Source organism: Girardinichthys multiradiatus, chromosome X, assembly GCF_021462225.1.
Source record: "Girardinichthys multiradiatus isolate DD_20200921_A chromosome X, DD_fGirMul_XY1, whole genome shotgun sequence".
NCBI classification, from domain to species: domain Eukaryota; kingdom Metazoa; phylum Chordata; class Actinopteri; order Cyprinodontiformes; family Goodeidae; genus Girardinichthys; species Girardinichthys multiradiatus.
Window position 1 is genome coordinate 25,875,632 of NC_061817.1, and position 72,089 is coordinate 25,947,720.

Here is a 72,089-nt window from a genome sequence, read left to right on the forward strand (position 1 = left end):
ATCAGTTGGATGCACAGGTTCTAGAACAGGGGTACAACCTTGTTTTTCCCCAAGGCCCCTTCGTTGTACCTAAAATTGCACCATCAGATTGACAAGCCCACGTTCAGGCACTAGCACAATGAAAGAACAACTGATTAACTAATTATTGTATTAGTCCCCTTGGTCTTGCATATTTTAGCCCATGGGTGAGATAACAGGACAATATGCAACAAAGGAACAATTAATTCATTTACTATTGTACAAAAGCTTTTATATTATGAGAATTCTGAGAAATATATTTGGTAATGTGCTTGAATTGGACATAGTTTAGTGTGACAGGCTTACCTACAGTCAAATAAATTCTCACACGACTAAAGACAACCAGCTACAAATATTAAGCATGGTCAACTATTTTCTGCAAAGGTTGTGACTGATGCTGCAACAGATTTATTAATATTGTGATTGTCCTCCTCTCCCTAATCACACCTAAATTATTTTCCTTTTTCTCCTTTGTATGATCTGATTGTTAGCACCTGTTGTTAATTTGTTGTTGGATGGATGTAGCACAGCGCCTGAATTGTTTGTCTCCACATCAGTTCACATTGGCGAACATGATGGCGAACAGAGGGTACAGCCATGTCGACCTCGTCAGCCGAGAAAACGATGTGGCTGGTACCCTAATGAGGCTTCAAAGGGGGAAACTCCAGTAGCAGACGAGACCTGTGAGTTCACAGCATACTCAACCCAAGGGAGAAACTCGGCCCAGTTTAACGGGGCAGAGGAGGTCACACACCTAAGTGTGGACTTGAGCTGCTGGTTGAGTCTCTCTACTTGTCCGTTAGATTGGGGATGGTGGCCTGAAGTTAGTGATACCTTGGTTCCTGTTGTAATTATGAATCTGAGAATATTATTTAATATTTAATATTAATATTTAAATATTTTATCAAATAATATTTAGGCCTGTTAAGGGTTGTCCTATGAATACCAGCCCAGTAAGGCGATGGTATTAGGACAAAATGGAAAGGTGTGAGACGAGCTCTGACATTATTGAACAGTATAAAACTCTGCACATATATGGAATGAATTCACACAATTTCTTAAAATACAAAAATTTATTAACAAAAATAAGTCAACTCAAAGTCAAACATATTTCAAACAACAAACTCTTTACTATGCTAAAACAATCCAACTAAACTACCAAGCAGAATTAAAGAATGGGGAAGATTAATGGGCTATGTACAATATAAACAAGTTGATTAAAAATGATTGGAAATCATGACCAAAAAGAGTGATGCAACATTACCATGCAATGTTTATGTTTGAGTACCAAGGATTATCTTGAAGAATCTGGAAATTAAGTTAAATTAGTCTTGGAACCAACTTAGGAAATAATCAGCAACATTTAGACAACCCTTCACAATGCAAGATCAGATAAAATATTATTTTAATGAAATAATATTTTAAAGAATTATCTGCTGAATAAAACCAACCTTCTGGATGACTAATTCTCAACGCTGTCTAATTATCTGCCTTCATTTATTCAAATAATATTTGAAGAAATATCATTAAGGGAATATTTTGGAAACGAGCCAAATCTTTCTGGAGAAATGGGGCTTAATGGTGTTTACTTAATTATCAAATCTAGTAAATGATGTTTAGGAACTATTATTCACTAGCTTGAAAACCAGCAACCTTTCTGTTAAATACTTCTTAGTAGCAAGCACGTGTTCTTACCGGTTAGCAGTTAAGCTAACAAAGAAGCGGATAGCTTAGCACCAGAATCAACACATACCTTTAAAATACCAGGGTTAATAAAAGGGTTAAAATGCATAAGCGCGGACAGCGCATTATGAGCAATGTTCTGTTTAAAATCACCCTTTAAATAAAGTTTATCTTAACCTTAAAACATACAAAGAACACAAACCGGCACGTGTGCTACATATAGCCTGCTAGCACTAAGGTAGCCGAGTTTCACAAAAACAAAACTAAACTTCATAAATTAAAATGTTCAGATTATTTCATCCTAACTGTTAATCTGCCCAAACCTAACCTCTGACCATGGTGAGGAAATGTTGTCCAAGGGGCGATGAAGTTTGAAGAAGGTGTCCACAGTGAACAAAGGGTTAGCTTCCCGCTAACCTCCTCAGCTTCTCATGATCAGAAGGTGCATTCGTTCTGTGAACAAAAGGGTTAGCTCCGGAGCTGTAGCTGGGCGGCTCGTCCTGTCCGCTGTGGTCTCTGCTGTCTTCCTTCCAGGCTGGGAGACCACGTCTTTGCAGGGGCTTCTCTCGAACACCGTTTGCGTCTGCGGGGGCTCGGAGAGACAGTCAAGCAATGCTTGTACCTTAATTACCCCCGTTCATGAATGAAAATACTGGATACACAGACAGTATTTCATCCGTACTTATCTTTGCATATGATCGATGATCGTATGGCTTCCTTGGATCCGATAAAGAGTTTATGTCTTTTTGCCAGCAAAAGACATCAGCGCACTTTGTTCCCCTCCTATCCCGATGGTCACCGGTGTGGAAGAGAAATACTTGTGGGAAGGTAGGGGTTTTATGCGGGCAGTTGCATCATGGGAAGTCCTCTGTTACCCCCCCTTCACCTTTCTGACATTGTGCTGAAAGTCGGTTAAATGCAATTTATTTTGAAAGTTCCAGAAAAGTATGTACCGGAGTTTAATGTTGAAATCCATGGCTGTGGGTCCCAACACTCCTAAAACTGAGCAAACCTGTCGCCAAACCTGGGAAATAAACTGGGGCCCTCGGTCAGACAGAATATCCTGTGATATACCGTGTAAGCGAAAAACGTGCTTGACCAAAAGTTTGGAAGTTTGGCAACGCCGAGGGAAGCTTTCTAAGTGGCACTAAGTGACAAGCCTTGGAGAAACGGTCAACAATAGACAAAATGACCATCATACCCTTGGAAGTTGGTAGCCCAGTTACAAAATCTAAAGCTAAATGTGACCAGGGATGCTTAGGGATGCTCAAGGGTTGTAGTAGACCAGCTGGGGGTTGGTTACTACTCTTGTTTCTTGAACAATCTGTACAAGCAAGCACCCATTCCCGGACGTCCTGGTGCAAAGAGGGCCACCAGTAACGTCTGTTAATCAGGGAAATGGTGTGGCTTACCCCTGGATGTGCAGAGAACCTATCCGTGTGGAACCACTGAATAACCCTAGACCTTACCGCAGCAGGGACATACGTATGGTTGGTAGGCCCGTTACCAGGGTCAGGCTCTGTCCTTAGAGCTTGGGAGACCAGTTCCTCAATCTCCCAAGACACAGATCCGATGGTCCAGGCAGGGGGCACAATAGGTTCAGGTAGCTTCTCAGTCATCTGGTGCGAACTGCCGGGAAAGAGCATCAGGCTTGGAGTCCTTACTCCCGGGTCTGAAAGAGATGGTTAGATTAAACCGAGAAAAATAAAGAGACCAACGGGCTTGTCTTGGGTTAAGTCTTTTAGCAGTCTGTAAATAAGCCAAGTTCTTGTGGTCGGTCCAAACTAAAATATGGTGAACGGCACCCTCTAACCAGTGTCTCCACTCCTCTAAGGCTAGCTTAATACCAAGGAGTTCACTGTCACCCACATCATAATTCCGCTCGGTTTGGCTCAGCCGATGCGAAAAATATCCACAAGGGTGCAGTTTGTCGTCTTCAGAGGAACGTTATGAGAGTACTGCTCCCACCCCAGTGTCGGAGGCGTCGACTTCCAACATGAACTGTCTGGAGGGATCTGGATGTTTTAAAATGGGTGCCTGGTCAAATTTCTCCTGAAGAACACAGAAGGCTTGATCCGCAGCGGAGTTCCAAACGAAGTGCACTTTAGTGGAAGTTAGTGTAGTTAAAGCTGCTGTTGTCTGGCTGTAGTTCCGGATGAAGCGGCAGTAGAAATTGGTGAAGCCGAGAAACCTCTGTAATTGTTTCTGAGAGTCAGGCGGATGTGCACTTGCAAAGTTCCCTGTACTATTTCAGTATCAAACTAATGAAACAAACAGTGACTTTGTTTGCCAAAGCTCCCTATAAAGCTTTGAAAATTAAATGGACCATGCAAATACATACATAGGTAATTACAGCTAGAATAATGTGATACATTTAATTAGCTATGTGTGGCTTACTGTGATTAATAACAGGTTAGATATTAAGATAAATGCCATGCACATCTCTTTGTATTATGTAATTGATTCCAAGCCTTTTGTTAAAGTATTAGCTTGTTTCTTGGACTGCGTAATGTATCATATTTTATACATGTTCAATGATAAAAATCTGACAGAAAGAATGAGAAAAGACATGAACAGAGATAAGATAGTTTTTATACTGTCTAACTCTTAAAGAGGAGTGATCATTTTCATGTTAATAATATCAGACAGTTTCTTGCTTTTCAGCCTTGAGATTTATTTAAACTGTAAAACTAAAGCTTGTTTTGAAAAGATTTTCTATTACTGTTCTGCATCTTGGATCATTTACTGTTGGGAGGCAAAATCAAACTAATGACACAATACCTTCTTCAGATATGAAACGTGATAGCTGTTTCCATGCTGAGCTGAACCAAAGCACATGCCGCACTTACACACCTGCATGTTATTTTAGTGACCTTTGTTCTGGTGAAATATGTAGATATTGAATACTTATTAACCGTGCTTCTGCAGCTGTGCCACGTTGAAGATGCTGGGAGGCGATGACAGCATGACAGCCACAATAGCCTGTCAGAGAGATTAAGGTGGAAAATAACTCACTGGCTTTATAGCTCAATCACACATAATCAGTTTGTTCACATCAGGAGACTGCAGACTCAGTTCCCAGGCCTCAGGGAGAAAACATTGACCTTTCCCCCTGGTGCATACATTTACATTTTGTACATGTTGTAATAAAGGAAAGAGGCTTTGTTCTATTTCTTGTTGTTAGTCCTTATGTTATTAAATGATAACAATTAGCTCTTAATGAAAAGCAAAGAAATATGTTGGGTTTAGTTTAAGTAGCGACATTGCAAGGGGTTTATTGCTGCATGATTGTTTTTGTCAGAAATGTGCCACATTGTCATAGGATGTGCTTCTGCTGTGCACTCTTCATATTCTGAACAACTGCGCAGACCAATGGTAAACCACATTTCATCAGAGTTTGAAATCTGCTTGTCTTACATTCATCACAAACTGAGAAATAACCAGCCAGGAAGCCCCCTCAGCACGAAGAACTGGGAGTGAAGTCAAAAAGAACACCACAATAGTTTGATTCAGATTTAGAAACTGACAGAGACAAATTAGATCCTAAAAACAAATCGTTATTAATCTTTTGTGCTGCTTACTTTATCTAGCAGTGAAATGTTTAAAGGACAAATATCCCATTGAAGGATTGAATATGTTTAACAAATGTGTCCCCAGGTAGGGGCAACATAGTGAAAGAATGGATTGAGCACTCTTACTTTTACCCAAAGATATGTGGTTTTGAGAGATAATTGTAGGGGTTTGGGGGGGGGGTGAATGTGAAGAGGACAGATTTCTCCTCAGCCACCACAAGCTCTCCATTTGAAACAGGGTTATGAAACCCCAAGGTTGGGAGATGTGGACACACCATACTTCATGCCACTACTATGACACATAGCTCTAGCAGGAGTGACCAGCCACAACACTGAGATGACTATGGATGTTGTTTGTTGGCAAAAAGATTATTAGGTTAGAAAACATATTTTTAAATGCATTTAATTTCCTATATGTCTGCTGATATCCATGGATTTCTTTATTAAATATATCCATCCCCTTCCAAATGTTCATCCTGCAAGGCTTTTATTAATGAAAATTAGCTGCAGTTATGAGTCTTTTTTTTTTTCAGTGTTTGAGCCAAATGATTACCAGATTCTTTATCAGAATTTTAAAGTCACTCTTCGTACTCGTACTTGTCTTCTTCTGCTTTATCCGGGACCGGGTCGCGGGGGCAGCAGACTCAGCAGAGACGCCCAGACGTCCCTCTCCCCAGACACCTCCTCCAGCTCCTCCGGGTGGAGCCCAAGGCGTTCCCAGGCCAGCCGAGAGACATAGTCCGTCCAGCGTGTCCTGGGCCGTCCCCTGGGCCTCCTCCCGGTGGGACGTGCCTGGAACACCTCCCGAGGAAGGCGTCCAGGAGGCATCCGGTATAGATGCCTAAGCCACCTCAACTGGCTCCTCTTGATGTGGACAAGCAGCGGCTCTACTCCGAGCCCCTCCCGGATGGCCGAGCTCCTCACCCTATCTCTAAGGGAGTGCCCGGCCACCCTACGGAGGAAGCTCATTTCAGCCGCTTGTATCCGGGATCTCGTTCTTTCAGTCATGACCCAAAGTTCATGGCCATAGGTGAGGGTAGGAACGTAGACCGACCGGTAAATTGAGAGCTTTGCTTTTCGGCTCAGCTCTCTCTTCACCACAACGGACTGGCACAGCGCCCCCATTACTGCGGCAGCCGCACCGATCCGTCTGTTGATCTCACGCTCCATTTTTCCCCCACTCGTGAACAAAACCCCAAGATACTTAAACTCCTCCACTTGAGGCAGGAACTCCCCTCCAACCTGAAGAGGACAGGCCACCCTTTTCCGGTTGAGTACCATGGCCTCGGACTTGGAGGAGCTGATCTTCATCCCAGCCGCTTCACACTCGGCTGCGAACCACCACAGTGCATGCTGTAGGTCTTGGCTAGAGGGGGCAGCAGGACCACATCATCTGCAAATAGAAGATACGAAATCCACTGGTCCCCAAACCAGACCCCCTCCGGCCCTTTGCTGCGTCTAGAAATCCTGTCCATAAAAGTTATGAACAGGATCGGTGACAAAGGGCAGCCCTGCCGGAGTCTAACATGCACCAGGAACAGGTCCGACTTAGTGCCGGCAATGCGGACAAAACTCCTGCTCCGCTCGTACAGGGACCGGATGGCCCCTAATAAAGGGCCCCGATTCCATACTCCTCAAGCACCCCCCTCAGGGCATCACGAGGGACACAGTTGAATGCTTTCTCCAGGTCCACAAAACACATGTGAACCGGTTGGGCAAACTCCCATGAACCCTTGAGCACCCTGTAGAGGGTATAGAGCCGGTCCAGTGTTCCACAGCCGGGCCAAAAACCACACTGCTCCTCCTGAAGCCGAGGTTCGACTATCGGCCTGACTCTCCTCTCCAATACCCTGGCGTAGGCCTTACCAGGGAGGTTGAGGAGTGTGATACCCCTGTAGTTGGAACTAGAGGCTGAAATTTTTTCGGGAGTCCCACGGGTCAAGGGATTCCCACGGGAATCCCGCGGGACGGGAGACAGCATCAGTAAAGATCACGTGATTGGGACGGTACAGGATAAAAAATGAACGGGAGCAGACGGGAGCGGGAGCTAACTAATAGGAGGGAAAATAAACTAGGATCAATTGTCTTTGGAAATGTAAAATAGAGACTTTGTTATAAACTTTAAGAAAAAAAAACTTGAATCGATGCCGCCATTGTGTAGTTTTTTTCCAAGAAGCCTATACTATAATGCGAGTCAAACAAACTACACGACCCACAAGCCAACAGTGCTTCTGATCGATGTTTTCCACCTCCGTTCAGGATGGAGGAAGCAAACGCAGGTGGAGAACTGGACGTGGTAAAATTGGATTTGTAACGTAAAGTCAGAAATAACGACTTATCTATTAAACTCATAGAGCTGACAGGAAAGTCGCAAATATTACCAAACTTCAGGAGAGTTGAATGTAGCGGTGTTATCACGCAGTCTGCTGCTTGTAAAACGTGTTTAGTCGTAATCAAGGACACCAGTGATTAAGGGACACTTGCAAGGCAGATTCTGGATTAAATCAACCCTGCATCTCTTCATTCATCAAACCAAAAGTACCAACATGTGTCAAGTCTCATCTGACCAACAAAACTGCTGCTGCATGTGCACTAAAGATTTAAGAGGTAAGGTACGGAAGCCCGTGAGGGGACATGGGGAAATTTATTACTTTTGCGTCCCCACGCAATACTTTTGCATTTGGCATTTTGGAACAGCAGCACAGATGACAAACTGCTCATAAAACAAACAGCACTGATATGTCATTGATATGGTTTATTTGTCATATGCAGGTTAACATGCAGTCAACAATGCGATGAAATGCTTAGGATAAGAAGAACCATTCAAATCACGATAAAAACAAAAACACTAATGGCGTACAAAAAAAAGTACACATCATGCAGCAGTAATAAGCAAACAAAGTGTCACAGATGTGGTTTCGTGCAGTATTATTGTTCAGTAGTTTGTTTGACAGCTTGTGGATAAAAACTGTCTTTTAGTCTGATTTGAAGATAATTTTATTTAAGGCTGATTTCAAAATAAAACTCAATAAATCTGTAGTGTGTAGTGTTTGTAGTGTAGTGTTTGTTTCAATTTTGCAGTTATGTGGTTTGGAAACTATCCCACAAAGTATTGCGAAATAACGCAAAGTCTATTGTGTGGGGACACAAAAAAGAAAAAAATCCCCCCTTGTCCCCTCGCCGGCTCCGTATAGAAAGGCTTCATCAAGGGAAGATATTAAATAAATATATTGTGAAATAGAAAAAAATTGAATGTACCATTAAATGTACAATTTATTTAATTCATCATTAAATATTATGTGTACCACTAGTTACGTCATGTAGTCTTTAAAATTATACTTAATTATTCAGTGGCACATTTAATTGCATAATAGTCCATTTCATGATATAATGGTACATTTATTGTTTCTAATGATGTAGTAAATAAATAAATGGTACCTTTAATTTAATGGCACATTTAATGTTACATTTCTTTCATGTTACATTTACTTCGCTTATGGGACATTCACAACATTTATTTATTTAATGATGATTTTATTGTATTAAATTTGTCCAGTTTGACCCTCCATTCTTGATGCCTGTATAGGAGGTCATGTCAGAATTTGAATCAGGTGTTCTGGAGCAGACACACATCTAAAGCTTGCAGGGAAGCTTTAGATGAACCATTGAGGTACAGTTTCTAAATTATGAAGGTAATGCCTTTTTGTCCTTTTGTTCACCAAGTACAGTTCTCTTACTAGGTGCATTTTTCTTTCGTTCCAGCAACTTGAAACATAAAAGTGATGTCATTGTTCAAAGGAAACGATCACTTAATAAATAAGTAAAATACAACTAGGTACATTTTGTTTATTCAACTAAGATAGGCATGGTCTGTTTCCTTGTTTGATATTTTATTATTTCTTCATTATTATTCTTTTTACTTTAACTGGCCTTTACTACAACTAAAAACAGGGACCTAACTGGTCCTTCAAACAAAGAAAAGACTAAATGAAGAAAACAAAAATGGGAGAGTCACAGGAGTGGGAGTCGTTCTAAATGGGAGCGGGATGGGAGTGGGAGTCAATTTACCAGGAGTGGGATGGGACAGGATTTTTTTCGTTATGCTGGCCTGGGATTGGGATGGGACAAGAAATTTTTCTGTGGGAGCGGGATGGGACAGGAGAGAAAATCCACTCCCGTGTCACTCTCTAGTTGGAACACACCCTCCGGTCCCCCTTCTTATGAAGGGGGACCACCACCCCAGTCTGCCAGTCCAGAGGCACTGTCCCCGACCGCAACGCAATGTTGAAGAGGCGTGTCAACTATGACAGCCCAACAACATCCAGAGATTTAAGGTACTCGGGGCGGATCTCATCCACCCCCGAAGCCTTGCCACCACGGAGCTTTTTAACCACCTCGGTGACTTCAGCCTGGGTGATGAAAGAGTCCAACCCCGAGTCCCCAGCCTCTGTTTCCACCACGGAATGTGTGATGGCAGGATTGAGGAGATCCTCGAAGTACTCCTTCCACCGCTCGATAATGTCCTCAGTCGAGGTCAGCAGCCTCCCACCCCCACTATAAACAGTGTTGGCGAAGCACTGCTTCCCCCTCCTGAGGCGCCAGACAGTTTGCCAGAATCGCTTCGAGGCCAACTGGTAGTCCTTCTCCATGGCCTCACCAAACTCCTCCCAGGCCCGGGTTTTTGCCTCTGCCGCAGCGCGCTTGGCCTACGGGCAGCAGTATCGACAATAGATGCGGAGAACATGGTCCACTCGGACTCTATGTCTCCAACATCCCCCGGGATCTGGTCAAAGGAGGGAGTTGAATACATCCCTGGCTGAGGGCTCCGCTAGGCATTCCCAGCAGACCCTCACTATGCGCTTGGGCCTGCCAAGTCTGTCCGGCTTTCTCCTCCTCCAGCGGATCCAACTCACCACCAGGTGGTGATCAGTGGACAGCTCAGCCCCTCTCTTCACCCGAGTGTCCATTACATGCGGCCGTAGGTCTGATGATACGACAACAAAGTCGATCATCGACCTCCTGCCTAGGGTGCTCTGGTGCCAAGTGCACTGATGGACACCCTTATGTTTGAAAATGGTGTTCATTATGGACACTCTTCTGCCACAAAATGTATAGCATTAGCCTGAAGTAACATTTTGGAGCAATGCAAGATGTTGTGAGACAGCTAAACTGTCGGTAATCCTTCATACGTAATAGGGTGTGACAGATTTCAATTAAATCCAATTCAGTATATTTATATAGCACCAACTCACAACACATGTCTCAAGGCACTTCACAAAAATCAGGTACATACATTCCAATTAATCCTAATCATTGAACAGTGCAGTCAGATTCAGTTATTTATTCAAATTGGATAAAAAGTTTTTCTGTCTATGGAAACCCAGCAGATTGCATCCGATGATGCAACTGATGAGCATGTAGAGACAGTGGACAGTCACTGGCATTGACTTTGCAGCAATCCCTCATACTAAGCATGCATGTAGCAACAGTGGAGAGGAAAAACTCCCTTTTAACAGGAAGAAACCTCCAGCAGAACCAGGCTCAGTGTGAGCAGCCATCTGCTATGACCGACTGGGGGTTTGAGAGAACAGAGCAGAGACACACAAAGAATACACAAGCACTGAAACTGACACAGATGGTGTCCAGACAGCTACATTACTAGAATATAAAGGTTTTCTGTCACCTATTTTTTAACCACAACACTGGTATTAATAAAACATAATGCCTAAAATGACAAACAAGATCACAACAAAGATACACATGTCAAAAACACATTTTAATTGCACTTTGATGCTCAAAACACTCATCCCTACCATATGAGGAAAATGACTTTAATTTAATTATTTAATTATTGATAATTAAGTCATTTTCCTCATATAATATAATTTACCTGGAGCAACAGGAAGAAACAGTGTTGTAGCTGTTCCCTGGAGTCCCTGGATTAAAGTATGTTATTCAGTTGATTGTTTATAGTCACTTTATTAAGTCTGATTATTTAGCTAATACGAAACTAAGAAGAATAATCATTTTCTGCCTATTCCTACTAAATTTGTAGTCACAAAGGCCAGAGTTTAGAGGCATTCTGTAAATGCCAGTGCTGTGATGGCTCATGTGGGGAACCCCATGATGTTTGTTTACAAAAACATATTTTGTTAAGTGTAACTGCGTATTTAAAACTATAATGAATCCAAAAACATAACACCACCACAGAACATTTATTTCTCTGTCATTCCATCTCACATAATGACCAAAAAATACAACAAATGGCACAACAGATCAATGTGCCTGGTTGCTCAGTCAGCTTATCATTGTTGTGAATCATACATGCACCTAGTAAAATAAGGACTTACTATCTGTAGAAACATGACAGTTTTAGTTGTTTCCTTTCAGTGCTGAAGTTTTACGAACGCACAGCATAGCTCACTAATATAAAGACTTTTGTCAGAATATTTTGTTAGGAGAAATAGGAATGCTGGTGCATGCATAAGAACAACACTGGTATCAGAGCAGAAATAATGTCTACATGAATGTTCCAAGAATTTCAGTTTTATGAATTTCAATTTCTGTTCTAGGTAGTCATTCACCCCTGTGGCAAATTACATGCAGAATGAGCTCAGAGATTGAATCCACCAGCAGGGTGCCTGTCTGTTAGGTTTCTAGGCTACTGCTCTGAGGTTAAATGCATCCTGAGTTATTCCTTCTCAATGGATAGAACACCATATAAATCTTCACTATATAAAATTCCTTGTTAGCTGGAGACTTTGCTGTCATTTCTTTCCTCTTGGGTTAGACATTGATGTCCAAGGTCTCTATTCTATACACACCATCACTTTTCTTTTTTTTTTTTTTTTTTCACCGTGTCCTGCCCGGCAGAGTAGCGCTCAGAATTGTTGTTTGAGTGCCAAGAAATTACCCAACCGATTTACTTTCACAAGCAGAGCATCACAGCTAATGCTTTAAAGCTCTGCTTGATATTTATAAAATAAACTTTATAATTAACTTCTTTGGGAATATTTCAATTGTTACAGACATGGAGACTGAAATGAAAAGGAAAAAATAAGCTCGAAAAAGAGAGAGATGGGGCAAAAGGGAAAAAGGGGAGAAAAGGAGGAAAGAGTGGAGGAGAGAAAGAAGGATAAGGAGAATACAAGATTACACCCTGCTTGCTTATACACCTGCAGCTGTTTTTTTTGTTTTTTGTTTTTTTTAACAAAATAGTATACGGTACTTATGAATGTAAAATGTGCTTAGTGAGAGGTGCAGCCCAATATAGAACATCTGTGTATCTGTCGACACCTGAAGCTTAACACCTGTGAGTATGAGTGTGGACGTGCTTTTGTATACAAGGTTTCTCCACAAAAATATGCAATAGCGAGTGTGAGGACCCACAGACCTGCCCCATGGTCCAAGGACGGACACTGAGGAGATGCGAGCCACAGACATCCAAAGGCCCCCCAAAGCACAGGAACCCCAGGAGAAACACCGCCGGGACCACCGCAACCCCCCCAGAGAAGAGCAGGAGCGTGTCCCAGGCAAACCAATCAGCAGTGACAGTGCAGAAGCCCCACGGAGCCGCAGGGACGAGCCCACAGGCCCCACCGGCAGCCGTCCACGCCCGAGCAGATCCAGCCATGGACCCAGAGACCCAAGACCCAGGAACCACAAGTACACCAGCGGGCAGAGACTCCAACCAACGGCAGGTAGTGTGGCGGGGAGGAAATAGGCCCCCCATAATATGGGGGGGGCCTAAGCTGATCCAGGAGAGGGAGGTGTCCAGGACCCAACCTGTCACAAAAACAGGCACACACAGTCACAATCACCCACTCCCACCCTCATGCATACACATAAAATCACTCGCACCCAACGTAAAGACAAACAACAATGGACATCATACACTCACTCACGCTCCCCATGCATACTCTATACTCCCAGGTCCAGGTGCAGGTACCCCCTAGGGGCAACCAGCCCCCGGACCCAGGAGGTTGTCCCTTTCCGTCCTGGGGCAGAGACAGGCAGACAGCGCTGGCACAGCCCCTAGCTTTGGGCCCTGGTCTGCTGGCTGGGGGGGGTACCAGTCTCCGGTAGGGGGGTCTTTATTGGGATGTAGCCCCGCTGTGGTTGAGGGGCCAGCCGTCTGGACTGCTTGGTGGGCTGTGGTGCGCCATGCGGAGGTGCGGGTGGCCGGTGGCTGGGGCGCCCCGGGGTTTGGTGGTGGAGTTGGTGGGGTACCCGGGTACCCAGTAACTGGTGCTGCCGTGGCCTTCTTCCACTGCTTCCTTCTGTGGAACTGGCCCATGGTCGGGCGCCAGGCTGCGGTTGGCGGTTGGGTGGGTGGGGCGGCGGAGCATGTCTTGTGACTGCACCGGCTGGCGGGTTGTGCTTGGCCTGGAGCGGTTGTCCTGCATGGCCCAGGTACCCGGGTGGTGCATGTATCCCTCTCGTGGATTGGTGGGCTGGGGCTGCTGGCGCTGTCTGGGGGGGTTGGTCGGGCTTGGCGGTGTGCTGCTCTGCTGGCTGTCGTGTCCGGGGGGTATCAGGGCGGTGGACTGGGGGATGGCGTGGAGGGGCTGCAGCCTGTGGGGTGGAGGGGTTGTGTCCACTTCTAGGGTGTGGGGTCACCAGCGTTTGGATCGGCTGGGCGGCAATGGTGGAGCTGAGCTTGATAGTGTTTCTCCCTGGGCGGTCGTTGCAGTGGCAGTGATGTAGTGTTTTTTGTGGCTGAGGGGGGCGTGGTGGGGGACACTGGCCCTGGGTGCCTGCCGCTGGCCGGGGACCTCTTGGTGGGTGATTTTGTCCCATCATGGAATGGGGTCGGGGGTCCTGTTGTGGGTGCGGTGCTCAGTGGGGTCTGCCCTGTTGCGACAGTGGGCGGGGGTGGTGTTGTGGGCCCTTGCCTTGCCGTTGCGGCGCGCTGTGTGATGGGGGAGCAGGGCGTGGCGGGGGTGCTTAGAGCGGGGCTGTGTGTGGAGCTTGCGCTGTGTGATGTGTGGCTTCATCGGCTTCTTGCTATGGAGTTCACCTGTGGGGGTGTTCCCCTGTGGGGGAGGGGATTCGTGGCATTTGGGTTCGGGGGCATGTGTTCAATATCGGTGTCCTTGTTGGGGGTGGCCCTGTGGGGAGGTTCATGTTGGGGTTTACTGGGGGTGGGAGACTCATGGGGTTGGGATCGGAGCTCACTGGGCGGTCAGGACTGCTCCGTCGTGGGGCGGCTCCGGTTGGCAGGCTGGTTTGAGCCATGTGGACCCCTCTTTTGTACATTGCCCCCTTTCCGGAGGTGGATGGGGGTTGTTGGGGACTGGGTGTGGGGGCGGGTGCCGGGCCGGTGTCACCCGGGTCTGGGCGGTGCCAGCGCTGTCTGCCTGTCTCTGCCCCAGGACGGAAAGGGACAACCTCCTGGGTCCGGGGGCTGGTTGCCCCTAGGGGGTACCTGCGCCTGGACCTGGGAGTATAGAGTATGCATGGGGAGCGTGAGTGAGTGTATGATGTCCATTGTTGTTTGTCTTTACGTTGGGTGCGAGTGATTTTATGTGTATGCATGAGGGTGGGAGTGGGTGATTGTGACTGTGTGTGCCTGTTTTTGTGACAGGTTGGGTCCTGGACATCTCCCTCTCCTGGATCAGCTTAGGCCCCCCCCCATATTATGGGGGGCCTATTTCCTCCCCGCCACACTACCTGCCGTTGGTTGGAGTCTCTGCCCGCTGGTGTACTTGTGGTTCCTGGGTCTTGGGTCTCTGGGTCCATGGCTGGATCTGCTCGGGCGTGGACGGCTGCCGGTGGGGCCTGTGGGCTCGTCCCTGCGGCTCCCTGGGGCTTCTGCACTGTCGCTGCTGGTTGGTTTGCCTGGGACACTCCACTGCTCTTCTCTGGGGGGGTTGCGGTGGTCCCGGCGGTGTTTCTCCTGGGGTTCCTGTGCTTTGGGGGGCCTTTGGATGTCTGTGGCTCGCATCTCCTCAGTGTCCGTCTAGGGACCATGGGGCAGGTCTGTGGGTCCTCACACTCGCTATTGCATATTTTTGTGGAGAAACCTTGTATACAAAAGCACGTCCACACTCATACTCACAGGTGTTAAGCTTCAGGTGTCGACAGATACACAGATGTTCTATATTGGGCTGCACCTCTCACTAAGCACATTTTACATTCATAAGTACCGTATACTATTTTGTTAAAAAAAAACAAACAAAAAAAACAGCTGCAGGTGTATAAGCAAGCAGGGTGTAATCTTGTATTCTCCTTATCTTTCTTTCTCTCCTCCACTCTTTCCTCCTTTTCTCCCCTTTTTCCCTTTTGCCCCATCTCTCTCTTTTTCGAGCTTATTTTTTCCTTTTCATTTCAGTCTCCATGTCTGTAACAATTGAAATATTCCCAAAGAAGTTAATTATAAAGTTTCTTTTATAAATATCAAGCAGAGCTTTAAAGCATTAGCTGTGATGCTCTGCTTGTGAAAGTAAATCGGTTGGGTAATTTCTTGGCACTCAGACAACAATTCTGAGCGCTACTCTGCCGGGCAGGACACGGTGAAAAAAAAAAAAAAAAAGAAAAGTGATGGTGTAGTGTATAGAATAGAGACCTTGGACATCAATGTCTAACCCAAGAGGAAAGAAATGACAGCAAAGTCTCCAGCTAACAAGGAATTTTATATAGTGAAGATTTATATGGTGTTCTATCCATTGAGAAGGAATAACTCAGGATGCATTTAACCTCAGAGCAGTAGCCTAGAAACCTAACAGACAGGCACCCTACTGGTGGATTCAATCTCTGAGCTCATTCTGCATGTAATTTGCCACAGGGGTGAATGACTACCTAGAACAGAAATTGAAATTCATAAAACTGAAATTCTTGGAACATTCATGTAGACATTATTTCTGCTCTGATACCAGTGTTGTTCTTATGCATGCACCAGCATTCCTATTTCTCCTAACAAAATGTTTGACAAAAGTCTTTATATTAGTGAGCTATGCTGTGCGTTCGTAAAACAGCAGCACTGAAAGGAAGCAACTAAAACTGTCATGTTTCTACAGATAGTAAGTCCTTATTTTACTAGGTGCATGTATGATTCACAACAATGATAAGCTGACTGAGCAACCAGGCACATTGATCTGTTGTGCCATTTGTTGTATTTTTTGGTTATTATGTGAGATGGAATGACAGAGAAATAAATGTTCTGTGGTGGTGTTATGTTTTTGGATTCATTATAGTTTTAAATACGCAGTTACACTTAACAAAATATGTTTTTGTAAACAAACATCATGGGGTTCCCCACATGAGCCATCACAGCACTGGCATTTACAGAATGCCTCTAAACTCTGGCCTTTGTGACTACAAATTTAGTAGGAATAGGCAGAAAATGATTATTCTTCTTAGTTTCGTATTAGCTAAATAATCAGACTTAATAAAGTGACTATAAACAATCAACTGAATAACATACTTTAATCCAGGGACTCCAGGGAACAGCTACAACACTGTTTCTTCCTGTTGCTCCAGGTAAATTATATTATGAGGAAAATGACTTAATTATCAATAATTAAATAATTAAATTAAAGTCATTTTCCTCATATGGTAGGGATGAGTGTTTTGAGCATCAAAGTGCAATTAAAATGTGTTTTTGACATGTGTATCTTTGTTGTGATCTTGTTTGTCATTTTAGGCATTATATTTTATTAATACCAGTGTTGTGGTTAAAAAATAGGTGACAGAAAACCTTTATATTCTAGTAATGTAGTTGTCTGGACACCATCTGTGTCAGTTTCAGTGCTTGTGTATTCTTTGTGTGTCTCTGCTCTGTTCTCTCAAACCCCCAGTCGGTCGTGGCAGATGGCTGCTCACACTGAGCCTGGTTCTGCTGGAGGTTTCTTCCTGTTAAAAGGGAGTTTTTCCTCTCCACTGTTGCTACATGCATGCTTAGTATGAGGGATTGCTGCAAAGTCAACGCCAGTGACTGTCCACTGTCTCTACATGCTCATCAGTTGCATCATCGGATGCAATCTGCTGGGTTTCCATAGACAGAAAAACTTTTTATCCAATTTGAATAAATAACTGAATCTGACTGCACTGTTCAATGATTAGGATTAATTGGAATGTATGTACCTGATTTTTGTGCAGTCCAGACGGCTGGCCCCTCAACCACAGCGGGGCTACATCCCAATAAATGCCGGCTAAGACCCCCCTACCGGAGACTGGCACCCCCCCAGCAAGCAGACCAGGGCCCAAAGCTAGGGGCCGAGATCCAAGGAAAGCGAAGCGATCCCGAGAGAGTCGAAACGCCAGCCCCAGCACCAGACAATCCCCAAGACCCGACCCCAACCCCAGCCCAGACCCGACTAGAGGGCCCACTCCCTCTCACGGCCTCCGACCACAGATGGGAAATAGCGAACGGGGGTGTGAAAAGACCCCAAGCCTGCCTCTGCCAGCTCAAATGTGGTGTTGATGCATGTTCTTGTAGTGTGCATTTAAAAAGAAAAAACGATGGAGAAGAGGGTCTGCCTCTGCCTATGATCATTTTGTTGCCTTATTAATTTAAACAATTTTGTAAAATGCATTCTTGTTTTTAGTTTCTTTCCTGGGTGGTCATTTCCCTACATCCTACAGGACAGTTTGTTTTGTGGGTGCTTAGTAATACATATAAATTATGTTCATGCTGTGCCTGTAATAAATCTCACACTACAAATGCAACCAGCAACTCCATGTGCCGCACAAGGTGCCTTTTTTCCCCCCTTGAGCACCTGCCCCCCAAAATGTCTGTGCACGCCACTGTGGCACTCCAATGGTGCACCTGCACCCCAAGGCCCTCCATGACTGGTAATGTGATGGAGCTGGCGGAGGGAGGTGTCCGGGGATGGGGAGGGAAGGACTGGGGGGCAAACCGCTCTCCCAGGGAGCCAAACCGCTCTCCCAGGGAGCCAGCTCTCAGGCTGACTCCAATAGGCCCCCCTTTTGCTAAGTCCCAACAAAGGAGGGAGGCATAGGAACATCTGCCGGGCAAAAGACTAGGGACAGGTAACAGGCCCCGAGAACCAACTGAAAACCGGGACCAACTCTGATATGTCACCCATAATGTTATGTGCATTTCAATATTTTGAGCAAAACTGTGCTCTTACCCTGCTAATTGAACCTTCACACTCTGCTCTTACTGGTGCAATGTGCAATCAATGAAGACTGGCTCCCAGGCTGGTCCAATTTAGCCATGAAACCTCCCACACTAAAATGACAGGTGTTTCAGTTTCATTGTCCAACCCCTGTATATACGTACATATATATGACAGCAAAAAAAAAATATATATATATATATATTTTATTTTTTTATTTTTTTTTAAGGCTTCAATTGCACATAATAAGCAGAGTTAGACATTTAACTGGACTTGGTGTTTTTGTACATCAAAAACATGTGTCACACCAGTACTTTTGAGTGATAAAAAAACCAAAACAGAGTGAGGAGTACATACTGAACTACAATTTTAGTGTACCTTTACATCCTTAGTATTGGTTTTAAAATAGGAATAACCTCAATATTTGCAGTTTGGAATACTGTTGTCAGGTTAGGTTATGACATGACAACAGTCAGGCTTCTTATTGCTGTACATGTGTTAAAACAGATGAATGTGCTTTAGTCAAGCTGTAGAATGTTGGGGAAGAAAAAGTTTAATCTGTCAAAACTATCAATTGCCATGGCTTTTAAACCAGGCACTGAACCAGACGACAGATCAATACTTCATTGTTTGCTAGATCAATATCTTAATCAGTTAAAACACTTCCAGTCACCGAAGCCGCTAACAAAGAAGTTAGCAATTTAGTCAACAAATGCTTTCTCATTTCTTTAATGTCTTAAATGTCTACCAATACAAAATACATTGTGAGGTAAATTCATATTTCACATACATTGAATTTTATTCTTTCACCACTTGCACGAATATAATACAATATATGACGGACTGTTTACACCTGAATGAAGTCATCTTCCACTGACCTGTTCATACTTTACAGAAACACCATGAAGAGAAGAGTAAAGAAACATATTAATTTGAGCCTTACCAAGAATACATTCAGACAGAACCCCTTTGGTCCACAAAAATGGAGGATGACCCAAACCTATGCTTATAAGTCAAATTTCATTAAAATGCGGATTTTACTTTAAAATAAAATTAGCAATGCACTTCTGGTATGCCAAAACCAGTCATTACTCTTTCTATTTGAGTATGAGTATGCAAGCATTTTCCTCCAGCTCTGCAGCACCGGTGTGTGCACCGTGCTCCCAGCTCAATTATTGGATGTCTACTTGCTCTGTGGCAACCCTCAGCAGATGCTGATGGAAAATAGCTTTTGCCTGCAATTTTTTTTCTACCCACTCAATGATAGAAACTGGCTGGGAGCAGAACAATTATCTGACACAACACAAATGTTGCTGTAGTGCTTGAATTTGCTCTGAGGTCCATCAGGACTTCAAAATCAAAGACAGAGCTTTTTTTCTTCATGCACTATATAGGCATGAGATCTGGGAATGTCCTGTGCTGCTTAATGTCAGAGTGGGACTAATTTGTACCAGCCTTTAACCTCTGTGCTCCTCTGTTTTTCATCAACCCCTTAGCCTTTTGGCTACTGATTTTGTTTCCTCTTAGTGTAATACATCCACAAACCTGGAATAATAAAATCAAGAGTATTCATACCCTGTATAAACACACATTCACAAGAAAGCTAAATACTTTGTATAAACACATATATGTATATAATATTTAGCAATTACCAGTATAAATTAACACTGTGCAAATAGTTATTCGTACAAAAATCACGTTAAGTTAGCTCTAGTAGATCTTTTAGGAACTCAAAGTTTGATTAATGCTCTACAGGTGACAACTTATTTACAAGCAAATGTACCGCTAACTTTAGCCTCTGAAAGATAACCAGATGAGCTTTGTTCTGCTTTTAGGCTTCTTCAACATATGGTTGCATGGTAAACACTGTCCATAGAGAAACATGGTGCCAGCACTCTTTAGCACTGTCAGTCCCACATTTTAACAACATTTCATGTCATTTTATGGCATATATGTGTACTAAGAGATTTATTCTTATATTTTATAATTATAGTTCTATGTATATATGCTCGTCCGATGATGTAACACTACAAACACACTCTGTTTCCGAGGTGTTGGCTCATTTTGTGAAACAGTGATCCATTCAGAAATTATTGAAACAAGGCTTCAGTTTTTTATTTTTTGTTTTACATTGAATCGAGTGGTTTATGGATGGCACTCTTGCTATATAGTGTATACAGTGCCTTGCAAAAATAGTCTTAGCCCTTAGGGTTTTTACATTTTGGCATGTTACAACCACAAACTTCAATCTGTTTTATAGTAATTGTATGTGGCTGACCAACAAAAATGATAAATTAGGTTTCTCTTTTATTAAAAAAATATGAAAATTGGGTTATTTTGTTCCCCTTCACTCTGATACCCCTAAATAAAATCCAGTGCAACATTGCTTTTAGAAACATCCATCCATCCATCCATCCATCTATTCATCCATCCATCCATCCATCCATCCATCCAACCATCTTTTAAGTTTTTTCTGTAAAATCTATAAAACAAATTTTAAGGAAAAAGGCAATATTTATTCCAATTTTAAAAGGAAAAAATACGCTTTAAGCTTTAAATCTGGTTAGCATCTGACTGTTGGACTGAGAGTTGAACACCATGGTAAGATCTAAAGAGCTGTCTGAGGCCCTCGGAAAGTAGATTGTAGGAGCTTTTGAATCTTAAACGGGATTTAAACAGAAATAAGATGACATAGCTGCAAAGCTACCAATACATGGCTGTACACGAAAACCAACCCATGGCAAATGTAGAGGAGCCACGGAGATCCAAAGCCCAAGTGGGAGAAGTTGTCGAAGGGACAACTATTACTTGTTTACTCCACGAATCTGCCATTATTAGATGAGTGGCAAGAAGGAAGTCTTTGTTTAAGTAAAGCAATAAAACTCCAGTTTAAATTTAAATTAGACCAAACTTTTAACCCTACATGTAAAACACTGTCCCTAAAAATACTTCATATGAACCTGAACAGATCATCCACATGGTGAGCCATGGTGGGAGTAGCATAATGCTGTGGGGATGCTTTTCTTTTAGAGGAACAGTGAAGCAGGACAGATTTGATGGGAATAGCAAAGAGAGGCTAGACAAAAGACAATCCTGAAAGAGAGCCATAGAGTAGCTAAAATGTTATGTCGGGGGTAAGAATGCAAAAGCACACCACAATTTTCATAATATTATTTGTAAAAATATGGAAAACCATAAGTCTTTTGTCTTTCACTTATCAATAATGTGCTACTTTCTGTTGGTCCATCACATAAAATCCCAAAAAATGACATTGAAGTTTTTGTTTGGAATGTAACATGTAAAAAAAAAGGGCATTATACCTTTGCAACTGTGACCAAAATAAAACTGTAACACTCAGCAATACCTAAACCAAGAAAAGAAATCAAACATTATTCATTTAGTTATTCATGCCTTGATCTCATTTTATGTCTGTGTATAAGCCAGGCAGGACCTAGGGTGAGCAGCTGCCTTTTTCCCATCAACAATAACTCTGTGGTTACCTAACTGTTTGAGGTAAAGTCACATTAACGTTTTTTTATTTCGTTCTCAGTACAGTTTCATTAGTATCAATATGGACAAGATGGCAATATACACATACCAGAGCGGAGCATATTGAGTAAAAAAAGCATTCCCCTTTGTCCTTCTTGTTCTGTGTTATTTGGTCTTGTTTTTTGGGTGCGCAGTCCAATGTTCAGTTTGTTGTACCACAAAACACATATTTGTCATAAAGCAAACACTAAAGCAGAGGCTCATGCCAGGACCCTGTGTGCTTTTGTATTTCTTTTGTAGTCATTTGTGTTTTCTTGAATTTGTTGGTAAAATTGTTCAACAGGCAGCAGCTTCATATGTTAAATTGACAAACATCAAGACAATCATTTTACAAGACTCACAGCACACTGAGCACCCTGGTTTGGATGTGTGCCATACTGCTGTCATATTACAGGGCCGAGAGCTTCTTCCAGTGACACTTATGACTGACGACTGCTGCCATGAGTAAATCAGTCAGCACACCACTCACAGCAGCTCCATCAGAGCTCAAAACCATCTGACTTATTTTCTAAAGTTCTCTCTCATATCTTACAAAGGTGGCTCTCGACATTCTCTCTCTGAACCTCATAACATTGCATCTTATCCGACAGGCTGCTATCCTCCACAAGGGTGCAGTTGGTGGTTCCTTCGCTCTGCTGGGAGCTGCAGATGTCCGTCTCCTTGCCGTGGACCATCCCATTGTGGCAGCGAGTCACAAGCCATGTTTGCTCTTCGGGACTGCAGACAGGGCCAGAAGATTTGCCGATGTCCTGAAGGGGGGAAAGCCGAGGGATATGGTTCAGCAGGCTGCCTGTCTTCGTGTTATTGGTATTGCTGTTGGTGTGACGATATTCCTCCTCAATGTTCCTCCCTAGTTTCCAGCGCTTCCACTTCTTCAGGATCTCAGATTGCACCTATGAAAGCACAAAAGAAAATGAGATGTTAGAAATGTGGTACTATAAAAATCAGAGGTTGGGAACATTTAATGTAGATCAGGACACTTACTTCTTTGTTGACAAAACAGTACAAGATCGTCACCAGGAGACCCTGAGAAGTTAACGGATACTGGGTCAGATTTACAGAATCTGTCCAAATGCAAAAACACCTTTTGAGACCACAGGAATATCTTTTTGCAGATCTTTAATCCACACAAACATGACCGGTAGCAGGAGGCATTAGAAAAGAGGTGTATCAGTTACACGTTGTATGTGTTTTTTGGTGCTTTTACACGTCTTTTAGTGCATTGTATTTGTTTCCTACACCAATAGTGAGATGAATTCCTGCATTTTGATTGGTTTGGGGACAGCAGAAGCATAATCTCCCCCGGGGTGCTGTTTATGTAAGAATCACCATGGCCAAGACCTACAGGTAAGCCTTAAAATCATTCAAGCCTCTGGCAGATTTAGATTTAAAATGGTTATTTAACCAAGAAATTTGTTTCTAATAGGAAATGAACAGCATCTCTCAAAATATAGTAAAACAGTGTAAAAGGATGTTTTCTCTGGTATTGATGATTTATCTTTATGGTAAGCTCCAGGTCTTTAAGATTTGAAAGACTCTTTGTCATCACCGTAATCTTTATCTTCCACCACAGTTTCTCTGTGGGTCGAACGTTGGGACTTTGGCTGGGCCGGTCAAAGGAAATATTACAATTAAAAGTTTACTTTAAACTTAAATATGTCAGGGGTATTCATAATTTATGGTTTAACTGTACTTTTCTGCATCCTGTATCAGTTGTTTCCGCTCATTCTGTCATTATGTTTCCCCGCAGCACATGCACTCTGATACAGAGCATCAGCAACAAATGTTCTTGGAGTATGGCAAAGAACAAGCAACAGTGCAAACAGTGGTTTGTGTCAAAACAAGGGGAGGCCACGCTAGGAAGGGTTGATCAGAGGGGACACATTGTAAGGTGAGGTTACAATTTAAGAACACAAAGAAACAAATACGCAAGAAAAAAGAAAAAGAAGAGATGAAACTAATATTCCAGTTTTTTTAGGTTAGTTATTTGCTAGTCAGAGTAGTAAATATTATTGCTACCACATCATGCTTCTTTATGCAGCCACATGCATTTGAGAGACATCTGTGTTTTGAGGAAAGTTGCACTTGTCTCAGAAGATCCTCTTTACACAATCTTCCCTTCTGTGCTGTTTGTTTGGCTCATCATCATGGCAGATTTAGTTATTCCAATGCAGTGCCTTCTGACACTGACTTTACACAGGACTTCCCAACTAGGTCAGCAGTTTATTTTATTAAAGAGCATTAATCCTCACTGCTATTACTTCATAAATGATTTGATTAGGAAATGTAAATACAGCTTCATTAATCAGTGTTTTTTTTCTTAAAATTATGCTCCAACCTGGAAGGAGGAGAGGAAGAGGTCAGCGAAGAGCTTAGCGAGACGTAAATGTAAAGTGTCGTTGGTGGTCTCATCAGGCAAGAAGACAAAGACCATATGATGGATTCCCAGAAGCGGGATCAGTGTTAGAGTTGACTTTGCCAACCTGAGATGCAGAAAGAACAAAAAACTAAGTTGCAAATAAGAAACAAGAGTTAAAAGATAAATTTAACATTTAAACTCACCTGACTTTATAATCTGTGTATCCCATTAAGTGTGCTCGAAGTTTGGAAAAAAGGATCCTGATGATATGTATAAAGATAATGAAGTTGATCTGTGAAAAGACAAAGATATTGGTAATAGCTACAAAAAAAAATGTATAATCATAATGGAAGTTGAAAAAGAATGTTGCAAAACATCTGCCGCTACATTACACACTTACGACATTGCGCAACACAGATATATTTCAAAATTACAGATATTTTACTATAAGCCACTCTTTTTTTAGAGATATTTACGATTTGTTTGTTGTTTTTCCAATAATTTTAAACTAAACCCTTTTCCTAACTTACAAGTCAATTTGATGTTTACACATAAAGGAGCAAACAATTTTACTGGGCGGAATGACAAACATGTAATTTACCAAAGAGTTTGTGGTTTTCTTTCAGTCAGATGTTGGTTTAAAATATTAAGTTGAGTAAATGTACCGTATGAACTCACAAGCTTTTAGTAAAACAACACGGTTTTGCAATTGTTTGCATTATGTGACTCAATTGACTTTAAAAGTGTTTTACTGAAATTCCCATGCCACCACCCCTAGCAGAAAAGCACACTGCTTTCTGACAAAAGCTAGGCCTTTTAGTCTTTGTGATTCAAGAGGCCCCTAGGGTTGTTATCCGAGTTTCTGTTGTGCAATGATTTATAAATGGAATCTAAACATTGGAGTTAAAATGTTGCTCCTATAATGTTAGCAACATAAGAGACCCTGGGCTTCAACTGAAGATAACGTTTGTGGATGATCCCAGTCTGCCTGATGTAAGCAAGGAAAATGATTACACAACATCCAACTATGCAAAAAGCTCTGTTGTCCAAGTCAAATACAGAGAGAAGAATTCAGGAGAGCAAATGCTTAAGTTTCCTCTAAAAATGTCAAAACATAATCATCAGGAATAGAAATTCCAGATTTTTAACAAATATATGTAACCTTGCTTGAACTCTACTGCCTATTAAAAAATGTGAAGGGAAGAAAAAGCTTTAAATAAAACTAATCTGAAGAATAGATCATTAGTTCATTTTTCTGAAGGTAGACTGATGGCTTGGAAATATCCAGTGCTTTACAAAACTCCTCCTTGAATAGTTCTACATTTTGTCACTTCAATGTATTTTATTGATATTTCATGTGGTAGACAAAAAAAAATCTGAAAACTGTGATGTGCATTTGTCATTAGCTCCCCTGAGTCAATACTTTGCAAAGCCACATTTTAGCATGTTTTTCTTTACAAAATAGTCAGACTGGATGAGAAGCATCAGTGGACAGCAAGAAAATCTAGAAATCTAAAAATCTTAAAAGAAATTGCTCACAAAAAAACAGAAAGCTTTAGTAAAGTCTCTGCAAAGCTTTTTAAAAGAGACAAGAAGCATCCCAGCCACACGACAATAATCGCCTGCAAATTACTTTCAACAAAGTATCAATCATAGACATTTTTTCTGGTTATGTTACTGTTGTAGCAATTAATTTGGTTTATTAAATTCAAAAAGGAAATAAGCAGGGTAAAAAGTATGCATAATTTGTTTTCAGTCTAAAGAGGTCTGTAGTCAAATAAAGCATATTAAAACCAGATGTTTTATTTACCCATTGGAAATAAACAACAATTTTTATGTAGCTTCTAATTGGTTTAAAACCTTCAGAGTTTATGTTGTTTCTATGTACAGTACAGACCAAATGTTTGGACACACCTTCTCATTCAAAGAGTTGTCTTTATTTTTATGACTATGAATATTGTAGCTTCACACTGAAGCCATCAAAACTATGAATTAACACATGTGGAATTATATACTGAACAAAAAAGTGTGAAACAACTGAAAATATGTCTTATATTCTAGGTTCTTCAAAGTAGCCACCTTTTGCTTTGATTACTGCTCCACACACTCTTGGCATTCTGTTGATGAGCTTCAAGAGGTAGTCACCTGAAATGGTTTTCCAACAGTCTTGAAGGAGTTCCCAGAGATGCTTAGCACTTGTTGGCCCTTTTGCCTTCACTCTGCGGTCCAGCTCACCCCAAACCATCTCGATTGGGTTCAGGTCCGGTGACTGTGGAGGCCAGGTCATCTGGCGCAGCACCCCATCACTCTCCTTCTTGGTCAAATAGCCCTTACACAGCCTGGAGGTGTGTTTGGGGTCATTGTCCTGTTGAAAAATAAATGATGGTCCAACTAAACGCAAACCGGATGGAATAGCATGCCGCTGCAAGATGATGTGGTAGCCATGCTGGTTCAGTTTGCTTTCAATTTTGAATAAATCTCCAACAGTGTCACCAGCAAAGCACCCCCACATCATCACACCTCCTCCTCCATGCCTCACAGTGGGAACCAGGCATGTAGAGTCCATCTGTTCACCTCTTCTGCGCCGCACAAAGACACGGTGGTTGGAACCAAAGATCTCAAACTTGGACTCATCAGACCAAAGCACAGATTTCCACTGGTCTAATGTCCATTCCTTGTGTTCTTTAGCCCAAACAAGTCTCTTCTGCTTGTTGCCTGTCCTCAGCAGTGGTTTCCTAGCAGCTATTTTACCATGAAGGCCTGATTCACACAGTCTCCTCTTAACAGTTGTTCTAGAGATGTGTCTGCTGCTAGAACTCTGTGTGGCATTGACCTGTTCTCTAATCTGAGCTGCTGTTAACCTGCGATTTCTGAGGCTGGTGACTCGGATGAACTTATCGTCCACAGCAGAGGTGACTCTTGGTCTTCCTTTCCTGGGGCGGTCCTCATGTGAGCCAGTTTCTTTGTAGCGCTTGATGGTTTTTGCGACTGCACTTGGGGATACTTTCAAAGTTTTCCCACTTGTTCGGACTGACTGACCTTCATTTCTTAAAGTAATGATGGCCACTCGTTTTTCTTTACTTAGCTGCTTTTTTCTTTCCATAATACAAATTCTAATAGTCTATTGAGTAGGACTATCAACTGTGTACTGTATCCACCTCCTGCACAACACAACTGATGGTCCCAACCCCATTTATAAGGCTTGAAATCCCACTTATTAAACCTGACAGTGCACACCTGTAAAGTGAAAACCATTTCAGGTGACTACCTCTTGAAGCTCATCAACAGAATACCAAGAGTGTGCGGAGCAGTAATCAAAGCAAAAGGTGGCTACTTTGAAGAACCTAGAATATAAGACATATTTTCAGTTGTTTCACACTTTTTTGTTCAATATATAATTCATAGTTTTGATGCCTTCAGTGTGAAGCTACAATTTTCATAGTCATGAAAATAAAGACAACTCTTTGAATGAGAAGGTGTGTCCAAACTTTTGGTCTGTACTGTACATGTAGATAGAGTTCTTATGGTTTTACCTAGCTCAGTTTTTAGAGCAAACATAGTAACATTTAATAAATAAACATGCTCCAAACTATCTCAGATTCTTGATTCCTAAAGAACAGAAACATAAAAATGCTTATGAAAAAAAGAGCTTTGCTCGAAATTGGGTATCTAGTTAGCACACAAACAGTCTTAAACAGCAGCTCCTGTTTAATATGACTCTTTCACATCAGCCGGCATGTTTAAAAGACACACCAGGCTTTTCTCTGATGAAAATATCTTTGGATGTGACCTTCAAGGTGTTCATTTTGGGGGTTCCTGAACAAGGAAAGTGTGCTGTATTTAATTTGGACACATGAATTTAATAATTTCAGAGCAGTATGGAAGCTTAAATATTTATAAAACAGCATAACATTGTCTGGTTATTAAATGTTTAAAATGTGACCTGAATGAGCTGTTGTCATAATAAATAATGTATGTTTAGGATTTATTTACTATTTAAGGTAAGTTAAAATATTTTCTTAAATAAATCGCCTATGTTCAAAGTGTTTTAGATTTTCCTGCTCTGAGGTTGAGCTTGACAAAAATAAAAACTGGTGGGATCATGATAATGAGGGAAACTCCGGAATGAGGACCAGCCCCGCCATTCCTACAAACAATCCAAACACAGGAATTCCTGCAGGATCCAGGACACTTAACACTGCAATTAATGCATGGAAAATACCAGGATGTCTGGATGCATGACCAATCGGAGCAACATAAACTCTCTGAACTCACCTTTGCAGAGCACACATGATCTGTGCTGCTGGACAAAATACATTATAATTGTTTTTATTTGACCCAGAATCTTACGAGGACTAGCATACTTCCCAGACGTTAGATCTGAAACACAGCCAGCCTTTCAGCCTTCATAAATAAAGGAGCTGTTTTTAATATTGCATAGTGTAAAATTTGACAAAAACATAGTGCAGTCAAGTGGAAATACAAGATGCCAGATGTGCATGTGGAATTTTTTGGGGATTAAATATGTGCTAAATTTGACCAAAAAAAAGAAATACAAAATGGTTGTTATGGAAATTACCACAACGGCAAGCAGTATTGGTGCTCGGATTATCCACCAGATATTCATGTCCGTATTCATCTCCCAGCACCTGAAAATATAAATGCATTGAAGAAAACCAACGCTTGTAGTTGCAGCAAAACAACATTTCTTGCTATGTGCAAGACATTTCTTATATGCCTTGGGACACTTGCTCTATAATTTATAGTTTTGTTTTTGTTCTAAGATTTGCAGCTGCTTCTTGTGTTGGCCGATAAGATATTTTCCCATCATTCACAAAGTGTGGCTTTAAAATTCCTGTCCCTCCTTTTACCACTAAGGAGCATGCAAGAGGGTGTTTACTATTAAAATATTTGTGACATTTTAATGTTTTAACTCCTGACCATTAGATAATTTAATTTAGTCTCAGAGCAATAATAAGCAACTGTGCATTACACCGCCTTTGGAAAATATTTAGTTAACATGGTTACATAAAAATATTGCTTTTGCAATTAATAGTAAAGGAAGGAAAAAACACTTACTCTGTATTTTCATATATATATTTAGAGATTGCCCATGGGACAAGGAATATTAATGGTGTACCTGTAAAAAAAAGTATGAATTATTTTTACATTTTTGCCTTTATTTACTTGTGTTCATATACTGGACTTGCAGAAATTCATAGTGACACACCCACAGATACAGAACAGGCCAGCTCACCCCAGCCGATGCACAGGTAGATTTTGAAGTAGTTTCTCTCTGTGAACACTGTAATGACCAGAAGGTTGTGGAGATAGATGCCTTCCACCAGCAGCCAGTAGCTGTTGGCCATGACACTGTACTGCATCATCACCAAGGCGATGCGACAGTTAATTGTCGTCTGCAAGAAAGCAGGGACAAACAATCTCAAAAAACTACAAATGCATTTTCAGCTGAACATGGTAGGAAAGTATGGTGCAAGTGCTTACAACTTTCAGTGGTGTCTCAAGTACTTGAGGTCTAGAGTTAGGTTCATGTTTGTGACATCATTATTTTCAGGAGTGGCCTATTGACTAGTCACACAAAAAGCCAATAAATTAAACCATTCACAGTGATAATGGCTTATAATTTTTCTTTGGAAACCTAAAAAATACTGGGCTTGCAAAGCTTCAAATTATTAAACAAGCGAATGTAAAAAATATTTTAGGCCCCTCAAAACCAGCGATAACTCTTGAAAAGGCAAGTAGTCCTGGCGGTGGCTTTTGGGATGTCCAGAAATGTCTCACCTTTGAGACAGAACTCACTGTGTTATGATTATTATGTTGGAGACACAAAATAAAGCGTTTTTCATCTGCTACAGATGGGATCTCCTTCTGGCAACTGGATTTGGCTTTGTGCTCAAGGCAATCAGATTGCACAAAAGCAATAACTTTCAGGAGTCAGCTGTGTCACACAGCATTGCACACAATAATAGTATTGTCTTTCTTTTGTAAATAATTAGCTGCTATTACTGTCTTAGAGCTATTAACTTTTGACTTTTCATGACATATGTGATAAACTTGCACATCTGTGAAACTCTCTGGTTGTGGAATCTTGGAAATTGTCTAACTTTATACTCTCTGCAGCTCAATTCTCCCATCAGCTAAAAATCCAATCCTGATAAGTTGCCACAGGGGTTCATTTCAAATGAGAGAATTAAGACCGAACCTCAGAGTTAAGCTTCCATCCAAGTGAGGATCACCAACCAAATCACCAGGACCTGGCTGGTCTTTAAGGCTGCGGCCGAGCTAAATGTTTATTTTGCATCTTAAGCTATCATATGTTAATCTAATTTTTGACTGAAGTTCCTGAAAAACGCTTTATTTTGTGTCTCCAACATAATAATCATAACACAGTGAGTTCTGTCTCAAAGGTGAGACATTTCTGGACATCCCAAAAGCCACCGCCAGGACTACTTGCCTTTTCAAGAGTTATTGCTGGTTTCGAGGGGCCTAAAATATTTTTTACATTCGCTTGTTTAATAATTTGAAGCTTTGCAAGCCCAGTATTTTTTAGGTTTCCAAAGAAAAATTATAAGCCATTATTACTGTGAATGGTTTAATTTATTGGCTTTTTGTGTGACTAGTCAATAGGCCACTCCTGAAAATAATGATGTCACAAACATGAACCTAACTCTAGACCTCAAGTACTTGAGACACCACTGAAAGTTGTAAGCACTTGCACCATACTTTAATCTGTCAGGATCTGGGTTGTGTTTGTGGTTTTTTTGTGCTTGCTTCATGTGTTCATTTTCAGACGGTGCTGGAGCTCTCTGGAGTGCTGGGTGACAAGTGCGACTTATTCCACTGATTACTCTGAGGAGTACATAAGCAGGAGGCTGCCAGCACATCAATGCCAGAGTGTTTTGCCACCAGTGGTACAAGCTCAAGCCAAGCACTAAGTTTATGCTTCGTTCTTCGACCTCGTGTAACTGTGTCTTTACTTCTTTTCCAGATTTAGAAAACCTAAGCTCTGGATCTCTGTCACCGTGTACTGACTACGTCTTCGGAAATTACTCTGGATAATCAAGCCTATCTATGATCAAGCCTGTGGATTTCATATCCTATCTCCTGTCTTCGTTTGGATTCACATCAAGCTGGCAGTTTCCCGCTCCCGTCGTCTCCTGGACAAAACCGTAAGCGTAACCTGTCCACCCTCAAACGTAAAAACCTGCACACCGAACTCATTCCTGTCCACTCCGAGCTCACACTGAACAGCACCTAAGGAACCTCCTACAGACTCACCTTCGTCTAACCTGGATCTTGAATCTCTCTACCCCTGGCAACCTGACCACAGCTACTTAGTAAGCAGAACTATTGATCATATTAGTGTATTGTTCTTAGTTTCATTAACTTTTCCATTCCCTGTTCTCACTCGTTCTCTTCCCCTTTTTCCATACAGTTAGAGTTTCGACCATTACGTTCCTGATTATCTTCCTTTAAATAAACAACCTTTTAGTGATTTTGTTCTTTGGAGTGTTTCTCTGTATGTGGGTGAGATCTATTGCAAAAACAATGACAGAACACTCTGGCCAACAAGACCCAGCAGAGGCACTCCGTAGAACTCTCTCTGAACATGCTAACCAAATCCACTTTCATGATTCATCTCTCCATTCCCTTTCAGAGCAACAATGCCATACAAATCAACAGCTAGAACAGATTGCCTCCATGTTACAACAAACCTTAGGTACTCAGTCCACCACACCTGCAGATGGCGCTACTGCATCACTGGTATCCCAACAACTGCCTCACTCTCGTGAAGTCACTTCCCCTAATCCGGATAAGTTCTCAGGTGAGGTAGGCAATTGTGGGGGATTTTTGCTTCATTGTTCTTTGGTTTTCAACCGATCCCCCCGCTCTTTTCCCCATGATGACATTAAAATTTCTTATATTATTGGATTACTGACTGGCAAAGCTTTACAGTGGGCTGAAGCCCGGTTTCCTGATTGCAGGGAATTTGGTTGTACTTTTGATGATTTTGTTAAAAAGTTTAAGAAGACTATTTCCCCTGTATTAGACAAGTCTAGTGCTGGCCGACAGTTGAGGGCATTAATTAAAGCAACGTCCCCGACCCATTACAGAGTTTTCTATCGAATTTTGTACGTTAGCAGCCACTTCAGGCTGGAATAATGAAGCTCTAAAAACTACCTTTTTGCACGCTTTAGATGATTCACTAAAGGATGAACTTACTATGATTGATGAACCTCCTACCTTAGATGAGGTTATTTCTTTAGCAACCCGAGTTGACAACAAAATAAGAGAGAGGAGAGCCAGAGCAGAAAGGACAAATGACAACTCCCAGCTAAAGAGTAATTTTCCACCCATTGTCAAGGACCTACCTCAGCAAACAGTTTGTGAACCCGAGCCCATGCTGGTGGGATGTACCCGTCTCTCTATTGAGGAGAGACAGAAATGCAGAGTGTCCAAACAGTGTTTTTACTGTGGTTCTTCAGATCATTTCGTAGCAACTTGTCCTGTCTGCCCCGGGCCGTTAAAAGACAGGTTCCACCGGCTTTGAAGGGGGGGTTGGTGGACCACGCTCAGATTTGTAAAGCCCCCAGATTCAGCTTACCTGCTACTCTCATAGTGGATCAGTGTACTATGACCTTATCTGCACTTATAGATTCTGGCTGTGAACAGAACCTTATAGATTTAGAGTTGGTAAACAAGGCAGGTATAGAAGTGGAACTACTTGAATCCCCACGTTCAGTCCTAGCTCTAGACGGTAAGAGATTACAGCAGATAACTCAACAAACCAAACCAGTTGAACTTTTATTATCAGGCAATCATAGAGAGAAGACATCTTTTTTTGTGTTTCCAGTGTCTCAAGGCTCACTAGTTTTAGGTTTTCCCTGGTTGCAGCAACATAATCCGCATTTAGACTGGTCTAAGTGTCGCATTGAGTCCTGGTCCACTAATTGCCATTCATCTTGTCTCCAGTCTGCTTTTTCCCCTACTCTACCTCAGCAGGCCAACAAGGAGGACGAGGTAATTGATCTGACTCGTGCCCCTTGAATACCATGACCTTAAGGGAGTTTTCAATAAAAGTAAGGCCCTATCCTTACCACCTCACAGACCCTATGATTGCACAATCAACCTTCTTCCCTGTGCACCTCTGCCCTCTAGCAGACTCTATAACATCTCTCGTCCTGAACAGAAATCTATGGAAGATTATATAAATCACTCTGTCTGCAGGAATTATTTGGCCTTCCTCCTCACCACTTGGGGCGGATTTTTTCTTTGTGGGGAAGAAGGACGGTTCATTACGTCCCTGCATTGATGATAGAGGCTTAAATCAAATCACCGGTAAAAATAAGTACCCACTTCCCCTCATCATTTCCGCTTTCGAACCCGTTTATGGTGCCACCGTTTTCTCCAAAATAGATATCTGTAATGCTTACCATTTGGTCAGGATCTGCCAGGGGGATGAGTGGATAATGGCTTTCAAGACGCCGTTGGGCCAAAAGGTCATGCCTTTTGGATTATGCAATGCTCCTGCTGTATTTCAAGCCTTAGTTAATAGCGTTCTCAGAGATTTTTTGAAAATTTTTGTTTTCGTATACTTGGATGACATTCTGATTTACTCCAAGGACATACAGGAGCATCGCAAACACGTTCGCCAAGTTCTTCAACGCCTTCTGGAGAATAACCTGTTCGTAAAAGCCGAAAAGTGTGAGTTTCACCAATCTTCAATCACTTTCTTGGGCTACATCCTTGAGGGTGGACAGGTACGTTCAGATCCAGAGAAGATAAGAGCTGTACTGGAGTGGCCGGTGCCTGACTCACGAAAATCAATGGAGTGTTTTCTAGGATTTGCTAACTTTTACAGACATTTCACTAAAGACTATAGTCTCGTTGCTGCACCTCTGACTGCTCTGACTTCCTCCAAGATATCCTTCTCCTGGTCATCCGAAGGAGAGGTTCTCTCAAGCCCCCATCTCGGTCCATCCAGATCCCTCAAGATAGTTCATCCTGGAAGTCAACGCCTCTGACATTGGAGTCGGAGTGGTGCTATCGCAAAACTCAGAAGATGGGAGACTTCATCCTTGTGCTTTCTTTTCTCGCAGGCTCAGTAATATTGAGAAGAACTATGATGTGGGTGACAGAGAGCTGCTGGGGATCAAATTGGCCCTTGAAGAGTGGCGTCACTGGCTTGAGGGGGTTGAGCATCCCATCCAAGTCTGGACTGATCACAAGAACTTGGCCTACCTACAGTCAGCTAAAAGACTTAACCCACATCAGTCTCGCTGGTCCTTATTTTTCTCTCGTTTCGATTTATGCATTTCTTTCAGACCCGGACCAAAGAATGCTAAGCCGGATGCCCTCTCCAGACAGTTTGCCACAGACAATTCGGTGAAGGAACTTGCGCCCATCCTACCACCCAGTTGGACGGTTGGCGCACTCAGATGGGAAATTGAGGATACTGCACCAAAGGCTCAACAACAGGAACCTGACCCTGGCAATGGACTACCTAACCACATCTATGTCCCATCCACAGTACAATCCCGAATAATCAATTGGTTACACACAGCAAAATTTTCTGCCCATCCAGGTGTTAGTAGAACTATTGCATTAGTTCAAAGAAGGTTTTGGTGGCCATCTTTACACAAAGATGTGAAGGAGTTTGTTCAGTCCTGTGCTACTTGTGCCAGAAATAAGTCTTGTAACCAGTCTCCTGCTTGTCTTCTTCAACCTCTCAGCATCCCAAGTCGAACCTGGTCTCACATAGCTTTGGATTTTGTTACTGGACTTTCCCTCTCCTCAGGTACGACAACAGTTCTCACTATTGCGGACTGCTTTTCTAAAGCATGTCATCTCATTCCCCTCAAAAAATGTCCGTCAGCCCTTCAAACCGCCAAACTCCTCATGAAACATGTTTTTCGTCTCCATGGAATTCCGCAGGACATCTTATCAGACCGAGGTCCACAGTTCATCTCGCAGATTTGGAAACAGTTTTGTGTAGCTCTCAGAGCTAAGGTTTCATTAACTTCAGGTTGCCACCCTCAGTCTAATGGTCAGACCGAAAGATTAAATCAGCAGCTGGAATCTACCCTACGATGTCTCACGTCCACTAACCCCTCTGACTGTGCTCATACCTACCTTGGATTGAGTATGTCTTAAATTCACACATTTCTTCTGCCACTGGACGTTCACCTTTTGAGGCCTCACTTGGTTATCAGCCACCCCTGTTTGCTGTGGACAAAAATGATATTGCTTTGTCATCTGTCCACCAACATATCCGCCACTGCAAGACTATTTGGAATTCCACTATCCAGAGTTTACATCGCACTGCTGATCAGAACAAGCGTTTTGCTGATCGTAGACACAGACCTGCACCTGAATACCAGCCTGGACAGAAGGTATGGTTGTCTGCACGAAATGTACCCCTTAAGTCTATGTCACGTAAGCTTTCACCTCGTTTCATCGGTCCCTATGAGATTAAGACTATTATTAGTCTGTCTGCTGTCGTCTCCATTTACCTGCAAGTCTTCGCATCCATCCTACATTTCATGTATCCCAGATTAAGCCAGTGGTCTCAAGTGACTTAACCATTACGTTCCTGTTTATCCTCCTTTAAATAAACAACCTTTTACTGATTTTGTTCTTCGGAGGGTTTCTCTGTATGTGGGTCAGATCTATAGCAAAATTGTTTTGGATAAACTATTTTATGTGGATATGGCCTAAAACGCTTGAAGTTAATGTGCCTAAAAGAAACGTGTGGGTAACTGTCTCTAGCCCAGGGGCCTCTAACATCCTAAATCTAAGCAGCTTCTGAGCGAATCACGGGAGAATCACTGTTTTAGCTGAAGCGACTGTCCCTCTAACCGAAAGTATGACTGAGGTAGAAGGACCATGCAGGTAGAAGGAACACGAATTGTTCTGAGAAAATAAACAGCTTCATCAGACCTGCAGTACAGACAATATTTCCCTGTTCTGGCCCAGTTTGATGCATGTCCCGGCAGTTTCTGAAACTTTGAGTTCTTTAAATCTTCTCCCATTTTCCATTCTTAACTCTCCTCTAATGCCCCTTTTCCATGTGATCTACTTTGGGTCTACTTTGGTCTGGGCTTAAAATTTGTTGTTTGTTTAGTGTGTCCTAATCCATATTGGACTCTGGTTCTTGTTTTGTGTTTTGATTTGCATCATACGTTTCTACATAGTATTTAGAGTTCTGGTTTTCGGTGTAGTATACCCTCATACATCTAGTCTTAATTAATGATTAATTACTCCTTTAATTTGCCATTCTTGATTTATGTTCTCTGTTTATATTTTTTTTCTGTGTACCTGGAGTTTTGATCCTATGTATATTGTTATTTTTGTAGATCTCAGCAGCCTGGTTCTTTTTGTGCAAAATGTTCCTTTTACTTCCTGTTTTTCTTGTTAAACCTATGTTCTGACCTTTACGTCATGTGATTTCATTCCTGAGTCTAAGCTCTCCCTCTGTCAGGATGTTACATTTTGGACTTTGTGTTTTGTTTTATTTAGTGTTTACTAGAGGTTTCTTGTTTATGGTTTTGTGTTCGTGTTTTCTGTTTTTTCCTACAGTTCTAGTTTTCTTCTGCCTCCCAGTGTGTTCTCCTCTCACCCTTTGTTCCCTTGCCGTTGTTTCCTGTTCTTAGAATGGTTTCATTATTATTAATGTTATTAGTTCTCCGGTCCCCTTTAGCCTTGCTCCTCTAGTTTATCTTTGTTCTCTATTTCCTCCTTTATAGGTTAGCTTTAGTTATTGTTTACTTTTATTCTAGTCCTCGTTTCCTCTGCTTCATCCTCAGTTTTGGTTCAGTCTGTGTTTGTTTAGGTTTGTTTACTTTTTAGTCAGGGTTCCCTTTTGGTTCCTATTTTGTTAAGTGTTTAGGCCTTAGGTTGTTGTGTTCCCTCAAGGTTCTCAGTTTCCTTTAGTTCATGTTTATTCTTGATTATGTTTTGTTTATCTTTGTTTATAGTTTTGTTTTAGGTCTGCTCGGTGTCTTGTTAATTACTTGTATTAGGTTCACCTGTTCCCTCTGCCTTCCTGCCTCCTTGCCTCACCTGTCCTTAGTTCCTTTGATTACCTGCCTTTGTTCTTTCTCTGCATATTAGTTGGTTTGTTTCATTATGTTTTGTGGGTTCCTTGCGTTACAACTTGATCCTCTACCCTCGTCCCTGCCATGAGTCTCCATGTTCCTGCAGTGTCTGTGATGTAAGTGTTTGGATCTCGACCCTGTTCAGTACCTGCAGTGTTTTTGTTATGTTTTTGACCTTTTTGAATAAAGCTGAAAGACTGCTTTGAAATGCGCTTTGGTCCAACCCAAGACCCCACCGTGACACCCTCTCTCTCCTTTGTTGGATTCTCCTATAACAACCTTGTTGTCAACCTGTCTAATGCTTTTTTGCTATTTATTAAACTCACCTAAAGATGAGATTACCTGCCTCCAGTCTGCATTTCCGAGGTCAATAAAGACAAAATATGATATTATAGGGTTTGCTTTGTTCATTAGTTTCCTAGCCTTAACATTCTCTATTTTAGTCCATTAGTACTTAATTGTACCATTATTACGTACTAATAAACATTGATTGTTAATTATTTTTAAAAAGTAGCATAAATAACGACCATCTAATTTTCTTGCTTTATGAGTACAGTTCTTAACTCTGTTGAAAGGTGGTTGATAGCCAGTGACAGGGTATTTTCTTTTAAAATTAGAGACACTCAATATACAGGTCCTTCTCAAAATATTAGCATATTGTGATAAAGTTCATTATTTTCCATAATGTCATGATGAAAATTTAACATTCATATATTTTAGATTCATTGCACGCTAATTGAAATATTTCAGGTCTTTTATTGTCTTAATACGGATGATTTTGGCATACAGCTCATGAAAACCCAAAATTCCTATCTCACAAAATTAGCATATCATTAAAAGGGTCTCTAAACGAGCTATGAACTTAATCATCTGAATCAACGAGTTAACTCTAAACACCTGCAAAAGATTTCTGAGGCCTTTAAAACTCCCAGCCTGGTTCATCACTCAAAACAGAAGAGGGTAAGACACAGAAAGAAATTTGTGAACGAATAGGCTGTTCCCAGAGTGCTGTATCAAGGCACCTCAGTGGGAAGTCTGTGGGAAGGAAAAAGTGTGGCAGAAAACGCTGCACAATGAGAAGAGGTGACCGGACCCTGAGGAAGATTGTGGAGAAGGGCCTATTCCAGACCTTGGGGGACCTGCGGAAGCAGTGGACTGAGTCTGGAGTAGAAACATCCAGAGCCACCGTGCACAGGCGTGTGCAGGAAATGGGCTACAGGTGCCGCATTCCCCAGGTCAAGCCACTTTTGAACCAGAAACAGCGGCAGAAGCGCCTGACCTGGGCTACAGAGAAGCAGCACTGGACTGTTGCTCAGTGGTCCAAAGTACTTTTTCGGATGAAAGCAAATTCTGCATGTCATTCGGAAATCAAGGTGCCAGAGTCTGGAGGAAGACTGGGGAGAAGGAAATGCCAAAATGCCAGACGTCTAGTGTCAAGTACCCACAGTCAGTGATGGTCCGGGTGCCGTGTCAGCTGCTGGTGTTGGTCCACTGTGTTTTATCAAGGGCAGGGTCAATGCAGCTAGCTATCAGGAGATTTTGGAGCACTTCATGCTTCCATCTGCTGAAAAGCTTTATGGAGATGAAGATTTCATTTTTCAGCAGGACCTGGCTCCTGCTCACAGTGCCAAAACCACTGGTAAATGGTTTACTGACCATGGTATCACTGTGCTCAATTGGCCTGTCAACTCTCCTGACCTGAACCCCATAGAGAATCTGTGGGATATTGTGAAGAGAACGTTGAGAGACTCAAGACCCAACACTCTGGATGAGCTAAAGGCCGCTATCGAAGCATCCTGGGCCTCCATAAGACCTCAGCACTGCCACAGGCTGATTGCCTCCATGCCACGCCGCATTGAAGCAGTCATTTCTGCAAAAGAATTCTCGACCAAGTATTGAGTGCATAACTGTACATGATTATTTGAAGGTTGACGTTTTTTGTATTAAAAACACTTTTCTTTTATTGGTCGGATGAAATATGCTAATTTTGTGAGATAGGAATTTTGGGTTTTCATGAGCTGTATGCCAAAATCATCCATATTAAGACAATAAAAGACCTGAAATATTTCAGTTAGTGTGCAATGAATCTAAAATATATGAATGTTACATTTTCATCATGACATTATGGAAAATAATGAACTTTATCACAATATGCTAATATTTTGAGAAGGACCTGTACAGGGGTTGGACAATGAAACTGAAACACCTGTCATTTTAGTGTGGGAGGTTTCATGGCTAAATTGGACCAGCCTGGTAGCCAGTCTTCATTGATTGCACATTGCACCAGTAAGAGCAGAGTGTGAAAGTTCAATTAGCAGGGTAAGAGCACAGTTTTGCTCAAAATATTGAAATGCACACAACATTATGGGTGACATACCAGAGTTCAAAAGAGGACAAATTGTTGGTGCACGTCTTGCTGGCGCATCTGTGACCAAGACAGCAAGTCTTTGTGATGTATCAAGAGTCACGGTATCCAGGGTAATGTCAGCATACCACCAAGAAGGACGAACCACATCCAACAGGATTAACTGTGGACGCAAGAGGAAGCTGTCTGAAAGGGATGTTCAAGTGCTAACCCGGATTGTATCCAAAAAACATAAAACCACGGCTGCCCAAATCATGGCAGAATTAAATGTGCACCTCAACTCTCCTGTTTCCACCAGAACTGTCCGTCGAGAGCTCTACAGGGTCAATATACACAGCCGGGCTGCTATAGCCAAACCTTTGGTCACTCATGCCAATGCCAAACGTTGGTTTCAATGGTGCAAGGAGCGCAAATCTTGGGCTGTAGACAACGTGAAACATGTATTGTTCTCTGATGAGTCCACCTTTACTGTTATCCCCACATCCGGGAGAGTTACGGTGTGGAGAAGCCCCAAAGAAGCGTACCACCCAGACTGTTGCATGCCCAGAGTGAAGCATGGGGGTGGATCAGTGATGGTTTGGGCTGCCATATCATGGCATTCCCTTGGCCCAATACTTGTGCTAGATGGACTCCCAAGGACTACCGAACCATTCTTGAGGACCATGTGCATCCAATGGTTCAAACATTGTATCCTGAAGCGGTGCCGTGTATCAGAATGACAATGCACCAATACACACAGCAAGACTGGTGAAAGATTGGTTTGATGAACATGAAAGTGAAGTTGAACATCTCCCATGGCCTGCACAGTCCCCAGATCTAAATATTATTGAGCCACTTTGGGGTGTTTTGGAGGAGCTAGTCAGGAAACGTTTTCCTCCACCAGTATCACGTAGTGACCTGGCCACTATCCTGCAAGAAGAATGGCTTAAAATCCCTCTGACCACTGTGCAGGACTTGTATATGTCATTCCCAAGACGAATTGACGCTGTATTGGCAGCAAAAGGAGGCCCTACACCATACTAATAAATTATTGTGGTCTAAAACCAGGTGTTTCAGTTTCATTGTCCAACCCTTGTAGTTGTCTGTCTTTCTCCCTCTTTACAAATGTTTAGCATATTATGCATTTGTGCTATAATGCTTAATCTTCATTAATAATTTATCCTTTTATTTTATTTTGTATTAGTATGCGTATTGTTCATAGAGTAAATGAGCATCTTAACTGCATCTGATAATCACACAAAAAAGACTTCTTTCATGTTAGTCATAAACACAGAATGATACAGATGTGGACTATGCACTTTAGGTTTGTTGTTTTTAAAAAAAATCAAATGCTCTGTGTGGTGTGGGATCAACTTTTGCCATTGCAAATCTGTCCATTGCTTTTCCAGCAGTTTAGAATTTTAATAAAATAAACTAATCATAAAGAATTAAATAAAGATTAAAGTCATGAATAGATCCAAAAGTCAAAAACAGGATAAATAATTTAGAATAATTACATAATTAGCTTACCTAAAAGGTTGACAATGTTTCTATGAACCTAGAACTTACATTATTGAATATTAAGTTTTCCTCTTAGCACACTTCAATACTTACCAGCAGCTCCACTGTGGGCATCGATTCACTGGGGAACCCCTGGCCCTCATCTCCGATGATCTTTTGTGATGTGAAGTTGGCCTCCAGCAGAGCATCTTTGATAAGGACCGACAGGGCTCGCAGGATGAAGGAAGCAAACAGATTCATGTGAATGTTGTTTCTCATGCAGTGCAGCTTTCTGACCAAGAAAACAAACACAAGAAAGTTCTAAAAGGGTCATTCATTTTGGATTTCCTGAAATACTATATTGTTTTAACTTAAAGACACTTTGGTTTTTAAAATAACGTGTGGTTCTTTCTGTAAAGTTTGTATCAGCAATCCGTATCTTACCTACAGGAGCTGATTTGTTGGATTTGCATTAATCCTATTCCAGTTTTGTCTCTTGTATTGTTGTATTGTCTCTTGTTCTGTTTTTTGTTTTATTCAAAAGTAATGTACAGTGGTTTAAATTTATGCAATTTAATTGATTATGACACTGTCCTTGAAATAGTTACTGTAGCCAGTTTAGCTTATGTGTGTAACATGTGTTTCACAGGAAATGTCAGCCTACCAGCCCAACTTGGTCCTTGGTGAAAAAAGCAAGAGAGCTCTACACAAATAAACAGTTAACGCAAAAGTGACAACAAGATAAGTTTTTATTTTAACAAAAGTGCCATTTTTAATTACATTTTATAGGCTGAATATGTGTTAAGATAACAAAATCCACTTTGAATTTGGCCCCAAATAAACTGACTTCTTCAAACTGAGGTTATGCGATATTACTGTCCACTGCAGGTAAGATATTGACTACCGATAACAAGTTTATAGAACTCCGCTTAAAAAAAAATGGAACTTATCTTTTTAAACAAATCAGCTAGACAATTTCTTACAATAAATGTTCCTTTGAAAATAAATAGTACCTGAAAAAAATGAGGATACCAAGAGCCAGTACCAACGCCACCAGGGACAAGGAATAGCCCACTGTGTACATGATCTTGATATATCTATAGTAGACCTGCAAAATAATATATTAAGTAAACATACAAGTTATGCATAATACATTTTAAATTCATGAGTGAGTTTGTGATTCATCTTTCTTTCTTTTCCAAGAGAGAATTGAAGGAACAGACTATAATAGGTTAAATGTGCTAGTTTAAACAGCCTAAGCTCTTCCTGATTTCTGATACGATCTTAATATCATGTTCATTTAATCTTTTTTTAATGATTAGTAATTTGTCTTGTTGAAAGTCATCAGCAGTTCTGTTTTGGCATAGGTTTGATATATGAGCTCCTTCACAGCACTTTACAAGCATCCCACAGTCTGCAAGACATCAACAATTATTAGTACGTAGTTATGCACATGCCTTAGAGAGTGCTGTAAGGAGAAATAATGTGCAGATTCTGGAAATCTCTTACTGTGCGATATGTACACAATTAGACAAGTTTTATTATTGATGCTGCAACAATTTGAAAACATTAAGAATCATGTAAGTCATCCCTCTCCCCATAGCCTTTTTGCTGAATACAATACCAGAAAACCTTTTAACAGTGAAAGTAGAGTAAACTTATTACATTTTATTTGCACCATTTTATTTGCACTTCCTTAGATCTCCCAGAGACCAGCAAATAAATCCTATGCACAATTTGGAGGTAGTGTGCGCTTCTCCTCAGCCAGGAACCCTGTCATATGGGGAGCCCAGTGCATACGTATTTCTGTGTGCCAGGGGCCCCAGCAGTGTTAGTTGCTGAGGTTTTTATTTGCAGCCAAAGCTGTGGTGAGATACTATGAGCACAGCAGTCGTGGTCACGGAGCTTTTTTTTTTTTTTTTTATAAACTTTATTCAACCTCTGCAGTTCTCTAATATCCAACAGTTATGAGCCATTAAAGCCACCTTTCACTTGAGTATTGCAACAATGAAATCATTCAAAATAAATGTTTTTTATTATTTGAATAGGCATTGTCAATAAAAGTTTCATTCTGCTGATAAAATATTTGTGTGTTTTGATTGTTTCTCTTAAAACAATTATGTTAAAATATCTTTCTTACCAGCCTTGAATCATGTGAATCACACTCGCTGGTATTCTTAGTCACCCAGTGCCCATTGGTATCACACTCCTGATATACCATGCCGTGTTGAACTATATGCACACAAACACAGACTGTTATACAGAAATTGCCACCATCATAGACAACTGCCTGCTTCTTTGCATTATCAGTTTCTCTGTGACAACATGTCTTTATGATACGCATCTACAAATTCATAGGTTTCTAACCTTTATGGTACCACGGCAAATACCATGGACATGCCACACTGACGGTGGTGTTGGGGAATCCATCAGGCCAACAGGTATAATTGTCAAATGTCCTGTTGCACACAAGACCTGAGGGTAAAAACAATAAAACAAAGTAAAACAAGATTATTATAGTGCTTAATAGCTCATCTTTGACTGTTTACATTTCACAAAAGAGTCTCTGATGTGATGTCTGCAGGAAGTCATTATGGTATCTGGAACATCATAGCCTTTCATCTCAAAATCACCCCTTCCATGTTTCATTATGTCTCTCATCAGAGGACATCAGAGCTGATTATCAGAGTATAGACAGCTGGAAGCACCGAGGCACAAAGTGATGTATCCTATGTCCTCTATAGCTCTTTAGCTGCTTTCACACTAATGGAACAGCAGGGACGCTATATGTGAGCTGCAGAGTTGGAGAGCTGAGAGGTACAATTTTGCACAAAGTGTGGGAAGCGGATTGTTTTAAAAGATGATGCAGAACTTGCTAACAGAGGGTAATGCAACTGAAGAGCAAAATTCACCTCACTGTTAAAGACATTCTCAATGAAGCAAACAGGAGTTGCATGCAGATAGAAAAAGCAATGAGGTGCAGCAAATATGTTACTGGAGGAAAAACTCCTGCTACTTCAGATTGTCTTCACCAGACTATAACTACGCCAGAAATAAAGTCAGTGCAAACTATTTCACCTTATGTTTGCTTATTATGTTTAAAAAATCTTATGTGCGCTTAAGATATATGGCAACTTTCTCTTGCTGTGTTCACATTACATTACCTAATTGAGAAACACAATGTGCAAGAAGTAGATCAGCTTGCTTCTCCTCCATTGTCCTGGTGACATGGCTTATGAGTCTCACCCAGAGTTTATATGAAGTTTGACAACTGCAAAAGCTGGGTATTACTTACATCTTTCTGTCTTTCGTCTGTTCAGTTACACAAAAGGTTAGTTTGAAGTGTTTTTGAAGCCTTAACTGAATCACTTTGCAGCACAATTTCGCTGAAACTGACATTGTTTGACTCAAGTCAAAAATGACAGAAGACACATAATGACGCTCCAACATAGAGGTAAACGTTGTGTTTTTATGCTGGTTTAGAGGTTGTGACTTATCTCTAACTGGTATTTCACATATTTCTAATATTTTTATTAATTCCACATTACGTTATCTTTAATTACCATGGCCTATACAGAGTGCAAACCCAGTCTGCTTGAGCGGTACAAGGCACTAAACTGACTTTCTTGCCAATCTTCTTCTGAAATTTCTGCACTGACAATAAGCCAGCAATGAAAGCAAGATTCAAAGTAAAGAAAAAAACAAAAACTGTATCTTAGGCTCACCACTGCTGGGTGGATATTGACTGTTGTTATGTTGACATTCTGCCCCATACCGTTCCCAGTCGTCTCTCAGCTTATCCAAGGTAGCAGCAGGAGACATCTAAGAGGACACGCACAGGAAACAATTCAATAAAAAGGTGCATTAATGTTCTGAAGATTTGTTACCTGTGGATGCAGCGATCAGACTAAGTAAACTGTTTAATTAAAATGTCAAAAACATCTCACTCAAACATTTTAGTAAATTGGCATATTTTAATTTGACTTTAGATACAGTTTAAAAATAAAGTATGTAAATCTTGTAAATAATAATACTTGTAAATCCATCATGGTTGCCCTTTACAATGTAACGTCTAAGAAATTGAGGATTGTGTCCCTGTAAAAAACATTTGTAGTTGTGACTCAGTTTTGTGCATTTTGGGAACACTTGTGTGTGTGCTTCCAAGTGCAAATTTTGGCATAGGTTTTATGCTCCAAAGTGAGTTAGGCAAAGACCAGTCATACAGGGAAATCAGAGGAGAGACTGTTGGGATGTACCCTTTAGAGGTGTCTTAATATTCATGCCGCTTGAATGTCCTGTTGTTGGTCTTTTTAAATCATACTAACAATTACAAATTGTAAAGGAATTGATGAATATGTGAAAAGGCCTCTTGTGCCCACTGCAAAGTGCAGTGGAGGATCAGTGATGGTATGGGCTTATTTCTCTTTAAATGTTAAAATGCTCAGCGTCATAGACTTTTTGAAATAGTTTCATATTTAATTAAAATGTGAGGCTCTGTTGTAAGATTAAAGGGTACCTTTTAAAGCAGGTGTTGAACATATTTTTCATTAAGTCCACATTTCTGGTCTTCTTGTTTGTGTTCAGATGGTTAAAAGGTTTAACTGTTTGGCCAAAATGATCTAACCTACAGTTGGCAAAAAAGAGGAGATGTTTTAAATTCAGACATTGTCGAGCATGTTGGTGGGAGCACAATGCTTTGGGGATGTTTTAGAGCCAAGAAGACAGGCAACCCAATCAAAGTAAATGGCATCATAAAAATGAGAATACATCAAGATTCTCAATAATAACAACTTTAGCCAGTCTTGATCTTTGACACGATTGGCCATTTCAGCTTGACAATGACACAAAACACAAAGCTAGTGAAATGGTAAACTACAAAAATATTTTGTGATAGCCAAGCCTGGGTCCTGACTATAAAGAAGCTGCAGAAGGAATCTAAAGGTGAAGATGATAGTAAAGAGGCCTTCCTATCTCAAAGACTTAAAGCTCATTGCAAAACATGAAAGACACCAGTACAAAAGTGCTTAAAGACTTTTCCATTGACTATTGACAAGGGTATGAATTGGACATGGAATTGTTTGTTCAAACCTAAATAAAAACTGAAAGTATTTGTTACACAATTATAGCATTTGTACATTGTCCTATAGAAACGTTTGTCACAAAATGAGAAAAAGAAATCTAATAAGTTAATGGACTGATGTTTCACTACTGTCTGCAGTAATCCAGTGAAACATTCTGACTAATATGTTTTATAGGACTATGTACTATTACATTTATTCTTATTTTCTTATCTATATAAAACAACAAGGTCATAGGACCAGCTTTAATGAAAAAGTAAGGTACACAATGTTTTTGGCCTATTTGGGCCATAGGAAGTACAGAAATTCACAGATACCTTGGTTGGATGATTTTAAACTCTAGAACGGTTTGTGCATTGTAGTGTTCATGTGCATGCTTATTTTAAAGATCTATTGAGACCCACCTGGATGCTGCAAGAGACAAAGAGGACTGCCAAAAAGAGGAACAATCCTGACATCCCTTATTTCTGGTGGTGGTGCTGGGAGGAAATACTGCTGGATGGGGAGGGCTTTTCACTTCATACGGGGCTTATCTACACTCGCCACAGAGCCTGAGTGACACACAGACACCCAATCCATCAAAGCTCATTGGAAACATATTAACTTGGCTCATATTAGTCCTACATAACAAGATGTGCAAAACAGGAAAAGGCTGGGTGATATCTACAGCAGTGCAATTTTACCAGATTTAGTAGGCAGGCAAAAAAGAAACATACGGTAATTGAAATAAAGAGAGAAGTTGAGTGTTCTACTTTTATCCAAACAGGCTAATTTAGAGAAGAACAGGCATCCCGTGGGAGTGTGATAAATTCTAATTAAATATTTGTTTTAAAAAGTAAATCTTTCATCTAAATGAAGCAGCACACTGTTCAGGACATCAAGTACAAGGTCGAAAGCCTCCAGGAGCTGCTGTTACTTCCATCAGAGAGACAGTCACAGCAGACAGGAGCTGCAGGCACTCATTTGGCTGCACATTCTCGTTAAAACCCATCAGTGTTCGGTTGAGTGTGTCTCAGTGTGTGCCAGAGGTCACTCACCTCGCCATTGATCACCTCCAGCTCCCAAGGGACTCAAGCGACGCCGGAGAACGAAACGAAATCTGAAACGTTTCTGCAAAAAACACCTTGACCATGGAAACATTTTTGGCTAAAACGTTTCAAATTCCATTCTGTTCTAGCTCTGTGGTGCGTAAGAGGGTGGAGTCATGCTGATTTGTTTTGCTAACTGTAAAGTATTTGTGCAACAGATAAGAACAGTGTTTTCATGACAGAATGAAAAGTTGTGATGTATGGAGTCTGGAAAGCTGCCAGTCTGCTTTCTAACCTGTCGACAACAAGACTCTAGATTGCTGGGTCAAACAGCAGCTGCAAGGTTCCAGTCACCATTTAAATTTGATTAAAACTAAACCAAAGAGACCAACTTTCTAAATGGGCTGTGCAGTGTAATAGCAACTGGATGCATTAGCAGCAGCACAGACAGGAATGATTGCAATATTTTCCCCAGGCAGCAGAGCTACTCTTGTCTGACCTGACATTGGGGCAGGACTGGTGCTGCTGATATAAGAACAAAGACTCTTGTACATTTCACACAATCAGATATACTGTGGTCACAATCTTCTGTTTATGAAAGGTTTCTGTGTAACTATTCCAGGTTGAGCATATGCCAAAATGTTTAAAACTACTTTCTCTGAGACACATTGTGTGTTCCGAAGGACTGCATCTGAAATAACGCTATGTGTTGTGAAAAAAGCAGATATATTTTACCACAGAGATTGGTAAAATGTGTTTCATCATGCGTCCCATTACAGAAGAGATCATCATCTTCCTCATCGAATAACTACTACACACACACACACACACACACACACACACACACACCCACACCAAAACACACTCTTCCTCAGTCAGTAACACATTCACAGACAAATTTCTCCCAGCAGCCCGCCTTGTACCACTTTTTGCAACTTAGCGTCAAAGAGAAACAATGATTAACCAAAGTGATCCCCACAGGAGAATTTACGAAAGGAAGGGAAACAGAGATATGGGGGTTTGCTAAAGTATGAGCGCTCAAGAGAGAAAAAAGATGGTGTCAACCTAGTTTCTGATCACATTGCTACTGTATGTGCACAAGCAGATTTTAGAAACGTGAGCAGGATGACCGTGATTCAAAATACTATTAAAAATGTATGGTATCTTTCTTAGGAGAAACTCTTATAAACAAACTATACTGGTTTTACTACAAAAATGGGCTTATTTTCTGCTTTGATTTTCTATATGTCTGCATAAATTGCACCACTGTTAATTAATCATGGGCCAATTATCTGTGTCAAGACATACCAAGATTTTAAAATGTTAAAAACTGCATAAAATCTTCTGTCAGGCCTCTTCCCAGTTTAATGTTGTTTTAGTGAGATGCCAGAAAACATTCTGGAGTGACTGGAGTTTTCTGGGATGTGTGGAGCTTATAGTCATGCAGCACTTTCCCTCCCACACTTGTTTCTGGTAAGCTGGCTATTAAACGTTTCCCTCGCCAGAAAAAAAGAGACAAGGTCTGGAAACAGTTGAACACCTCCCATTGTTTCTGATAAGGTAACTAGGCAATAAGGGGATGTATTTTATGCACCTTAATAAAGGCTGGTTCCTGAGCAGATAGCCTGACTAATAAACCAGCTAATACCAGCTTGTTATACTTGTGTCACTCTACAAAGAGTTATTATTTTATGGTTTAACCTTAGTCTATATATCAAAATCAAAACAATACCAGATACATAGTAATATTATAACTGTTATTACTATGTTATTTTAACAGCTGAATGACTGATTGTTGCTTTTCTTTTAAATAAAAGCAATACGATACAATTTACATTTGAATATAATGTGAAGAAAAATAAATGTGATTTTACTCAAGTTTATCATAATGTAAAAATCTCACTGGCTCATAGCTGATGGGTAAACAACATTGCTTGTAATCAACAATATTGCAAATTTTGCACACATTTTTCAAAGACAAACCCCAAAGACCTACTGTGTCTGTTATCTACAAGATTGGACATGTTTGGGTGTCTTCACTGCAGGATAATTAGGACCGCATGGTCCATTTAGTGAGAGCTAAAGTAGGACTAATGAGTGTCAAGGTGTGTGGCTAATTAGGCTTGTGAATCTGGCTGTTATAATAACAGTTACTACAGCTATAGCCACTCACTCAGCACACTAAGATATTTCCAAGTCCATCAGGACACATGCTGTTTAGCATTGCTAACTCTGGGTTACAGGAAATATTCCCGAGCTTTTTCTTCTACTTTTGCACATCTTGATTTCAGGTTGGAGGACAGTTAAGGCCGTACAGGCACACGCCGAGCTGACTTCTTGGAGTTGCTTGGGTGTGTTTTCTGAGGCTATTTCATCCAAATACATGATAGCAAATCGTCTAGTCCCTAGCTTTAGTTTTTTAAACAAAAACCATAGACAACAGCTTGATTAAATGATGCTTATGTGCACATTTGTTTATATTGGGGGAAAAATACTCTTAAAATCAGGTGTGGATGACACGAATATGCCAAATGTCCAAAACAGCATTAAAAAAATCGCTCCGTGCTCAAGTGCATGTTGAATGGCTTAATACAATGGCCACTAACAATTACTGTTGTTTGTTGGAGAGTGCTTGCCTTTGATTTGATTGTGCTGTCTAGCAAATAACATTACAAAAGAAAAGTATGCATGGTTGAACGTGGTGCAGAGGGGAGAAGCAAGGACTAAAAACAAACCTCTTTGAAATGACAACAACAACCCAGCCAGGAGATGTGCCCCTGATCTGCCATCTAACATCCAGCTCTCAAAGCAAGGTACAAGACTTGATGCAAAGCCTTCTTGCATTATCTGTCTAGAAGTGCCGCAATTCACAATTTAAAATACTAAAAATATTATTTAAAACTACTGTAAAATTAAAATATATCGGTGATCCTAAAAACAAAAAACAGTACAACACTAATTGAGAGGTAAACTGCATAGGAGGGTGAAGGGTGAAGTTCAGAGTTCAAAATAGACTAGGCATCACACTGAGACATGCATTTACAACATGGTAGCAGCAGTTGTGGCAAGATGACACACAGCTAAACTCAATCTTTGATTTATATATGTTATAAACTATACATGTTTTGACTGCTTGACCATCCACGTCAAATCAGATGTGATTGTGTTGCACCAGCGCACAACAAAAGTTATCTTAAAGTACTTTAGGCATAAATATAGATTTTTTTAGAGCCCAGTTTTACATTATAATATTTTTTGCACCTTATTTAATGTTTATGTTAAAGTAAAACATGGGGTTACTTTTCTCTCTCAAGCACACTTTATTCCTCTAAACTAGAAAAAAGTCTTTATTGAAACACCCACACATTTTTTGGCAGAACCAGAAAAAAAAGTTGCATTTATAGATATGACTAATGATGTGGCAAGGAAATCAAGGAAGCACAACACAAAGAGGCAAACAGCAGCAACAGATAATACAATAATCTGGCCCATCCAGTTTTGCCCCGCAACCCTCGGCATGATTGTGCAAGCATTGCTAGTCTACCTTTGTTTAAGAGGAAGTGTAGAGGTTTTGCATAAACAAAAAAAATCCAATACACCTAACGGACAACTGCGTATGAAGCGAGAAGGCACAGAGCCAACTAGATTGTAATTCTTTTTCAGAGGAACGTTGCATACGGCATCTCCAGAAGGTCAGTTATGGCAAAGTTACAGTTTAGATCACTGTGAGTCAACAAATTCATCCTGACAAGCAGCTTTCCTGCCCTACTTCACTGAACCTCTTATTATCAAATATTCATTTAACTGCAGCACAAGGCTAAAACGCTGCAGCTAAGTGGATCGAGGAGAGTTCTCTGGGCAACCTGTTGCATTGAAAATCATAAAAATTAATTAAGAAGCATGCATTTAAAAATAACTGTGCAGTCACCAGAACGTAGACAAGGAGCATGACTTGTTCTCAAGTAACCATCTCTCAAATCCATAATCAAGGCTTGCATCCACACTGCCTACTTTCACTGTTTTTTAACAGAATAAAATCTTTTCTTTGCATTTTTTGAGGGTTACTAAGCTCTGGAAAGAGGACTTTTTTCCTCAAAGTAAACACAGATCGATGAAGAAATGACTAAATAGCTAATGGCTGTGTATGTCAGTGTTTGTATAAAACATGTTAAAACCTTTATTATAACCTAACATGTTATTATTAGGCACCAAACCAAGCATAGCTATTTTATCTACATTATAGCTGTTTGAAAACCTGAAACAGAAGTTTTTATCCATCTTTATTTTGTAAAAGGATGAGTGTCACCAATGGTAGACCCTGCAGGTCAAAAACTATTTAAAGAAATGCAAATATTAACAAATACACTACAAGAAGACCTAACTTTCTGATAGAAGGATGAAAGACTGAAAATTCAAACTTACATCACATGGAATTAAGAAAAATTATTTGAATTCTGACACTATAGGAAGAAAAAAATTAACAAATTATAACAGCTGCAGAATTGTTCAGAAAGGTGAGAAACTCCTTACTTTCCCACTTGAATTTGAAATTTTAAGTGGGACTCCCAACTTCCAAATACATCCATCTTCAGACGATTTGACAGACAACAAATATTTTACTCACAAGCTCATTGCTTTAATCATTATGTTACTGGAGTTTTAGAAAGTACAGAATGCATTGTTATTAGCTTGTAATGGCAAGTGTATTTTACCTAATTAACAAGCAGATCAGAAAATCCAGCTGTTTTCAAACTTTAATCTGGGACACGATTAAAATGAGTTTGATGAATTCCTAGATCCAAGTTCTGTAGTCAATGTAACACAGCATAAGTAGCCCCCAGCACTTGTTCCTGCATGTCTTGTTCTGCTGAAGCAAAGATCAGTGAGCTTAAATAACTCATCTGTTTGGCTTTTGGCATTCAGCAGCTCTGTGTCACAATTCATCTGTTCATATTTAACTTGCAAATATTTGACACCAAAATCTCTCCTGAGTACTACTAATTATATTGTTGCTGCCTTGGGATCCCCAGTGGGACTTAAACAATGATTGAAATAGCAGCGAAACATATCTTTCATCATTTTATGATTGACACTGTTCTTATGAAATATATCTCTTTAAACCCACATTTCATACTTTAAGGTTTTGGTAATTTTCCCCTTTTGAAAAAACAATGACCTTGTTATTTAAAGGGATTTGTTTTCCCCAACCTGTTGTCTAACATCAGAATCAGAATCAGAATCAGAATCAGAAAAGCTTTATTGCCAAGTACGTTTTTGGACATACAAGGAATTTGTTTTGGCGTAGTCGGTGCAATACAGTACAAATTAAACAGTACAAACATATCTACAATATAATATAAATATAAGTGCACAGTTTTAAGTGAGTGAGAGTAAATATAGAGCAGTATAAGATGCAAGAGCAATACAACAGTGCAGGTGATCATTGTGCAAGTAAAGCAGTGCAAGTAAGCAGGAGTCCAAGCTGAGCGTTAATGTAACACATAGAGTTACAGGTTACAGGTTACAAGTGTCCTGTCAGCAAAAAAAGGGGGGGTGTGGGGGAAAGGGAGAGTGTCAGTGTGGTTTCCGGGCTTTGTTAACCAGGCTGGTGGCAGATGGGAAAAAACTGTTCTTGTGGCGTGAGGTTTTGGTCCGGATGGACCGCAGCCTCCTGCCAGAGGGGAGAGTCTCAAAGAGTCTGTGACCGGGGTGGGAGGGATCAGCCAGAATCTTCCCTGCCCGCTTCAGGGTCCTGGAGGTGTACAGTTCCTGGAGCGACAGTAGACTGCAGCCAATCACCTTCTCAGCAGACCGAATGACATGCTGCAGCCTGCCCTTATCCTTGGCTGTAGCAGCGGCGTACCAGATGGTGATGGAGGAGGTGAGGATGGACTCAATGATGGCTGTGTAGAAGTGCACCATCATAGTCTTTGGCAGGTTGAATTTCTTCAGCTGCCGCAGGAAGAACATCCTCTGCTGGGCTTTCTTGATGAGGGAGCTGATGTTTGGCTCCCACTTGAGATCCTGGGAGATGATGGTTCCCAGGAAGCGGAAAGATTCCACAGTGTCAATTGTGGAGTCACAGAGGGTGATGGGGGCAGGTGGTGCTGGGTTCTGCCTGAAGTTCACAACCATCTCCACTGTCTTTAGAGCGTTGAGCTCAAGGCTGTTCTGGCTGCACCAGTCCAACAGATGGTCCACCTCCCATCTGTATGCGGACTCGTCACCATCAGAGATGAGTCCGATCAGGGTGGTGTCGTCCGCAAACTTCAGAAGCTTGACAGACTGGTGACTGGAGGTGCAGCTGTTGGTGTACAGGGAGAAGAGCAGAGGAGAGAGAACACAGCCTTGGGGGGAACCGGTGCTGATGGTCAGGGAGTCAGAGACGTGCTTCCCCAGCCTCACGCGCTGCTTCCTGTCAGACAGGAAGTCAGTGATCCACCTGCAGGTGGAGTCGGGCACACTCAGCTGGGAGAGCTTCTCCTGTAGCAGAACTGGGACGATGGTGTTGAAGGCAGAGCTGAAATCCACAAACAGGATCCTGGCGTAGGTTCCTGTGGAGTCCAGGTGCCGGAGGATGAAGTGAAGGGCTAAGTTGACTGCATCATCTACAGACCTGTTGGCTCTGTAGGCAAACTGCAGGGGGTCAAGGAGGGGGTCGGTGATGTCTTTTAGTTGTGATATATTGTTAAAATATTTTGAAAAAATGTTTTGAAATTCAACTTATCTTCAGATGTACTGGCAAAAAAGGATAATGCAAGAAGACAATTTTAAAAATATTCATGTAAATTACTGGGGGGCTACATTTAAAAAAAAGAAACTAAATGTTACACTGTGAGACTTAATTTGTTTTTTTTTATCTGTAGCGTGACAGGATTTAGACATTTAAGTCCTCAAACACCTTTTACATACAGTTTATAAGGTGGTCATACTTTGTATAACAAGTAACTATGCTCCAAATGTTCATAGCGTAGCTTGATCCATCTGTAAGCTTGCCTTAGGCTTTTTGGATGTGTTAGTGGATATGATACCGCTCCCTTGCGGTCTGACATCTGTGTTTGGAAAATGTGTCGAGTTTTGGCTCAGCCTCCATCTCTTATGCAGACATTTAAACAAACTCTACATTTTTCTACATCTTTTTTCTTCTGCGTGTACAACTAATCCATTCTGTAAAATCTCCCATATTAACAAAAGAATGACATAACAGGACTCTACTGTGCAGTTCAGCAAAGTATGAGGAAAACTGTGACAGGAGGAGGTATTGTTGCACTGGAAACCAATTTCAAAAACGGGGCTCTGATTACAGCTGCTGAGTTGAACCTCTGAACAGCTCAATTTGTCACTGACCCTGTTACATTGTGGGAGCTTAGTTCATGCAGTGACCCATCTTTGATGACACATGTGCAGCAACCATAACCCCAGCGGCTGGACACTCAGAGCCTCTTATGTGGACTAATTATTTGAATTTAGAGATAAATGTTTCCTATTTAGAGGTCGCATCTGATGAATGTAGGTGGAAAACAATGACAAGCGGCCATGTAGCACTTCAGTTCTCCCTGTATTGTGTGCGTGAGTGAGTGTATGAGGCTTTTCTGTGTGGGAATTTGTGTGGGAAGAGCGTTGTCGTTTCTTTCATCAGGCATGTCAGACCTTAAATTGGACAAACAACAATCTCTGTTGGAAACCTTCAATCACTGGGTGCCAGGTTCATCATGCTTCATGGTTTCCTCTGTTTTTTGTAGATGATCATAGCAGTGGCTGAACGCAAACACTGACATGAGTTTTTGTGTTTTGTCCAAACAGTTTACATAATCAGTCATGGAGATCTCATTTGTGCCCTGGGGATGACTAATAAAGGTATAATCTTGTTTATTAACTGTGAGTGTTGTTTGGCAGAGAATTATTTTTCCACTTTGCACATCCATTTGCTTTTGTTGCAGAATGTGTTGTAATTGTACCCAAAGAAACATTTTTCGAATGCAATCTTTTTTGTTCCAAAAGCTTGGTGGTGCAGTAACTGCAGATAGTCCATGAACTCTCTCCAGTGAACAATGCACAACTGTAGCATATCTCATAACCACATATTATTTAAAGTTATAGCTGTATCTTAATCTTCCAGAATGATTTGACTGTGACAGTTTTATCAAGAAATTAACTGTTTACTCAAATGCCTGTTTCAAAACTCTGCAACATGTTTAGAAAATTATTTGCCCTCATACACTCACCCATCCACCCCTCCTGAGTGGGGGTGCACAATGCAGTTGTATAATAAAGAAAATAGTCAAACTAAACAGATCATACAGTTTTTTTTTACTGTTTTTTCTTCCAACCTCAAGACTTCGAGCTAAAGATAAATCCTCAAAATACCAGTGAAAACATATAAAAAGCTTGTTGGCAGTTATAGGGAGGGTCTGATTGCTGTAAGGCTATTTAAGATTTTTCCAGTGATTCCTAAAACTGTATAAGTAATTTTCAACATGCCATTTAATAAATAAAATAAAACAGAAGAATTGGCTTGTTTTTTAAATAAAAATTAAAAAAAACTCTTGTTAAGTGAAAACAATTTTAAATCAAACATCTTTTAGAGGGATGAATCATTTTTACCTTAACTGTATTTCATACAATACAGTGAAATCTTGACTTTTACACTGCTATCTGACTTGATATTTATGTAAGTGGTCTGTCTGCCGAGGTAACTGTTTTAAATTCAGACTGAATATATGTCACTTCAGTTTGAGGGTAAATTAAGGACTTTGTGGGTTTCAGACCAATGACTTGATATAAATGAATGTTCTTATATAGGGCATTCAGGGAAAATAAATGCAGTGTAATGCCTAAAAAATTCAGCTTCCAGCAACTCAAAAGTTGCTGAATGAATGAATTTGGGGTGTCTATGCCAACCGGTGAGCAATGTCAGCCAAAAAGAAACTGCAGCATACGTAGCACAAAACTAATCTACCGTTTCATATTGAGAATCAATGGGACTTATCGCAGCAATAACTCATTCAGTGATATTTGCACCAGTTGAATTTAGATTTGGCATAAACAAGAGAGCGAGGAGAAAAGTGAGCGCTGCAATGTCACCTGTCAACACGCTCGGAAGTCAGTGGGGCGAGCCAGACGCAAGCCAAACTTTGCGCTGTCTGTGAATACAAAATGTCTTGACTGTGACATTTACTGAAAGCCTTATCCCTGCCAAGACAAAACATGGAGAATATTCAGCTTGTTGTGTTAACAGACGTTTATTTGAAAGATTAATAAACTGTTAATACAGCGACTGATGGCTTCTCTGATTCTTTTTATATTCTGATATGAATGCCAAAATTAGCTGTAAAAGGAAATGTTTCTTTGTTTAACTATTTAAAGGAAGGGATGTTGTATACAACTTCACTGATAAGATAAAACCGCCTAATTAAGCCTCATGGGAAAAAGTGTTCAATATTGCAAGTTTAATGTAGAGAGTCCTAACTGGAAAACAAAAAATAGCTTTTGACAAGGAAATGTAAAAACAGACCTGGCAGAGTCACAAACCAGATCTGCAGAGTACAAAACCTCTGATTATGATAAAAAACAAAACATTAAGTTACAAATCTGGCATCATTGAGACTGAACAAAAGCAGCTCAACTCTGAACTATTTATGGAAAAAGTAGCTGAGATATGAAAGCATCCCTTTTCTATTCGGTTCCCGCAAACATTTGTTGTATGTTGCTCTCCTATGGATGCTGGCAACCAGTGTTTATGCTCAGTAATCCCCTGAGCTCTTCTGTGCTGCTCTGTCACTCTGCCATCAGCCTGGATTTTATCACACATTAGGGAGGTACGTCTTATAAGGTGGTAGAGCTGCGGAACATTTTGGACCCCAAACATAGATACACTGAACGACTTAAACCGTATTTAGCCAGGCTGTTCAGTTTAAAAGAGGAAGAACATCCATCACTGATGAAGGAAAAGCTGCTGCTCCGAAAGGTCGTGCTGTTTAATCTAAGGATGCAGAGCAGAAACGCAGAGTTGCAATGTCTGTGGAGTGGTTAGTCTGTTACATGAATAGCCTCAACAAGGGCACACTTACACTTTGGGTACAGCTTGACTTTATGGCTAAGAAAATGTTGTACGATGAGCGAACCAAGGTAAAGCAGAAGGTAGAAAAAAAGACTGTGCAGCAGAATTACCTCGTATGATACTTCTGTCTTTTCACTTGTATCTAAACAGATCCTCGTTTGCACAAAAATTATACTTCAGGAATATTATAGATTCCCCAGAGAAGCTTTGAGCAAGTCTTTTACAAAGTATGCAAATTGAATCACTACAGTTACAGAAAGGACAAGGCTGGCATTCTTCATGCGACAAATACCCTGAAGAGACTGAACCAACACTGAATTTATCCAGCTGGCAGAAATTTGATGCAAAAACTCGGCTCAGCTTTGGAAAATTTCTCTTCATCTCTGCAAAGTCAAATGTCATCAAAAAAACTATTTGAATAAGTAATAATTTTGCAGTTTAGGACAAATATATTAATAAAAAAATTAAGCTAGTGTGTAAACAAAAAACATAACAGCTATCCAAAAAGTATTTGACAGTTTGGAAAACATTCCATTGAGAAACCCTTTATGCAAATGTTCGACCGAAGGAATGGTTCTTTTTAAATAGAAATGTGAATACTCGATGGTCTTCTGTCTGGATGTACACTAACTGAAATATTTCAGGTCTTTTATTGTCTTAATACGGATGATTTTGGCATACAGCTCATGAAAACCCAAAATTCCTATCTCACAAAATTAGCATATTTCATCCGACCAATAAAAGAAAAGTGTTTTTAATACAAAAAACGTCAACCTTCAAATAATCATGTACAGTTATGCACTCAATACTTGGTCGGGAATCCTTTTGCAGAAATGACTGCTTCAATGCGGCGTGGCATGGAGGCAATCAGCCTGTGGCACTGCTGAGGTCTTATGGAGGCCCAGGATGCTTCGATAGCGGCCTTTAGCTCATCCAGAGTGTTGGGTCTTGAGTCTCTCAACGTTCTCTTCACAATATCCCACAGATTCTCTATGGGGTTCAGGTCAGGAGAGTTGGCAGGCCAATTGAGCACAGTGATATCATGGTCAGTAAACCATTTACCAGTGGTTTTGGCACTGTGAGCAGGTGCCAGGTCGTGCTGAAAAATGAAATCTTCATCTCCATAAAGCTTTTCAGCAGATGGAAGCATGAAGTGCTCCAAAATCTCCTGATAGCTAGCTGCATTGACCCTGCCCTTGATAAAACACAGTGGACCAACACCAGCAGCTGACACGGCACCCCAGACCATCACTGACTGTGGGTACTTGACACTGGACTTCTGGCATTTTGGCATTTCCTTCTCCCCAGTCTTCCACCAGACTCTGGCACCTTAATTTCCGAATGACATGCAGAATTTGCTATCATCCGAAAAAAGTACTTTGGACCACTGAGCAACAGTCCAGTGCTGCTTCTCTGTAGCCCAGGTCAGGCGCTTCTGCCGCTGTTTCTGGTTCAAAAGTGGCTTGACCTGGGGAATGCGGCACCTGTAGCCCATTTCCTGCACACGCCTGTGCATGGTGGCTCTGGATGTTTCTACTCCAGACTCAGTCCACTGCTTCCGCAGGTCCCCCAAGGTCTAGAATCGGCCCTTCTCCACAATCTTCCTCAGGGTCCGGTCACCTCTTCTCGTTGTGCAGCATTTTCTGCCACACTTTTTCCTTCCCACAGACTTCCCACTGAGGTGCCTTGATACAGCACTCTGGGAACAGCCTATTCGTTCAGAAATTTATTTCTGTGTCTTACCCTCTTGCTTGAGGGTGTCAATAGTGGCCTTCTGGACAGCAGTCAGGTCGGCAGTCTTACCCATGATTGGGGTTTTGAGTGATGAACCAGGCTGGGAGTTTTAAAGGCCTCAGGAATCTTTTGCAGGTGTTTAGAGTTAACTCGTTGATTCAGATGATTAGGTTCATAGCTCGTTTAGAGACCCTTTTAATGATATGCTAATTTTGTGAGATTGGGATTTTGGGTTTTCATGAGCTGTATGCCAAAATCATCCGTATTAAGACAATAAAAGACCTGAAATATTTCAGTTAGTGTGCAATGAATCTAAAATATATGAATGTTAAATTTTCATCATGACATTATGGAAAATAATGAACTTTATCACAATATGCTAATATTTTTGTATATCTGTTAATCTGGCCACAAACACTTCTACACCTCCTCAGTTTAACAGTTTGCACTGAGAAAAACAAACAAGTTTAATGTGGGAGGAACACATCCATTTATATTGCATCCAGAGAATGGATGTAAAAACGAGAAAGACCATTAAGTTTGTGGTAGTCTTCTGTTCTTATATATAATTAACACACAATTTATAACTTCTTTTTTAGAATAAATTTTTTTTTTATGTCTTCTTTTATATCTATATGACAATTTAAACAAAAAGGTTATGTGAAAAGACCATTCTAAGCAAAACTCAAGCACACAGTATGCTGAACTTTGTTTATATTAATATTAAGTCAGGACCCAAATCTGGCAAAATATGTTGCATTATCAGCCGAAACTCAGAAAGTATTGGTTCATTGTTGAGTTCAGTGACAGGGCCAGCTGCTGCTAGCAATATAAGCCAATAACAATATATTTCTATGCATTTTACACATTGGAACAGTAGGAGCATGCAAGGTTGTACAGTTCAAGAACAAATAAACAGTTAATATTTTTAGCTGTCAACACTTTTTATCTGAAAAGAGGCCATATTGATTTTTGACATCAATATCGGTGAGAAATCCATGACTTTTAGAATTTTGATATTGAAGTGTTTAGGTTGATTCTTCTGTCCTACAAATTTGAGAAATGTACCTCCATCCATCCATTTTTTATACCTTATTTTTCTTATAGTGTTGCAGGGATCACTGATGCCTATATCTAGTGATCATTAGACAAATAGATGGACAGCTCGTCAGTTCATCACAGGCCAACACATCGATAAACAGGACAATCAAGCATGCACGAACACACTCCTAAGGGCAATTTAGATAATCCAATTGACCTAACATGCATGCTTTTGGACTTTGGGACTCAGAGAAACCCCACGCAGCAAGATGTTGAGATCTGAATCCGCAACCTTCTTTTTGCAAGTATGGTAACAACTTTGCCATATGCACAGGAACATTTTAAGCCCACGATAAAAGTTCAGTGTTAACAAATTTATGACAGACTGTTGATGGTGTGGTTCTACAAAGCAATAGTGGGCACGCAAAAGGAATGTTGGACTGTCAATGTTTCTGAAAATCTTTGTTTCTCTTAACAGATATACCTAAAGTATCTGTGCTAGTGTGGACATGGTCTATAGGTGGTGCTCTACACATTTAAAGCAGATACAGCATTATTAGAAGATTTTCCTGAAGTGATTTTTCACTTAAACCTTTTAGGGGCAGGTAACAAAGGAAAAACTAAATCTATTTTGTTCATGAGTGTTTTAACAACACAAAAATGCAGGTTTTTAGAAGAGGCTCTAAACATGTAATTTTAACTGCCTGGAATGTTTGCTGATAAACATTTTGATCTGTTGTGACCAATTAAAATTTTACCTATGGGCATTCAACATTGAGGGACAACCCATACTGAGCTTTGATTTTAAAGATATTGTGAAAAAAAGCTTTTTTATAACTATTCATTAATGTAATTATTATTGACGACAAGAAATTAATTAAGTATTTTTTGTCTTTATTACCAGGAAACAGCAATAAATAGTTGTTTTACTCTGTAAGATTTTCCCAGCTGGTTACATTCAAGCCTTCATCTGTGATGATTAATTGATCCAGAGGTGTGCTATATGTGTGAACTTTAGAGCACTTCATGCTTGCTTCTGCTGACAAGCTTTATAGAGAGGCTGGTCTCATTTTCTAACAGGACTTGGGACCTGCCCACATTGCCAATGGTACCAATACCTGCTTTAAGAAACATATCACAGTGCTTGATTGGCCAGCAAACTTGCCTGACCTGAACCCCATAGAGAAGCGTATTGTAAAGAGGAAGATGAGGGACCCCAGACTCAACAATGCAGATGACCCGAAGGCCGCTGTCAAAGCAACCTGGGCTTTCATTACACCTCATCAGAACCACAGGCTGATTGCTACGCAGCATTATGTCAGAATCTGCCTGTGTTTGGGGTTTTGAGTTATATTTACTTCCTCTGCATTGCCATTATTTCACTCCATGCAGGTTTATTAGATTCATGTTGGTGTTTAGGGTTTTGTTACTTTCCTGGACTCCTATGTTAGTTTGTATTTCCTTATAAATCTGGTTGCTCCCCTTTATGTTTTTTGGCAATCTTATTGTTTACTTATTACAGTTGACTTAGATGTTTTCTGTTACCTCCCTGCACTCCCTGCTCATCTATATTAATTAGTCACTCTCCCTCAGTTATCTTCTATCTCCCTGCTCCAGCAGCTGTTCCTGATTCTCTTCCTGATTAACTCCCTCGGTTCAGTGGTCCATTCTCCACTCTCCCTCAGTACTTATACTCTACAGGTTCCTCCTGTAAACTGCCCTGACTCCAATCTGCTCCATAGCCACCAACCAGTCTGCGTAAGTCCTTCCTTAGTGTTTTTATTATTTTAATAATAAAAGACTCTGCACATTGGTCCAAAATGAACACAACCTAATATGACACATTAATGCAGTACTTCATGCAAGAGAAAGTCCAACCAAGTATTAAATGTGCATATTGTAAAGGACTTTGTCAAACTTTTCAGTAGGCTGACATTACTGTATTAAAAAGTTTTTATTGGTCCTATATAATATTCTATTTATCTGAGAAACTGAATTTTACATTTTCATTAGCTGTAAGCCATAATAATGAAAGTTAACTGATTGAAACATTTAAAATATATTACTCCATATATAGAAAATACTTTTATAATATACACTACAGGTCAAAGGTTTTAGATACACTTTCTCACTTAATGGGTCTCTTTATATTTATGACTAGTTACATCGTAGATTCTTACCAAAGGCAACAAAACTATGAATGAACACACATGGAATTATTTGGTAAACAAAAGGTGTCAAATAACTCCAAACATTTTTATATTTTTGATTCTTTCAAATAGCCACCCTTTGCTTTGATGGCTGCTTTGCTCTCTTAGCATTCTCTCCATGAGCTTCATGAGGTGGTCGCCTGAAATGGTTTTCCAAAAAGTCTTGAAAGAACTCCCCAGAGGTTCATTGAGAGACGGCCAAATTTTAACATTTCAGTCATCACAGCAAAGGACGGCTACTTTAAGGAATCTAAAATATAAAACATAATTAAAGTTATTTTACAATTGTTTTGTTTGCGACATAATCCCATATGTGTTATTCACAGTTGTGATGCCTTCATTGAGAATCTATGCACAATTTAAATAGTCATGAAAATAAAAAAAACCATTAAATGAGAAAGTGGTTCTAAAACTTTTGACTGGTAGTGTATATCTCACATTTTCAACCGAACTTCAACTTTGTGATGATATTCTTATTTGTCATAGATGCACATTTATACACTGAAGCTAAACTGGTTTAAAAAAAAAGAACTATAACATGTAAGGTGATTTGAAATTGATTAACATTGTTTCAATATATTTAAAATCTTTGCATTTCAGGTATTTTATAAAATGAAATGCTCTGCCTCGGTGAAGACTGACATACGCTGTCCAGGAGCAACATCTCAGTCAGTCATGAGAAAATGTGATTCAAGGAAAAAGCATATCAAACTGTCACACTATGTCAAGATCCAGACATAGAGATCAAAAAAGAAACCCAGGGGCTGTTGAGGGAACATGGGTCAGCTATCCCGAATAAAAATAAGAAAATTCACAAGGCAGTTTACTATTAGCATTTGTGGAAGAAAGTAAGGAAGTAAGCAATCTGATTATTACAAAATTGCAGTTTTTGTGACAAAAGGGTTCAGAGTGTTAGAGGATGTTAAAAAAACATGCCTGGCTTCTATACCTTACACTGGGGCCTTGCCAACTAACAACAAAATTAGTCATATAGTTTTTAGGTTACTTGCATGTTAACACCAAGACTACTTTGATTCACTGGTCTAAGAGGGTTTGGTCAACTCTTTGTTCAAAACAATTCTGGACTTTTTGTTCTGGTAAGTCTTTTGAGTCATTCTTTAATGGGAAGTTTGTCTTAATGCATGAAGTAAAAAGAGACAGAACTGTAGCTAGTATAAGCACATAAAGTAAGTTTATATTAAACATTAAGGCAATTCAAATTAAACTCTCCGATCTCATTTGTCCCCTTAAAGAAATGTTTTGCTTTACTAGAAACTGTTCCAGTGTCTCAAACTTACCTTAGGTAGTACGCAAACCATTTGGAGAGTATACACAGCTCTTCATAGCAGCAGAATCTCAGTGATCTATGAATATTTCATGTGTTTAGTTAATGACATCTTGTCTCAGAAAAGAGAGGTGAGGAAACTCAATGGCAACTCTTTAAAGTATAGGAGGTGTGACAGCAGAGAGCTGTTCAACAGAGGTGTGAATCATGTTCGAGGGAGAAAAAGTCAACAAGTCAGTTTGCTTTCAGGTGATGCTGTCACAGCAGAAAAATAAATACCATGCAATTAAACCTTTCTCAGTTCTGCAAGCTTTTAGAGAAAACTGAAATGGTTCAATTAAGATAAAAACATTCTTTCTGGAAAAAGTGCAATCAAAATTTATAACAGCCAACATTTATTTTTCAGTCTGTTACCTTTTGTGTCACTACATATGTTCCTTAAGATATGCACACTCACATCACCAAGGGGTGTGTAATAGATGTGGTTGTCAACAGCAGCAATAATAATGACATTTCATTTTTTTGCAACTTTTATGCATGGTAAAACTGCACATATGAGTATAAATAACTCAAGCTCAGATGCACTCTGAAAATAAAAATGGTGATCAGTAATTTAAAGCCAATGGCACTGGTGTAGAAATATATATTAATTTCTACATACTGGACTGCTAAATTATTGTTGCAGATAATAAAGCAGAAAAAATGAGTATAAACAAAAAGACTAAGAGGGGAAAAAAGAAATATAACTCATATTAAACATATATGCATATTTTCAAGTCCATATTTGCATTTATTAGTAAAGGAAAAGTCCCTTTGTTTTACGTTATGTTGGTGTCTGTTGAGAAGTCCAATTTTAAGTACCTGTATGTAACTAATTTGAATGAATATTACAAGTATGGAAAAATGTTGAATTGCAACATTTAAATGAATGTAGTAATGGTAGCAACCTGAAAAATAACAAATATTGATAATAATAGTAAATATAATGAGGACAATAAATAAATAGATCAATCACTGATTAATTACTAAAGTATGGCTGCTTAAAACATCAATCTTCCATCCATCCATTTCAGAGCCACTTCCCATCAACCATCCATATCTAACTAACTTTGTATATTGTGTGGCATTATCTTTGGTTTCATTGTTGATCTTCTTGTAATTGCATTGTGACGTTTTATCTGTTTTCATATAAAATATCCATAACAGATATTGACAAGGTGGATTACCTATATGAGTATACAAATGCATGTATTTTATTTCCACATTTTGTCTCTGGTTGAATCACCTTTATTTCAGATTTTCATAAAGCCACTGAAGAGTTTAAAGCCTCGTGTGACTTTTTCCTCCATGTAAACACGTAATCTAATAATGTGTTCTAGAGTAAAAAAGGGTTATTAATCTGATGAGATACAGGTTTTGTCAAACAGGGAAAATAACTCTTATTAAAAAAAACCTGGTGCCATCAGGGATCATGTGGTTTGGAAAACAGACGCTTACTGCTTGATGATTTGATTACTGAAACCACCATTAAATATATGTGTGGTTTCTGTCTTCTTAAAGTAAGCCCTAAGCAATAGTTATAAGATATACATGTGCAAAGAGGTCAGTGTCTCCTGGATTATCTGCAGCATTTGGAGGCCAATGTCCAGCCCCCCGGGTCAAACACACTGACATCAGCAGTCTCTTCAGTGACGCAGAACTGCATGTTGTTTTTCAACTCCCGCTAACAATCCCTGCCTCTGAGAGACCTCAGAGAAAGGCTTTATTCATCCAAAGGTAACGGCAACAGAAACACGCCGCTGGAAGATATTACCCTGACACTGTCTGCAATTTAGATCCATCCATTTACATCCACTCTTGATTCCAAACTATGTACGTGTAGCAGATGAACAACAAACAGCACAGAACAACATTTGCTCAAAGACATTTGGCTGTGTTTTCACAACTCGTGTTGTCCAAAGCATGAGAAAATAGAGCATTCAGCAACGTTTAGGGAAAATTTCAGTACCCTGTATTAATGTCTTACTGTACTATTCTATTAATTAAGGCAAAGTCGTGGTAGCTGGTATTAAGTGGAATAGTTCTACTCTTTCATAATTGTATTTTTTTACATTTAGTGATCTTTTTATTGAAGTTATATTAAAGAAAATATTCAAACACATAATTGTTTTATAAAAGGTCTGGTTAAAAGTCATTACTGTATTTGTTTTCAATGCATTTCTATATCTTTAAATATAGAAATTGTTTCATTTTCTATTTAAATTTTGGACTAAACAAACAGGTTAAATGTAAAGTAAATGCAATATCAGATATATTTTATTTTGCAGTTTTCATTATTTAGACATAAAGAGGCATAAGCTATGCTTTTAGCGAAAAAAAATGTTTTTTTCTTACTTTAAACTCATTAAATAAAATATTGCCCTTCGCCTAACTTTTTTTCCAGCTTCTTATTTAACCTGCTACGTATAACCCATTATTCTTCAGATTGACTGTTTGTAACAGGTTGGGTTGCTTTTTTCTTTGGACCTAATTGTTGGGGTCATCCATTTTGGTCGCATATTTTGACACACGCAGCTCAACAGACGTCGCAGCTCTGACGTCACTGGGAGCATAAACCGGCTGAGATGGAGAGTTTCGTGGCCATTTCCTGCCTGTCTCACAGGTCAGCGCAACGGAGGCGCATATCTGGAGAGACAAAAGCTCGCAGGCGAACGTTCGCTCCACAAGGCCATTCCTGGAAGAGCTTGAAAGCTGGAAATCTGTCTGATACACGAAGATCAGCAGATTGATCAAAGACCACGCCGACACCCGGCGCAGGTGAAAACCTACAGAGGTTCTATTTCCAAGGAGATGAGTTTCCTCCTTGTGATTCAGTCGACTAAACGGTTCTTCATCTTTTCCCTTCCTGGACGGATAAGAAGTTACCGTACGTTTTTTTTTTTTTTCTTAATTTGATCACGGACGCATGGTCCCCCCTCCCCTCATTTTTCGTCAGACCTGACCCCTCCTCAACCGGTGAAGAGAAGAAATCAACGTCAAAGTAATTTCGTTCTTTTTATATTAAACCGGATAGGTGCATTTAGAGGTCTGGGCAGGATGAGGCAGTTAAGGTGATGTAGAATCACCAGTAGTTAATCTCAGGCATTAACTTGTTCCATGCAATACTGATTGACGTGTTTTATGCTGAGTGATGTTTTGATTTGCTGCGCAAGCGCTGCTGAATTGTGTGTGGTTCATGTTTTGTCCGGCTGATCTCAAATCAGCCAGGAGTTAGAAGTTGGACTTTTAAAAGTTTTCATTCAAAGCAACTGCAGTCTGGGCCTCTTTGTGCAATCAGCTGATAGTGGCTAAGAGCACCCAGCTCACCGTTTTATCAGCTGACTGCTGGAATCAAGACATCAGCACCAGGAGGGTTTCTCTTTCCATTTAACCCAAATTACACATTTTGCCCATAAAACTGCTGGTTTTATCTTCATAGACACTAAATGCGCATATATGTTTTTCTTTTATTATTATTGTTAGGTAGTCATTTTTATTCCCTTTGTGTAGAACAGTGCTTGTTAGTTGGGTGAAGGTTTTTGGACCAGAATAATGGTATATCAGGATAATTTGGCTTCAATAAATCTTCATATATATATATATATATATATATATATATATATATATATATATATATATATATATATATATATATATATATATATAGGAGCATTTGTGTTTATTTCATGCAAGAGTGATTTATCTGTCAAAACAAAGATCCTCCATCTTCGGTGAAGTGGTTGAATCAACAGTGACATTTGGTGGTTTTGCTTAATAATTTGTAATTATTAAAGAGCTTTGAGCCCATAATCACCACACCAGAGGACATCTCTGATTTCTATTGTAAGTAATGATTTTTGGTTAAGAAATTAATTATTTTTTTCTCAAATTATGATTTTAAATTATAATTCTTGAAAAATATTAATTAATCAATAATCATAATTCTTACATAATGTTTCTTAATTAGTTCATCAAAGGTTGGATGCTTGAGCCACTACATGCTTTTCAGGGAGATATCATATAAAGGAGAAGCAGCTCTACTCCGAGGTCATCTGGAGGACAAAGTCCTCACCTTATCTCAAAGGCTAGGCACCCACCCTAAGAAGGAATCTCATCCTACTTGCTTGTTTCTTCAGTGATGATGTATATCTCATGACCATGCTTAAGTATCAGAACATGAACAGACTTGTGAATCGAGTGTTTTTGCCTTAAATCAGTTATTTTGTTGCCCTGCGATGGACTGGCGACCTGTCCAGGGTGTATCCTGCCTCTCGCCCATAGATTGCTGGAGATAGGCACCAGCTCTCCCATGACCCACTATGGAATAAGCGGTAGAAAATGACTGACTGACAGTTATTTTCTCTCCACAATAGGCTGCATTCCTGCAAACAAACCTGCTACCCTCACTCATGAATAAGACAGACAAGGTTCTTTAACTTCTGCGCTCAAGGGTTGATCCTCAACCTGGAGGGAGCAATCCATACCATTAAAAAGTTACAAACTCAGGGTCTTTGGAAGGTTTTCTGGGGGTGAATTATTAATGCAATGGATTCTGCACAGTACAGAGCAGGACTTTTATGAGGTTTATGAGCTAGCAGGACTTCACATGCTCACCTCATGTCTGAGCAACAACCCCATCATGGAATTTAGCAGTGCGACAGCATGGCATGTTCTTGAAATTTAGCTGCTTTCTGCAAGTTCATGGTGTGTGATGTGATCATGTCCATATGTGGCAGGATCATAGTTAGGGATGGGTACCAAATTCGGTACTTTTATAGGTACCGACCAAATTCAGTCGGTACTATTCACATAAAATCAAACGGTACCATGTTTCAGTACCTAAAAACATCATCATGACAATGAGGGAGTGGAAGAGTGGGCAATTCCCCATGCCAAACATGATCACAGTATTGCACGCACAACAGCGTAATGATGTCTGTAGCCGCTAGTACAGACAACAAAGCAAGCATGGCTGTTCGAAAAGTGTGGCTCCACTTTTCAAAATACGATGCAGATTACTGCCGCTGCAACGTTTGTGATGCGTAGTGCAAGGCCAGTGGCAGGAATACTTCTAAGCTGAGGAAGCACCTGGTTAAGCACAAGATTTTTCTCAAGCCTGAAGAGTGCACTATTTTTGTCAGATTCAGATCTACAGCTACAACTCCTGCATTTGGCACCGTTAGCACACCTGAATCTGTTAGCTGTTAATTTATATATTGAGAAATAAATATAAGTAGAAAATATTTTAGATTTTATTATTAAATGATTTAACATTCAATAACACATAAACCCACACAAAAGTCCCCAAAACTGGTACTGTTGATTACAGATACCGTTTCCCAGGTAGCGGGCGTCTGTACCGTATCGGTTAAAACTGAAAGGTACCCATCCCTAATCATAGCAGGAAGATGCTGCAGACAGTCATGTAGCTTTTGGTAGACTATTTATTCCATGTTAAGGGGACCTTGACAGAAAACTGAAATCAAGAGACTAATCTGACTGCCAATTCTGCACTTTTTCAGGGTCCCCGTAAATGTTTACTTCATGAACACACAAGGACAGATTTAATGGGCTTTGTCTCATTTGAATTATGGAGGAGGAGACTATGTTGCTCATCGGTTTGTCTGAGCAATTATGCAACATGTTTTGTGAAACTCTGCGTAATCTTCTACCACAGTTCTAGATTGCTGTTCCAAGCAAATCAAAATATGAAAATATGAAAGAATAACTTCGATTCCATTGATGTAGACATTGTCAATTCTTTACATTTCATGTTCATGTATGTACACAATTTTCAGCTACTTCTTACTTAATCATCACATTATTAAAAACCACAGTGGATCTTCTCCCTATGAAGGAGAGGTATTTTCACTCACAGCTGTAGAAATGGACTCAATTCCTTTGGGCTCTGTATGCTACAGTAACTCATAATGGGTGAAACCCATTCAGTTGGGAAATAAAAAGCATCATGTGTCTAAATTCACTTCCCCTTTTCACAGCTCACATCTTCTTGGGAAATCATCCTTGAGGAAAAGAAAGCTGAGATTTCCACTGTGGTTTGCTTCTTGATGGGCACACTTTACAGCTGAGCAATATTAGCAACAGAAATCAGAATACATCGCATTGATGCTCCTGGTCTGAATTAGTTATTTAGCTTCAGTGTTTCTTTTTTCATTTTTCAGCTAAGTTTCATTCAGAAAAGCAAAAAAAAAAAAAACATTCAAGATAAGAGCTAGACATTTATAACAGAACAAAATTGTCAGTGAACCTGAATGTGAAGACTACTTGTTTGCGGATTAAGAAATATTGTCATGGATGATGTGCGACCCAAAAGCCGATGGCAAAGAGAGGGTTTGCGACAGTTTCAAGCTGAGCAGCCAGTGAGATGAATTGACTGTGGTTTGGGCTCTGGACATTGTAAAAAGCACTGTCTTAGGACGCAAAAATGAACCACACTTGACCCTAGACCCACACAGATTACGAGGGAAGAGGGGTATTTTTAGTGCTTCAATGATGAAGATTTGAGCAAACAGAAAATGGCTCAATAGTTTTCCCCCCTCCAGGGTTTACAAAGCAGTTCAAAGAAAAGCAAGGCTTTTTCATGTTCTTTGATCTTTTCAAATCACTCGCTGTACCCCTGCAGGTATTGATTCTTCTGTATGATGAATCAAATTTTGTTTTTTTTACTGTGCTGTAATCTCTCTCTGTGAGAAAGACGTTCCATGCATGTTTTCTCATCCCAACTGCCACCATTAAAAACTCACAAATCACCAAGAGTGACCGTTGATGAGCCGTGCGCATTTGGCCCCTGTTCAGTCAACACAGGAGCGTGTAGGTTGATCATTACCGGGGTAATCATATCAGCCACGCTCAGCCTGATTGTGTAATTCATCTCAGAGCAAGACAGCACAAGCATTGTGTTTCCATCATCACATCCCACTGACTTCTTTCAGTAAGGCATAACTTATGAGTCCTCTGATCAGTCCAGTCATGACCTCTGCAGCATGATAATGCATATTAGTTCATCTATGGGCTCTGGTTGAATATAATGGGGATGCTAATTTTTTGCAGATGGCTACTTACCAGAGACCTAAAGAAGTTAGAATAAGTATTAACATATGTAAGCGAGCACTGAAATATTACTGATCTGCATGTGTTTTGCTCAAAAAACAGACTGTCTTTCGCTTTCCACTCTTGTATTCTACCTATATAATCAAAGTTGGAGACAGTTTGATAGATTTATATGACTTCAACACATGGGATATTTCACGTGCATGAAATTGGTCACCAGAAAAAAGTTGAGACAAAACGAATAGTAAATGCTTTTTATATGTGGCATTAAATGAGGTCATGCAAAGAAACGTCATTGAATGATATCCTGAAAAACAATATTTTAAAAAATGAGAAAAACATAGGGTTTAGTTACATGCTGTAGCAATCCAACAATTATTCATTTTAAAATGTCATTATCTGTTGATCTGACTTAAATCGTGTGTCACCTCTCACATGGGCTTTCTTTGCATGATATTAGACAAAGAGGAACCTTGAGGCAGCAATAGGGAAAAAGGACCCTTTATATTTTTTGTTTTAGGGATCACTTGGATCCATGCGGTTATTCTGTTTCGAACTGGCAGGACACAACTTTTTAATATTCTATTTTATCAAATGCATTGCATTCATTCTTATCTGTATAACTAACCTTCACTTAAAGGGATAGTTTTGTGAGGGGTGATATCAAAATTAACAGTGGCAAAGACATGAGGTCACTGGTCCTAATGCTAATCCAACTTTTCATTATTGTTGAAACTCAGTGTTTTTACCATTTTGGTCCAAAATTAGTCAGATCAAAAAAAGTGAAACTTATTCTGTAATTTTAAACATGGCTCTCAAAACCTGTAGATTGGTTGTTGGGCTCCATAAGCCCACCCACCAGATTCTGACGAAAGCAGGTCTAACTTCTGGCCTAGCTGCTAGTGGGTGTTGAGATTATGTCATAATTTCTTAGAAACAAGGTTTGTGATGGTGAAAACCCTAGCCACAGTTTGGCACTAGCAACAGTGAAAAGGTGTTGAGATCAAATAACTTATGTCCTCCTAAATAAAACTCCAACTGTTGGCACAACCCTCTGGTGATAACTTCTATTTTCTGCCAGTTAGACAATGGCTGCTTAAAACAACTGCATAAAACACCGCTTTACTAAATCCAAACTTTTGCTTTTAATGCTGAGATTTCTTCTGCTGCTCTTTGAGGAGAAAAAAGCAAAAAAACAAAGGAAAGAATATTGATTTTTTCCTTCTGGTCTTTTCTCTTATTTAAGCACTCTTGGTTTGGATAACAGCATTCTATTGTTATTGGACAACCCGTTACTTTGAGTTTCAACAGTGTGGTC

General features: G+C 40.3%; 1 protein-coding gene across 2 annotated transcripts; it reads right to left on the bottom strand.

The window, feature by feature from the left end:
- Nucleotides 1-19,068: 19,068 nt before the first annotated feature.
- On the bottom strand, nucleotides 19,069-52,173 carry LOC124863473 (glucagon receptor-like). 2 transcript variants are annotated; one of them, XM_047357857.1, is made up of 14 exons: nucleotides 52,044-52,173; nucleotides 46,708-46,854; nucleotides 44,951-45,047; nucleotides 43,593-43,700; nucleotides 43,366-43,457; nucleotides 42,239-42,333; nucleotides 41,340-41,517; nucleotides 29,521-29,680; nucleotides 29,343-29,403; nucleotides 28,843-28,912; nucleotides 24,467-24,555; nucleotides 24,243-24,387; nucleotides 22,889-22,930; nucleotides 19,069-22,797 (listed from the first exon to the last, which is right to left on the bottom strand). In XM_047357857.1, the coding sequence occupies exons 2-14, from the start codon at nucleotides 46,759-46,761 to the stop codon at nucleotides 22,426-22,428; spliced, it is 1,563 nt and encodes a 520-aa protein (XP_047213813.1). In that variant the 5' UTR covers nucleotides 46,762-46,854; nucleotides 52,044-52,173; the 3' UTR covers nucleotides 19,069-22,425. The 2 variants fall into 2 exon arrangements, with proteins under 2 accessions (XP_047213813.1, XP_047213812.1); XM_047357856.1 differs by lacking the exon at nucleotides 52,044-52,173 and adding an exon at nucleotides 47,341-47,444.
- Between the last annotated feature and the right edge of the window lie 19,916 nt (nucleotides 52,174-72,089).

Coding starts and splice junctions, on each gene's coding strand:
- LOC124863473 (XM_047357857.1), bottom strand. CDS start 46,761: ATGTCAGGATTGTTCCTCTTTTTGGCAGTCCTCTTTGTCTCTTGCAGC. Junction 45,048..46,707: donor TTGTCTCTTGCAGCATCCAG/GTGGGTCTCAAT, acceptor GTGTCCTCTTAG/ATGTCTCCTGCTGCTACCTT. Junction 24,556..28,842: donor CAATACTGCTTGCCGTTGTG/GTAATTTCCATA, acceptor GTCTTTTCACAG/ATCAACTTCATTATCTTTAT.